The 72,089-nt window shown below is 43.0% G+C and overlaps 1 protein-coding gene and 1 long non-coding RNA gene across 3 annotated transcripts; both read left to right on the top strand.

The window, feature by feature from the left end:
* Positions 1-4,617: 4,617 nt before the first annotated feature.
* On the top strand, positions 4,618-6,186 carry LOC310757697. Its single transcript, XR_014545425.1, has 2 exons — positions 4,618-5,108; positions 6,057-6,186. It is a non-coding gene; the product is annotated as an uncharacterized lncRNA (long non-coding RNA).
* A 24,526-nt stretch (positions 6,187-30,712) lies between these two features.
* On the top strand, positions 30,713-57,116 carry IP6K2 (inositol hexakisphosphate kinase 2). Of its 2 annotated transcripts, XM_083603092.1 has the most exons (6): positions 30,713-30,871; positions 48,640-48,935; positions 51,025-51,247; positions 52,040-52,215; positions 53,981-54,156; positions 56,332-57,116. In XM_083603092.1, the coding sequence occupies exons 2-6, from the start codon at positions 48,734-48,736 to the stop codon at positions 56,827-56,829; spliced, it is 1,275 nt and encodes a 424-aa protein (XP_083459218.1). In that variant the 5' UTR covers positions 30,713-30,871; positions 48,640-48,733; the 3' UTR covers positions 56,830-57,116. The 2 variants fall into 2 exon arrangements, with proteins under 2 accessions (XP_083459218.1, XP_083459219.1); XM_083603093.1 differs by lacking the exon at positions 30,713-30,871 and having other exon boundaries at positions 48,464-48,935.
* Positions 57,117-72,089: the final 14,973 nt, after the last annotated feature.

Genomic DNA, 72,089 nt, shown 5'->3' with positions numbered 1-72,089 from the left:
ACAGGCTCGATTTTCACAGAAAAAGGAGGGGATGTATATTTTGCTGCACATCTCAGATTCTAAAAATGCTAGCAACTTCCTGGTTGTTGTTGTTGTTTTATCTGTTGTTGTTGTTGGGGTTTTTTTTGTTTTATTTGCTTATCCTGGTGGGCAAATCCCCTGCCGATGCCCATGCACCCTAAATGAACCACACGGGCTGCCATGCTAGGTGAACTGTGGATTCCCTGCTTTTGCACTGAGTACTAGTAGCCCCAGCCTGCTCACCCTTTCCACTCAGGGCTAGTTAATCCATATAAATAGCTTGGACTGAACTTCAGCCAGCACTTGTGCATTCTGAAACCCAATAAATGATAGGGTGGGCCAAGACAGGTGCTGCTATACCTGCTATATCATTGGTGGCTTATACAGCTATAAACCCAGGCGCCTTAATGCTAAGATCAGAGGCATTCCCTAGTCTTGTCATCTATGACCAGCTTAACATACCCTGCTAAGGCCCAATAAATATGAAGAATGTGAATATGAAGGGCCATTACATTGTGTAATTGGATTACAAATATAAGCTTCCTCTCCATTTCCCCAGGTCCCCCCCCCACACTTCAGTACTGACCATCATTTCAACCAAAAGGCTGAAGTAGCATTATTTATTAAAAAATAGTATATAGCTATAAAATATAAAACTTGCAACCCAGCCAGCTAAATGACGGCTCAGCAACCTGGTGGATTGTGATGCTGCTTTCCCCCTTTCTGAGCAATACACAGACTCTCACTCAGAGTACTCCTTCCTTTATTTAGGTTCGCTGTACTAAAATGATGGGCAGTGTGTGTGGGGGGTGGGGGTGGGGGACATCCTTTCAGACATAAACCAGAGCAAGCACACAGATTCAGACACCATTGCGTGCCATTAGGAGGAGAGTAGTTAGCTGTTTCCGTTCAGTGCTGGTTGAAACCGGACAACTGTTCTGACTGGGCCACTTTCCACTGGATATTGCTAATTGGACTCTTCCCTTGCCCTTGGGGTATTTTTATCCTGCTTGGCCACATAAATCAGCCCCCCAAAGCACACACACAAAAACTGTTTGATCTGCATAGCCCTTGCTTTGTTTACTTGTATAAAGACGTGGGGTCATTCTGTTCCCTTTTGAAGCCCTCCCCTCATGACTTTCTGCGGTATGGTGACCCGTGCTTCTGAGCACCGCAATTTCCAAGCGACTCCGTTCAGCAAATCAAATCAGCAGAGGAAATTGCTTTCTTTGCTTGGGATACAGGCTACTTACTTCTTCCCTCTCATTGTGCCTCAGTGGCAACGTCTAATTGATTTGACTCACTCGAAGCTCTTTTCAGAGTGGTAGCATGCTTAGCAATTTTTCCATCAGCAGCAGTTTGCATCGGGCCTGTAGGGTAATAATAGTGATCTCTCCACCCCATGGGCCTCATTAGGCACGACAGGCCTTGAAGGAGGTTGGCTTCGCAGGCTGTTTTGGGCAAACCATGCCTCATCTTAGCTGAGACTGTCATCATATGATGTCAGGTATTGGAAAGTTCAAGAAAGAGTTGACCTATGCAGCCATGGCTTGAACTTAAGCTGCTCAAAGTTGGCGCTTTTGGAATTTGGCTCCCTTTGCTGCCCAAGATCCTTTGCATCCTGGCTTGAATTCAAGTCAAGAATACAATATTCCTTTGTAGCCACGGCTCAAAATTTGAATCACCTGATGTCATATGATGTCAGGTAGCAGACATTCCTGTCCACCTGTGGCCTGTGCACACATTTCCTCTTCCATTTGCCCCTTCTTTTCTATCTTTCTCTCTTGCTCTACCACCCCATTATATCTTCTCTATTTATCCCAAAGGGACGCGGGTGGCGCTGTGGGTTAAACCACAGAGCCTAGGACTTGCCAATCAGAAGGTCGGCGGTTCGAATCCCCGCGACAGGATGAGCTCCCGTTGCTCGGTCCCTGCTTCTGCCAACCTAGCAGTTCGAAAGCACGTCAAAGTGCAAGTAGATAAATAGGTACCGCTCCAGCGGGAAGGTAAACGGCGTTTCCATGTGCTGCTCTGGTTCGCCAGAAGCGGCTTAGTCATGCTGGCCACATGACCCGGAAGCTGTACGCCAGCTCCCTCGGCCAATAAAGCGAGATGAGCGCCGCAACCCCAGAGTCGGTCACGACTGGACCTAATGGTCAGGGGTCCTTTACTAGCGGGCTGCCCCGGGAGGGACGGGGTACTCTTGCTGGCAGCCTCAACTGATCACCCACAGAGGGCTTTTTTCAAAACCAACCAACCATTTTCAACCTCTTTTTTTACCCATTCTAACTTCTCTCCCCCATTCCTCTCATCATCTCCCAGGAATAAGTTTATTTAGATGAAACTATATATAGGTTTTCCTCCTGATTATATATGCCTGGCTGGTACTGCTTTGTTCTTAGGCATGATGTGAGTTGATAGCCTCATGGCCAGTTTTCTTAGCATATCATTACTGCTGTTTCAAGTTGAAGTGGATGGCTTGTTTGTCTTGCTCTGTAGTTTTCATTTTTAAATGTAATTCTGGGTGAGCTCTCTGACTCAGCCTGATCCACAGCGCCTGCAGCTATTATAACCAAGCACTCCTACGCAGAGCTTTGCTGATGTTTCTGTCCATCAGCATCCTGCAAAAGCTGTTCCAGTTCTGGGGCCCACACAGGTTTTCTAATTCATTTTATTAATCACTTTCCTGTAACTGCCTCCTGTGCAAGTCCCATTGAGATAAGCAGGGTGCTTCACATAAGAACATTAATGGTCCTTATCAGCACAGCCCCTTGGGATTCAGTCCCTGGTTACTGAACGGACAGGAGTTAGCAAGCTTGGAGGTTTTGCCATTTTATTAGCTATAGATCTGTGCAGCTGGGCAGAAGCAAATGGATCAGAGCTATTATGTGGTTTAAGGAGAGGCACCATGGAAGGATCCAAACGTGTGTTTAGGCTGCATCTCTTCTACTGCTTAAGATTTCAACAGTGTAATCAAAACAGGGAATGTGGCCCTCGAAGCCCCTCTGGATTCTCCCCAGTCCGCATCCCTCACAGGAAGGGTTTTTTTGTACCAGTACTCCCTGGTATGAAGTACCAGCATCCTTTTTTTGCTGAACACAACAGTCATTTTGTACCTCCTACCCGCACGCTGCATGTCTATCAAGATAGCATACCCTCCAACATTTCTCCAATGAAAATAGGGATGTCCCATTCCATAATGGTAATTTTACTGTTTATATCCCACACATCTTACTGGGTTGCCCCAGCCACTCTGGGCAACTTCCAACATATGAAAAAACATAGTAAAACATTAAACATTTTTTTTAAAAAAATCCCTATACAGGATTGCCTTCAGACAGCTTGGGGGTTGGACAACTCCACACCCTCTAACATTTCTCCAGTGAAAATAGGGACATTCTAAGGAAAAGCGGGACATTCTGGGATGAAATCAGAAACCGGGATGGCTTCTTTAAAATAGGGACAATCCTGGAAAATAGGGACACTTGGAGGATCTGAGATAGTATTGGTTTACGAAAAAGGCACTGCTCACATGCTCTACTCTGCAGGTGCCATAAGTGTTTTTGCCCGGCTGGGATGTTATCAAACTCACCTCTTGCTTGCTGGGATGCTTGCACTGGCATGCAGCCCCCAGAACATTGCCCAGATGAGAATGCCACCCTTGGTCTAAGAAAGGTTTAATAATCATGATAAGAGTAATGCAAACTGTTCTCTAGCGTGGATTGCAGTGATCATGAGCGACCTTGGGGGTGGGGCAAACGAAGCTCTTGGAATAGGTGAGGACTTGTCTGAGACGGGATGTCAGCAGATTTAGAAACCAAAGTGCCTGTAGGATGGTTGGGAAATCCTCACTCAGGTCGTTTTAATGGGTGCTTGCTTGCTTCTGATCCAGTAAACAGTAAGTGGAGAGGTGTAAATCAGGCACTGTGCAATTAACACTATTTTTATAACCGTGCTATCAGAATCTTTCATTTGGCTTTAGGCATCATTTTCTTCTGGTTGCACAGCCAAGAGTTACAGAATTCTGAAGAAACAGAGCTAAGACAGCGGGCGGGGGGGCAGGGGCAGCTCATAAATTGACTCCTATTTGGAGCAGCACACATCTGAAATCATGAGCCATGGTTATTGTCCTCTGCCAGCATTCGTGCACAAAGACACGTCCGCACAAATAGGAATGCCCCATTCCCTTTCCACCCCTTAGCGTCCTCCTCCTCCTCTGTAGAATTAGCAGACGCAAGATGAGAAACTTTATGGCACTGAATTGCATGTGACAAAATACCCCTCATTAACATGAAGATTGCACTTTATGTACCTTGTTAGGTTTTGACAATCTGAGAATGACGTTTCCTAATCTGGGGAGATTAGTCACCTATGGCAGACCATTATTTCCTGCCTGTTTCTATTGACATAAACAGGGCTGAGGAGTCTCTTTCAGCCAGAGGACTGTGTTCTCTTTTGGAAAATCTTCTTGGGGAAGGGGGCACATGCCAGTGGGGTAGGGTCAGAGGCAAAAGTGGGCAGGACAATGAATGTAAATGTGGCTTCAACAGTAATAATAAATAAAAACAACAGCAGCAGCAGCAGCAACAACAACAACAACATTTTAAAAATAACCAAGCAAAAGAACAAATTACTTCCCAGCTGCACCCACAATTGTGTGGTCTGAGGAGGCATCAATGATGCCTCCCCAGCTGTTGCCATTGGCTGTGGACTGCCTGTGATGTCACAAAAGCACATGGCAACCGAGTGGACATAAACATGGTCCAAGGGGAAAGGCTTTCTCCCTTCCCTAATGGATCACAGCAGGTAACAGCTGTGGCATTCAGGACTCCTGGATTTCACATGGAATTAACAGACAGAATGAGGAGATCATCCAGCAGCAAGTTGCTATGGAGTGATAGAAAGCAAGTTTACTTGCTGAGTGGGATTGCAGCATGGAGGGGGCCGATACCCATGGTTGGAAGCTGTCTGGAGCCTGGCGATGGACTTAGTGGAAGCTGGCAGATGTTGGTGGGTGGAAGCTGGTGGAGTTCACATTTGGAAGCTAGTGGGTGGCACAAAACTGAAGCAGGTTGTTGCTTGCACATGTAAGCGGGTTGGAATTTAACTTCAGAAGCTGGTTGATATGAACTGTGTGGATATTTGCGAATTGAACTGAGAGTGGCTGACGAGCGAATGTGTCTGTTGGCGTTCTTCGTGGACGGCAGCCTGTGTGTGTCTGTGTGCGTGACTGGGAGGTTTTGAATGTGGTCAAAGCTTCTGGGAGTTGATATATAATGAGCTGAAAAAAATGTTGAAATATACATTTGTTAAGAAACCAGAGGCCTTTCTCTTAGGAATTGTTGGTAATGAAATAAATAGAAAGGATTATAAAATTTTCCAATATGCAGTGACAGCGGCAAGAATATTACTGGCCCAGAATTGGAAAGAAGAACAAATACCAACGTTGGAGGAATGGAGAACTAAGCTGATGGACTATGCAGAACTTGAGAAACTGACTGGGAAGATCAGATACCAACGAGATCAAAGATTCATCGAGGACTGGAAAAAATTAGCAGATTATTGGGAATGTATAAGTGATAATGAAATAACGTTAGTGGCATTTAAAGAAGCTCTGTAACAGAACAAGAAATATTGCAAAAAAGCAAAATATAAGGGGGGTAAGCATAAAGGTAATATTAAAATTTGGAAATGTGTATCTAAAAAATCAGAATTTGAATGATTGGCAGAGAAGCTGAAGGAAGTCAAAAAATTGGAAAATTTATTGTAAACTGTAAATGTGGTATGAATGTATGGAAAATTAATAAAATATATTTTAAAAAAAAAGCAAATGGTGTGTGTCTGGGTTTGTTCAGGGGGCGGTGGAGGTCACCCTGCAGGCACAAGATAAATGGATGAGCCTGTGGACATTCATGGGTGGAAGCCGGTGGAAGCAGGCAGGCTGAGGCTAGGGGTGAAGCTGCTAGTCAGAAGCCAGTGAAGATGTCTGTTGGATAGTAGCCATCCCTCTCACTGTGCCTGTGTTTGCTTTCCAGGATGCCTGAAGATGGGAAGGCTTTTCTCGAGGCCACCTGTGGAAGTAATGAAGAGAACCACAGGGCTTAAGCCAGCCAGCTTCTATTTCTAAAGAAATGTCTTTCTAAATACACTGTTCATTATACCTTCCCCAACCCCCCACAAGATGAATACTAGGATGCTGTTCAGGTGCTTCTCCAGCTGTTGCCATTGGCTCTGGACTTCCTGTGATGTCACAACAGGACATGGCGGCTGAGGAGAAAGAGACATGGCAGCTGAAGGAGGGAGCAGCCACAGGAGGAAGGGACTCATGGGAAGCTGGGTCACATGGCCATTTGGCACAGAAAGGAAATCTGGGTTGACTCCCTCCTGTCTACTTAGGTTGCCAAGACATTCCTTTCTCAGGGCTCCTGTATCCTGTCATTGGCTTCACCTACTGTTGGGTTCCTTGACTTCTGCTCCTATTGGGCATCAGCCACCACTGCTGGAAGGCCATGTCTGGCCTGAAGTAGCCCCTGCCTGATTTACAGTCATTTATACTCCACTATTCAGGTTACAAATCTTTCTGAGGCAGCTTACAAATAATGTCAGAAACATTTGAAAACTGCAATAATTGATATTGACATGTGTATACCAATTATCAGGATCCTTCCCACAGAGCAATTGGTGATAGGTGGCTCTGTGGGTGAAGAGGGTGGCGGTTCACCTGGAGTAAACCCTGAGGTCTTCTTCAACTGCCTGCCTGCCTCCCTCCTTCCCTCTCTCCTACAATCCTTACAAGTTTTTGAGTATTAGGAAACATTTGGTACAGCTCAGCTGTGAGAGAAGATAATTGTCAGCTCTCAAGTAACTAAGCAGGTGGCACATGAAGGGAACAGGTTGTGCACGTATTCTTGTGTGTATTAAGAAAGAGAGAGAGAGAAAGAGAAACTCTTTTCTAAAGGAAAGAAAACTGCACAGGTCCAAGTTCAAAGGGAAAAGTGAGATCTGGAAGAAAATTCTTCCTGTGCTATGACTATGCAGAAACCCCTATGGTAAGAACATGACATTAAAATTGCAGGTTCATGCTAGCATAGGCTACTATTACGCTATACCCAGGAGCTCTTTACAGTACGTTTCACTGTCACTTTCCTACCTGCAAAAAGTTTTTTTAAAAAAAAGACTGGATTTATTACACTAGGGTAACAGAGTGCTTTAATCCACTTTAATTGCACAAATGCCAGTTTCCCAATACATGTTTGAATCCCTGCAAAATACTGACAGACTGGAGATGTCAGTGGTTTTTATTAATAGAATCATGAATTGTAGGGTTGGATGGGACCCTGAGGGTCATCTAGTCCAACCCCCTGCAATGCTAGAATACAGCTCAAGCAGCATATTATGTCTGCTGAATACCTGATCCTAAACATGCTTATTGAAAGTAAGTTCCACTGATTCCACTGAGTTTAACTTTCAAGAAAGTGTATATATGGTTTCAGCCACTGTAATCCACCATTTGTTTAGTTATATCTCCTGTTAATCCCAGTTCACCCCATTACTGTTTAAAAATGACCTCAAGTTCTAAATGCAATTTTCCAAGTGTTTGTGATGTGTGTGGGGGACAGGCAGACCAGCTGCCTTTAATCTGCCTGCCTCCCACAAATATGGGATCTGCTATTAAGTGCTCTGCTGAACTGTGATATTTCCAGCAAAGTGATGGATGCAGAACTGGGGGTGTAAATTTCAGGAAAAGGTCCCTGTTTACAGAGGTGTTTGGGCTGCGCAAGAATCTCTGGACTCCTCTTTTTAGTGACTCATTGAGACAAAATAGCCTTGAGTGTAATATTCTGCTGATGTGCTCCCTGGGGATTGCTCAATAAATGTCGGCTGAATCTTCATCTAGACATTCCTGCCATAATTGGTAAGTCCTGCGTCTGTTTATTCTTCCTCTGTATTCTACTATGAAACGAAGTCAGGATAGGCTGAGTGTGGCACCCTACTCCGATTAAGGGCAGCAACAAATTTCCTATTGATGTTAACAAAACTAATGAAACTCTAAGCTGCTTTTCAGTTAAATAAAGTAACCAGGGAGATAAACGGTGCTTTATGCAAACATTTGCCATTGTTTGACACTGCCATTTTTTCTTCCTACATCCCTCCTTTACTTGAACTTCTACCATCACTTTCCCCCTCTTAGGGCTCATTCACACTTGTCCCATGTCTAGAAAGTGTTGGTTCAAAAAAGAAAAGAGAGAGAAAAAAGATTTCTTTGGATGCCAAGATCCAAGTTTGGGGCAACTACTGTTTGGTTAGAGAACTCCAGCAGAGATTTAAAATCACAAAGTAAAGCATGGAAGCAGCAAAGTAAAGCATGGAAATATAGGCTGTAAAACCTTTAAGATATGCTCTTCCAAGTGAGTTCCAAATTTGTCCCCTTTAAAAGTTCCTTCCAAAGTTTCCCTCTTCCCCCAGCGTAGGAACAGACCACACATTTGGTAAGTTAAACAATAGTTTACTTACAAACTCTCTTACAAAGGTCAGGTTGATGTGCTTTTCTATACATCAGTCAGAAAAAGCTGCACAGGCAGTAAAACATAGTTTAGTTACAAAGTGGTAATAGTTCCTAAACTATTGGTATATGTTGAAAGCCATGTGGCTGAACTGGAGGAACCACCTCAGACCTCTTTTCATGGTGAATTTGCAGCTAGAGTGGGAGGCTGCAAAGCCTTGATTACCTATCTCCTCCCAAGGTAAGGAGAAGTGACATAGCTAAGCCTGGCAGGACAGCTTACTCTATGGTATTAACCCTCTCATGCAATAGACTTAAGCATGTTAGTTATATGAGGCTGGTTATCCTACAGAAAGCAGGTGTCTGAGCGGTTTTCGCTTGTCCCACACTTTCTAGGCATGGGTCTGAGTGGGTTTTGCATTTCCCCCACAGCTTTTCCCAGAAAGCATGCTCTTTTCTGCTGAATCAGAACAAATGGCAATCTATGGAAAGCTCAATTGCTGTTTGTTCCAATTCAGCAGTAAAGAGCGTGTTTTCCCAGGGGAAAGTGGCAGGGCAAATGGAGGTGTGGACGGGCCCTTAGTTTTCCTCCCTTCTCACTCCCATGCCATGGCCACTGCTGTTGTGCAACCCACCTTCTCTTTTGCTCCCCTCCCCCACCCGAATGTCAGTCAAATCCAGGACTGTGATGAGGCACTACAAATCCTCCAAGGGGACTGTGTGATGACAGGGTGCTCCACAGATATATACAGTATAGACCAGTGGGATAACTCAGTATAAGGGAGCATATCTGATACCTAGACACCTCTATTATTCATAGGATTAAGCTTATGGCTCTTCATTTTATCTACACAGCTTTACTCACTAATATGAAGCCCATTAATCACCTACATAATTTAGTAATTTTATTCATCCTTATCTTGTGTAAAAGGTCTATTGTTTCCTAGCAATGTTTTCTAAAATGCAGCCTGTCTCTGACATGTCCTTCCTTATGATCCAAAATATGAGACTAATAAGTTTGCTCAGGACAGTTATCTTGACTGGACTAGCCACTTTGGTTACAATGCCTTAAGGTTGCTTGGTTTTCAGAGGATTGAAGCTCTGAACCTTTTGAGGTGTATTGAACACTCACTAAACACTGAAGTACCTAATAATTATGTAATGGCTGCAATTGTCCTGAGGGTTTGTCAGTCCTCTCCCCTGCTTGGAAAGTACTCTCCAGCCACTGGATGGGATAAATTAATCTCAAATGGAAGTTCTCATGAACTGGGGGAGCGGGAATATTATGGCTGCAATTTACATCCTACTTGTGTTAAACCACCTTCTGCTTTTTGTAAGCTTCCTCTATACAGTGGTACCTTGGGTTACAGACGCTTCAGGTTACAGACGCTTCAGGTTAAAGGTAAAGGTACCCCTGCCCATACGGGCCAGTCGTGTCCAACTCTGGGGTTGCGTGCCCATCTCACTTAAGAGGCCGGAGGCCAGCGCTGTCTGAAGACACTTCTGGGTCACGTGGCCTGCGTGACAAGCTGCATCTGGCGAGCCAGCGCAGCACACGGAAACACCGTTTACCTTCCCGCTAGTAAGCGGTCCCTATTTATCTACTTGCACCCGGGGTGCTTTCAAACTGCTAGGTTGGGACTGAGCAACGGGAGCGCACCCTGCCACGGGGATTTGAACTGCCGACCATGCGATCAGCAAGTCCTAGGCGCTGAGGTTTTACCCACAGCGCCACCCGCGTCCCTTGGGTTACCTTGGGTTACAGACGCTTCAGGTTACAGACGCTTCAGGTTAGACTCTGCTAACCCAGAAATAGTACCTCAGGTAAGAGCTTTGCTTCAGAATGAGAACAGAAATCGGGTGGTGGCGGCAGCAGGAGGCCCCATTAGCTAAAGTGGTACCTCAGGTTAAGAACAGTTTCAGGTTAAGAACGGGCCTCCAGAACGAATTAAGTTCTTAACCCGTGGTACCACTGTACTGTATATGGGCTACTGCGGAAGGCCATTGCTTCCTACTCCCTAACCCATTTTATGAAGTAGAGCAGCAGCTAAATGGTGACCTTAAGGTGTTGTTAGAAAACAAGTTAATGCTTATTTTCGCTCTTTCAGTAGATAAAGATCTAACAGGGTTTATTATTTTCAATCCTATGACCTCTTCAAATGAACTTTACTACTTTTTTTTAAAAAACCACACGCTTGATTGAGCTTTCCTTTATTTTACTATGTCAGTGGTTGTTTCCAGCTGAGGTGTATATTGGGCAATCGTCCTAAGTTGTTTTCACAAAATCTGTACTGAGGTTATATGACATTGCCGCCAAGTAATTGTTATCCTGCACTTTCCACTGTAGTTTTCCATCGCTTTTTTTGCTGCAGAAAGTCTGTTTTGTTTTTGTTTTTGTAAGAGCATTTGGGTACTACTTAGCCACTGTTATTTATCACAATGCATTCTCAGTGATGGGTTATGGAGAAGGGCTTAAAGGGCATACATGGGCATCTACTGAAATGTACAAAAGATTTTTGAAAACATGTGACAGTCTGGAAGTGCCCTGAATTTTCAGTCACCAAACTTTTCAGGAGAGAAATTAACTATCTGCAGCAACAACACAAACAACCAAGTTAGCCCAAGCTTTGATGTCTTCTAGAATCTGGATAAACATGGGCTTTCCACAGTTCTATCGTAAAGGAGCAAAATGTTATTTGTTGAACTTTGGCTGATCTCTTCCAGACTGCGTTTTTTGTTTTTGTTTTTTTTAAAGCAGTTAAGTGGCCTGCAGAGCAGCTCTAGAACAAGTGAAAGTTATTCTTTACCCTCTCTCACCCTTTTTATCTATGGTGATGCAAAGGTTAGCAATTTCAAAGCAGCTGCAATAAATAGCTTAAGCCACAGTCTGTTGACAGGGAATAACCATGATTACCTAGTAAAGCTGGCTTTGTGAAGAGGAGGAGGAGAAGCAGCTGCCTGTGCCGCTTTGCCTAACGCCATGACAACCAGTGATGGCCAGTTACCTACTAGTTCCGCTGCCCAACCCAGAAATCTCCCTAAATCCCTTTTGCTACTGCTGCTAATGGTTCCTGTGGCACTTATTGCAACCATTTACCTGTTGCTCTCATAAAAACAGGTAGCGCATATTGATATGCTCTATTATAAATCAATGGCATTACTGGACAGGTTGTGCAGCACGATTGATGAAGATGCCTTGCCAGTTCTTTACATGATATACAGGCACTGCAGTATGCCTGTGCACATTTATGGTTTACCACAAAGCTTAGTTAATGTTAAGGCACAGATGATCCACAGCATTACACTGGTAATTTATATATTGGGTGAAGCAGGAGCTTTAAAGAGCATCCTTTCACATTGTTCTGCCTTTGCAAAAAGATATTTTGTGAATGGAAATCACGAGGATACTGCAGGTTCGGTCATAGGGCGATATGGATGTGCATTGAGACAGTCTATCTGCTGGGAGAATGGACTAAACAATGAAGTCATGTGCATGCCTTTGTGGGGGGGGGTGTTTGTTTGTTTTGTGCAACTGCACAGTTAAAGCAAGAGCATGCAATCAATCATGTTGTTTCAGAGTAGTTGGAATGTGCAGTGGTGCATTTATCTGAGCGGTATTTGCAAATGCCAATCTACGAAGGTGTCAGGCAAGCAAATAGCACACATTTATCCTGCATAAACCTGAGTTATAACGAAATGCCAAGAACTTCTCAGGATGGCGTCAGATATACAAACAGGTCCATGTGCTTTAGACATGACTGGTATCAATCACTTTACTCTCTTTTTAATTGCAGCCCATTCTGGGGATTAGCAAGCGAGACCTCTTGTGCTCTGGGATATTATCATTCAGCAACACAGAGGACAGGGGAGATCGTGAATAATAATAATCTCTTAAGCGTCTTCCATTGAGGAACAACATGTGCTTTATAAACATGAATGAGTTAAGCTTCTTGAATCCCCGTGACGAAGGAGAAACACAACATGAGCCTTCTCCATCTGCTGGGGCTGCGTGTAAGAACATGTGTGTGTGCCAGCTGCCTTGCCCAGCCCTTGTTGACATGACACCATTTTTCACATGGCCTTTACTGCTGTGCATTGTGGGCTTCCAATCTAACCTTACCCACAGGGTAATGAAGGGGCTGGGTTTGCAATCATAAGGATATTATGAATGGCCCAGATTAAGAGGGTGCCTGCTGATAGAACAGGGAAAAGAAATCTCCATCGTACTACTAAATCTTTCTCCACAATTTTGCTGAATAGGCTTAATTAAAAACCATGGCTGCACGTGCTATTTCTCTGCTGAAAGCGCCATGTCCTGATCAGAAACTTTGCCCTACATGGACATTGCTCTTTCGTTCCTGGCCCTGCTGCAAAACTCTTCTATTTCTAAGTTAGTTTTAAGAATGTTTCACATCTGGCCCAGATCCAGCTGCGGATCACAATGAGCCCACAATGAGTTCATTAGCTGCACCCACATACCATTTTCTTTAACTGCAAGGGAGTAGGAATCCTGGGATGTTTTCTAGCAGAAGGTAGCTGATATAAATCTATGCATATCTTTCTTGCTACACAGACATGGGGACTTCAATTACCCGGATATTTGTTGGATGTCAAACTCAGCCAAGAGCATAAGGTCAAACAGATTCCTCACTGGCCTTGCAGACAACTTCATTGTCCAGAAAGTGGGAGAAGCAACAAGAGGAACAGCCATTTTAGATCTGGTCCTAACCAATGTTGATGACCTGGTTAGTGGGGTAGAAGTGGAAGGATCATTAGGCGCGAGTGATCATGCTCTTCTGAAGTTTACTATACAGCGGAAAGGAGCAGCCAAGCATACTAGGACTCAATTTCTCGACTTTAAGAAAGCCGACTTCATAAAACTTAGGGAAGTGCTTGGTGAGATCCCATGGACAGTAATACTAAAAGGAAAGGGAGTTCATGATGGCTGGGAGTTTGTTAAGAGGGAGATAGTAAAAGCACAACTTCAGGCAATACCAATGAGACGGAAACATGGAAGGTGCCTAAAGAAGCCAGGGTGGCTATCTAAAGAACTTTTAACTGAGTTAAGATTAAAAAAGGATGTGTACAAAAAATGGAAAAGGGGGGAAACCACCAAAGAGGAATTCAAACAAATAGCCAGCACGTGTAGACACAAAGTCAGAAAAGCTAAAGCACAGAATGAACTCAGGCTTGCTAGAGAGGTTAAAAGCAACAAAAAAGGCTTTTATGGGTATGTTCGTAGCAAAAGGAAGAACAAAGAAACAGTGGGGTCACTCAGAGGAGAAGATGGTGAAATGCAAACAGGGGACACAGAAAGGGCTGAACTCCTCAATGCCTTCTTTGCCTCAGTCTTCTCCGATAAAGAAAACAATGCCCGACCTGAAGAATTTGGAGCAAATGATTCAGCAGAGGAAACACAGCCCAGAATAACTAAGGAGATAGTACAAGAATACTTGGCTAGTCTAGATGTATTCAAGTCTCCAGGGCCAGATGAACTGCATCCAAGAGTATTAAAAGAACTGGCAGATGTGATTTCAGAACCACTGGCAGTCATCTTTGAGAATTCCTGGAGAACAGGCGAAGTCCCGGCAGACTGGAGGAGGGCAAATGTTGTCCCTATTTTCAAAAAGGGGAAAAGAGAGGACCCAAATAATTACCGCCCAGTCAGTCTGACATCAATACCAGGGAAGATTCTGGAGCAGATCATTAAGCAAACAGTCTGTGAGCACCTAGAAAGGAATGCTGTGATCACCAGTAGTCAGCATGGATTTCTGAAAAATAAGTCATGTCAGACTAACCTGATCTCGTTTTTTGACAGAATTACAAGCCTGGTAGATGAAGGGAACGCAGTGGATGTAGCCTACCTTGATTTCAGCAAGGCATTTGACAAGGTGCCCCATGATATTCTTGTAAAGAAGCTGGTAAAATGTGGTCTTGACTATGCTACCACTCAGTGGATTTGTAACTGGCTGACTGACCGAACCCAAAGGGTGCTCATCAATGGTTCCTCTTCATCCTGGAGAAGAGTGACTAGTGGGGTGCCACAGGGTTCTGTCTTGGGCCCGGTCTTATTCAACATCTTTATCAACGACTTGGATGATGGACTCAAGGGCATCCTGATCAAATTTGCAGATGACACCAAACTGGGAGGGGTGGCTAACACCCCAGAGGACAGGATCACACTTCAAAACGACCTTAACAGATTAGAGAACTGGGCCAAAACAAACAAGATGAATTTTAACAGGGAGAAATGTAAAGTATTGCACTTGGGCAAAAAAAATGAGAGGCACAAATACAAGATGGGTGACACCTGGCTTGAGAGCACTACATGTGAAAAGGATCTAGGAGTCTTGGTTGACCACAAACTTGACATGAGCCAACAGTGTGACGCGGCAGCTAAAAAAGCCAATGCAATTCTGGGCTGCATCAATAGGAGTATAGCATCTAGATCAAGGGAAGTAATAGTGCCACTGTATTCTGCTCTGGTCAGACCTCACCTGGAGTACTGTGTCCAGTTCTGGGCACCACAGTTCAAGAAGGACATTGACAAACTGGAACGTGTCCAGAGGAGGGCAACCAAAATGGTCAAAGGCCTGGAAACGATGCCTTACGAGGAACGGCTAAGGGAGCTGGGCATGTTTAGCCTGGAGAAGAGGAGGTTAAGGGGTGATATGATAGCCATGTTCAAATATATAAAAGGATGTCACATAGAGGAGGGAGAAAGGTTGTTTTCTGCTGCTCCAGAGAAGCGGACACGGAGCAATGGATCCAAACTACAAGAAAGAAGATTCCACCTAAACATTAGGAAGAACTTCCTGACAGTAAGAGCTGTTCGACAGTGGAATTTGCTGCCAAGGAGTGTGGTGGAGTCTCCTTCTTTGGAGGTCTTTAAGCAGAGGCTTGACAACCATATGTCAGGAGTGCTCTGATGGTGTTTCCTGCTTGGCAGGGGGTTGGACTCGATGGCCCTTGTGGTCTCTTCCAGCTCTGTGATTCTATGATTCTATGATTCTACATGTGGTTTTCCACCCATTGCCTCTTTCTCCTCTGTACTGCATGAACCGTGCCTGGTTCCCAGTATTGAGCATATCATTGATTAAGTTTATTGACCACTTTACAGCCAGTAATACCTGCCAAAGTGGTTTTACAGCGACATTTGAAACACCCTGAAAAAATTAAATTCATAAACAAAATAAAATTTAGACAGGCACTTATGGGTGGCAACAACCTGGAATAAACCAAAAGTCACTGAACAACAGAAAAACCCACAGAAACATAACTTTAGCTACATCCAAACAAACCTACCTATGGCCTAATTTCACAAAGAACCCAAATGTAAACATTTTGGCTGATAAATTCTGATCAATGGGCCGCGTGAGAAGAGTCTTTCTCAGCCCTAGCTTTATTGCCCATCTCTCTCTCTCTCTCATAGGTGCCAAGTCTCTGGGGCCCTGGGTGCCCAAGCACCCACAAATTTGGGTGCCAGGGCCATGCACGCTGCATGGCACCCATGACCCTGGGCACCCATGGTCACAGGGCCAAGCTGGCACTCCTGCTCTCTCACTTACATGGGCCCAACTACATTATCACACTTCCTGTCTCAGAATCCTAAAGCACCAATCTCACTTTTTAAACCTCCTAATTATCACCCTTGCAATTCTGGGCAATGTTATACTTTCCCGATCACCATTTCTCTCCTATCCCACCTGCCTCTGTCTCATCCTCCCCGCCCTTCCTACCCTGACACAGTTGAGGATTAGCATCCAGTGTATTATTTACATCGTTGCTAAATATTTAATTTAATCCTGGCTAGATTTGTTCTGCTGAGCCCTTAACCATGACCTGCTTTACTCTGTACTTACACCTAATCCAAACCCAAAACTTTCCACCTTGGGCAGCTGATTCAGCCTACCCTGGCTGCCGCCTGAGTGTTGCACCTTCTCTTAAGGACACAGTGCTGCTGGGATGGGGAGCAAAGCTTGTGTCTGCACAAAACGACACTTGGTACTTGGGCTTGCACAGCATGACCTGGCCTTTCTCCTCTCATTGCTGAATGTCACAGCCAGTTGCAGCCTGAATGTCTGTTGCTTGGAATCACAAGTGGGGAGAGAGTTGTTGCACTTTGGTCCTGCTTTGGCATTTTCTAGAGGCACCTGGTTGGCCACTGTGAGACCAATGGGAGCTTTCCTTATTTTTTCTGTGATGATTTTAATGTCTATCCCATGGGGAGGCAAACTAAGGCCCGGGGGCCGGATCCGGCCCACGGATGGTCCGGGAATCAGCATGTTTTTACATGAGTAGAATGTGTCCTTTTATTTAAAATGCATCTCTGGGTTATTTGTGGGGCATAGGAATTCGTTTTTCCCTTCAGAATACAGTGGTACCTTGGGTTAAGTACTTAATTTGTTCTGGAGGTGCGTTCTTAACCTGAAACTGTTCTTAACCTGAGATACCACTTTAGCTAATGGGGCCTCCTGCTGCCGCCGCGCCGCCGGAGCACGATTTCTGTTCTCATCCTGAAGCAAAGTTCTTAACCTGAAGCACTATTTCTGGGTTAGCGGAATCTGTAACATGAAGTGTATGTAACCTGAAGCGTATATAACCCGAGGTACCACTGTATAGTCCAGCCCCCCACAAGGTCTGAGGGACAGTGGATCAGCCCCCCGCTGAAAAAGTTTGCTGACCCCTGGTCTATCTTGTTCTTCCTCCCAAAGAGCCCAGGATGGGGAGGAAAGGGTTCAATCACCCCTCTCTGTGCACTACCTCCACCCCCCCATGCCTAGGATTAGATTTTTGAAATCCCCTGACATGTCAAATATTCATAAAATTAACATGACAGGTAGTTAGACCTCCAGGGACAGAATCTGGTGCCCTGTGCAGATAAAGCAAGCAGCCTTAGGCTGAACAATCTCCCATTCCAAAGTCCACTGCAGATTTTCTTACTTAGAAATAGAACAGCGGGTGCCAGAGGGAGACATAGAGGATCCCAATCAAACTGGCTCCAGTGAAAACAAATCTGAAAAAGTGATGCAGGATTATGCAAGCCACTTTAACAGGATTACAGCAACAGGGGAGGAATGCCAAACATTCCCAGACGGACAACCTTCCCTTGGGCTTGCCCCGAAGTGAGTGAGGCTGCACTCCCCCAGCTTCCCTAAACAAGGAAATGGTATCTTTTTAAACACACTGCACACGATGTCCCCAGAGCTATACAAATGGGGCCCTCAGTTAACTGGATTCCCAGGCACGCAGACGTGGCTTGAGAGTCTGCAGCTGGCATTCCGCAGGGATCTCAGGTGACAATGACAAGAAGCAGATTGCAAGAGCATTTCTCCTTTCCCTTTCTGGTGCCATATGGTGCTCTAAAATGACAGTAAGCAGTGTGCTCATACAATGATGTGAGTCAACCACACAACCTCAAGCACGGGACTCCCATGCCCAAACAGTGTCACGCAAGCTTGCTCGGTGGCAGGACACACACCTGGCATGCGAAAGGTCTCAGGTTCAGTTCCCTGAAATCTCTAGATAGGGCTAGAAAAAGTCCCCTGCCCAAAACTCTGGAGAGATGTTTCCAGCCAGGGTAGTGATCTAGGTGAACCCACAGTCTGACTTTGAACAAGGCGGCTCCCTACAAATAGTAATAGTCTGGGAATTGTAAGAGGCTGGCTCTGTCACTCAGTTGGCATCAGCCGTCTTTCTGTCCTGAGTTTTATTGGCTGGGATCCTGTAAAACAGTAGTTTCTAGATTCTGCAGGGAAGATGGATGAAATGTAAGCTGCGCAGGTAAGGATGTACAGTTCAAACAATGCCAGTTTCATTAGAGAGAGGTGGAGCTGTCAACCAAAAGGACCTAGTGGCTATTAGGATTTGGGTTTTTTGGTGATTTCTTGTTCAGATGTTTTTAAAGGGTTGTGCTGTTTCATGGCTTTTCATCTGGTTGCCTAAGCCACCTACCACTTGTGCAAAGGGTGGCGTATAAATCATCTGAATAAATGAATGAAAGCAAGAAAAGTTGGCTGGGGTCATTAAACGGGAGCAGTAATAAGGTCTTGTGGGAATCAAAAGGAATAAGAGCTGGATGCAGCACAGGTTTAATGGATGTAGAATTTATTGTTCTGGCTCCTTTCTAGCATAACAGCGACAAACCACCCCCTATTTCTCCCCACTAGAATACCTCTTGTCCTCCCAGGTTCATATAAGTCCAGGGATTGCTCACCCTGAGGTTCACAAGGCATTCTGAAATACTTTTGAGAATTCAGGCTGCTTGAAGGAGGAATAGGAACTACAAGTTCTGGGGTTGATGAACCTGAATTTAGGGCAACTGAGTCTATTTGGGGATGTTTTCTGTAGGGCAGGAATAGTACCTTAGTGACCTAACCATCAGAAACTGTGTGTTAAAATTAATAAATGTGGAAACAGGATGGAATGGACTTGTCAGGAAATACATGCAAAAGTGACATGAACCAATAATATTCTGATTTATCTATCCTCGCTTTCAACATAATTGCTTATGTCACAGGTGACAGAGACATCAGGCAATGTTATATGCCCATGCATAATTCTCTGGCTTAAATGCATGTTTATGAAATCCCTGAAAGTTAATCAATAATCTTGATCAGTAGAAGATGTGGCATGCCGTGCTTTCCGGCAGGGTGATATCAGCCTGCATCTCAAGACAGGAGCGTGTGCATCAGTGACAAAGTGATATTGATGCAACCCTTAGCACCATTGCCCATCAAAGTGGATCGGTGTTATCTTGTGGATAAATGCACTGACTTGCCCTTTGCTAGCTAGCAGAGGTGGCTGTTTTGTTTTTTTAAATAAGTCAGTCAACAAACAAACAAATAGCATTTCTGCTTTCCACACACCCCCTTGCACTAACCACTACACAGTGCCCCCTGTATCCTTTGTGCATGACCGTGATAAATTGAATATCTATTACTGCTCCTCTTCCAATGCCGACTTTATGAGTAGAGCTCTATTGTTACTCAGAGTGATTTATGAAGTCCTCTTTATTTAGCATTCTAGCTCCGTTTGGTGCATGTCAAGATATTTGCAGAAAATGACTATATGCAAGTCAGGACGATCTGCCTGGTTATGTAACACAAGCAACGCTGCACTAATAATAGAAAGCGGAAGAAAGCCTGGAGCAGGAAGAGCAGCGGAGAAGGGATAAATCAAACAAATGAAGTGCATAAGAAAATGTCATTCTTGGACAAATGGTGACAGCGTTCATTCTGTCCTCTTGGCATTTCTCTCAGCGCTTTCATCAGTTCCCAGGAGGATCTGCATTCAGGCAATTCTGATCCGATGGCATTGAGGTCCAAAGGCCAAACGCAAACAAATGTGTGGAGAGAACCCACATTTCCTTGGCCCGTATTTATTTCCTGGCTTACGCAAGAGGTGGATGCAATGCTAATTTGTTGCTGATTTAGGCTGTGCAGTCGTGGATGAGCAAATCCCATCAAAAACTCTGGGCTATTGGTGAATGAAGGACTGGAGTCCAGCCCACTGTAGAAATAAGCTCAACCATAGGAATATAGGAAACAGCCTTAGACCCTTAGATCTAGCCCACAATTGTCTACATTCACTGGCAGCAACTCTGCAAGATTTCAGACTGGGGACATTTGCTGCTCTACCTGGAGATGCTGGGGATTGAATTTGCAACCTTCTGCATGCAAAGCAGATGCTCTGTCGCTGAGCCATGGCCCCATAGGGCTGTTTCCCAGCATGGAATGACATGCTACATTCAACACAGGGCCCCTGTCAAAACTGACAGCTGTGGATTGACTTTGTCCATGCATGCCCCCACCATCTTTAGGCAGAGCTATGACCTTACTACGTTGTGTGTCTCTCTGCCAACATCCAATGCACACCAGTGAGCGGGATGGGAAAGGACAATGCGCAATGTGATGGTGATACTGCAGCATGTCCAGCATGCCAAGGGTGGGAGATCTTGACATGGTGCTGCTGCCTTCCTCTGAGGCTTCCGAATGTGGGTCTGTGTGGCACAACGGAAACACGTGTGCTCCTAGCACACAAAGGTGCACATGCAATTCTTTAATGCAGAACTGATGTTTGTACAGGAAATTGATTGACTGAATGAATGAATTTATGTATTGCCTTTCTGCCAAGGCGCTCAAGGCGGTTTGACAATTTGAAACTGCATGAGGGGCCATGATTCATGAAAATAATTTGAGAGCACAGGAAGAAGGGCAAAGGGATTGTTGTTGTCTATATCTGTTTCGCTAGCAGTATCAAAGGTGTGCCGTCCATGTTTCGCTTTATTGCTCAGACACCCACAAGCACTCACAGAGCCTGCCCTTCTAGTAGGTTGAGTGAAGTGGGTGCCTCAGATAGCAGATTCCAGGGGGCATCAGCAGCGACTTCCAGCCATTTCCCCTTCACCCTGGCTTTTCCCATCTGCCTGAGCTGGTGCCCTGGTGGTGTTACTGCTTAAAAAGGTAAAGGGACCCCTGACCATTAGGTCCAGTTGCGGACGACTCTGGGGTTGCGGCGCTCATCGTGCTTGTTGTTTCAGTGGTGCTGCATCTGTGTTCAAAGGTGCTGCATGTATATTTTTTCATTATATTGTTAGTTTAAATGTGGAACATTTTTTAAAGTGAAATACTGCTCCAGTGATGTGGGGGGAGGGGAGGAAAGTTTCTTAGTTCCATTTTGACTGTTAACCAATCAGTGCTGTGTATAGCCAGCATCTGTTGCAAACTCACAAAACCATTTTTTCAGATCTGGGCCTAGAGAGAAGTATGTGTGTTTATGTGTCCCAGATTGGGCCCCCTGCTTCAGGAATATTGCATTTGTCTTCACCTTTAATCATACAAGAATGCTAATATTATGTCATTACAATTTGCTGAACTCAGCATTTCCTTAATGTGGGGGTTGATCTGCATATGGAGTCTTAATGGGTCAGCAAGCCCAACTGATTTCAATAGACTCATTTCTGTTGATTGTGTTGTTAGCGTATGATAGATATTGATAGATGTTTTGAAATGCTTGCTGATTTTTTATAAATGTGAATTCTTTGTTGGGTTTAGTAAACTGTTGCAATAATTAATTGGATTATTCAGCAGGGTATTGCACTTTAGAGAGAAGCAAATTAAAGTGTACAAATATTTCAAATGAATAATGGCGGAAATCTGGTACTAGTTATATTCCAAATGAGTTTCACAATGCCCCTCCCATCACATTTATTCTGTGGTAGCATTTTTGGTTAGTAATAAAAACCAGAGTATAAGTTCATTGGAATACATGCAGTATCCAAAAGCAATTGACCCTACAATTCTCATGCTGCTTACTATGTGATCTCACTGGAAACATCTGGATTAAACAAGACTATAGCAACCTAAAAGTACATAAAGGATCTGGGAGTCACCTCTTTACCCTGAGCTTTGACACGTAAGAAAATTTTTTAAGGGCCTGCCCTATTCTTCTGATGGTATTTAATTTGTTGTGAACTGTTATCAATACTGTATTTTTAATTACTACAACCTACACTGGGTTATGGTGATGGATAGGTAATAAATCCTAATAATAGTAATACTACTACTATTACTATTACTACTAATAATAATAATATCAGCACAGCTGACATAGAAAAGCTACATAATGTATCTTTTAATTTGAGTTTAAGGGTTGGGTTTAATTTAAGAATAAAACTCAATAAACAGAGCAGGTGTTTCTTTCCATAAAGGAAACCTGAAAAGACGAACAAAGGCAATGTTGTTAACCTCATTTTGGAGAGAAGGCGCAATGAAACGCAAGCAGAAGTTACTTTCCATCTTGGGCAGAGTTAGAAGAGCTGATGTTTCGGATATACCAAATTCCATCGCTTATTATCAGTTTGCTGAGCCAGCCAGTCGTGGTGTAACTGATACCATACAGAGTGTACATTTCAAGCCTCCAAGCTTTTTCTGGATTGTAATTTAGAAAACAAATACCTCTTAAATTGCACATTACAGATTAATTATGATTTGGTTGGATATGATTAGGACAATTAAATTGAGCTTCGAATCAGGCAGTGATCACCCATTAATTACAGCCCTAGGCAAGAAAAGTACAAATTAATCACCCGTGACTCCCCCATTCCTGGCTTATTGGAAACAGCAGCTGCCCACCCACCCAACTACTATCTCCAAAGCTTTAGGGTAATCCCTAAAGAGAATTTTCATGGTAGCAAACAAAGCCCTGACATATAGACATTTTTCAGCTGCTTAAGGACACAAGAAGAGCCCTTTTGATCAGACCAAAGGCCTATCTAGTCATAGATTCACCGAGTTGGAAAGGTCCACAGGGGTCCTAGTTGAACTCCCTGCAATGCAGGAATCTCAGCACCCTGTTCCCAATGGCCAACTGGAGTCCTCTGAGAAGCCCAAAACTGGGGCATGTGTGCAGCAGCACTCTCTCACTTGTGTTTCTCCACAACTGGTATGCAGAGGCATGCTGCCTTTGAGAGCACTCATGCCTAGTAGCATCGTCCACCAGGAATTTATTTAACCCGCTTTTGAAGCCATCCAAACTGGTGGTTCTCACACTACATCTTGTAGCAGCAAATTCCCTAATTCAGCTATGTGCTGAGAGAAGAAGTCTTTCCCCATGACTGCTCCAAAGCTTCAACTGTTCAGCCTCACTGGATGACCCTGGGTTCAAGTATTATGAGGAAGAAAAACTTCTCCCTATCTGTTTCCTCCACACCATGAATGACTGCATACGCACCTCTCATGTTTCCCATCACTTGCCTTATTTCCTAAAGGTGGCAAACATTTCAAGCTTTTTTCATAGAGAAGTTGCTCTACCCTGCAATAATTTGGGCTGCTCTTTTCTGCACTATTTCCAGGCATGGGAGCCAGAAGTGCACACAGTATTCTAAGTGCATATACATTTGTATAAAGGCATCATGATATTTGCCATTTTGTTTTTTATTCCTTTCCTAATGATCTTTCGCCACAGCTTAGTAAAGGTGTCTAGCTGAGACCTAGCTCCGCCAAGCAGTCTTTTCAGAATAATAATAATAATAATAATAATAATTGTTATGTACTGAAGTTCTCACCCTGGGCCAGCAGGGGGATACTGTAGATAGTTATGCAAATAAGGGATCGAAAATGATGTTCAGTGATTGGATAGTTTTAGAAAATTGTTACAGTTACGTTATACTGGAGCTCTACATAAGCAGGCTGACTGAACCCTTCAGTTCAGTTCTGTCCTGGCCTGTGAATAAACAAGAGCTGTTTGAAGAATCTCTGTGTCGTCTGATATGTTCACCCACAACTTAACAATAATAATAATAATAATGATGATGATAATAATAATAATAATAATAATAATAATAATAATAATACTGATGATGATGTCACCCATCTGACTGGGCTGCCCCAGCCACTCTGGGCAGCCTCAAACAAATTAGAACGCAGTAAGACAGAAAGGCTCTGGGCTCACTGAAATGACAGGTTCAACAAAGCCAGCTTTCTCCAAGCTAGTGCCTTCATCTAGAGAGGTTTTGAACTACAACTCTCATCAGTCTCAATCAGCATAACTGTGAGCTATAATCCAAAACATCTGGAGGAGGGCACCAGGCTGGGGAAGATGAGCTAAGCCTTTTTAAACCCTTCCGCTTTTCGAATGACTTTGCTCTAATTATTATTTCATGAGATCTTCATGGACCACAGAGAGAATTCGGAGGACATAGCATTCAGTCCTAAAGCACTCTTTTCAGCACATCACTCTTAATGGCTTCAGCTACAAAGGCAGTCTATGAAATCAGGGCCAGTTAACTCTTTCATCACTCATGCACACACACACACAAACCCAAACATTATTGTCAATGCAAAGTCCTTCCAGGGCCCTTAGCTGGTAAGCACAATGCATTGACTGTGATAAAATGGATTCTGAAGGCTCATATTGTTACAGGCTATCAAGTGACTGAACTGGATAGGCTCCAGTGAGTGGGTACATCCATTTTTTAGAATGGAAGCTTATGTTCAATGTCATTAAAAAAACAAAAACAAACCACCTGCACCTCCATGGTCACAAAAATAGCCTTCAAACAGCAAACATAATCCACTATTAATAATTAGACTGGCTGCGCAAGTCTTGTTTCCGCACTCATATAACTGAGCAGCAGTGTCTTTCAGAGCTGTGTCAAAAGGGCACTGTGATCCTGAAGCCCAGCCTTGTAACTGGCAACTTGCTTTGTCACCCTAGGCGACAAGGAATTCTATCCAGGCGAGTGGGTGGGTGGGCGGAAGAGGGACGGGTCACTCCACCCATCCTCCACCTGCTCACTCGAGTGATGAAAGGTCCTTGCCATGGCTGTGGACCCTCCAAAGTGCTCGGCGCTAAGAGAAGAGCTCTGTGCCTTGTGTCTTGCAGTGGCTGCCAATGGTCAAGTCTTAGGCACATCGGGTTGGTCACGGTGAGAGGAAAGTGCTGGGCTAGATGTGCCCCTGGCCTGATTCAGCAGGACACTTCTTCTGTTCTTAAGGATATAGGGCTCAGACGAAAGGGCACTGTGGAAGCACTGCGTTACTGAGGTCTTATTCTAAACGCCATCGTTCAGATGAAATCTGGAATTGCTAAGTAACGACAGATCCGAGGATTCTTGGGAAAAGAGGCTAACCGACTGTTCTCAAAGGGAACATGAAATGCATCTGAGCCAAGGGCAGAGGGCAAGTCCTGAGAGCCAAGGGATGAGGACCGAGAGGTGAGCCATAACATCACACCTGGCACACAGGTTCTGATCTCATCCTCTTATTACACTCTTCAGCTACAGCAGCCGGTAAGCTGATCATCATTGGCAAGGGGGGGGGGTCAAGGCATCTAAATGACCTGTGTAAGCTGCAACCAAATCCCACCTAGCTAATTAAGAAAGGCCGGGTGCAGTGGAGGGGGGGGAGCAGTGAAGTCTGAAGAAATCTAATATGACTATAATAATGTGATAATTACCCTAAACCACACGGGAGTGTAAGATAATCTCACATCTTCCAATAATAGCTTCAAAGGGCTGTACCTCAGCAGTCACTTTCCACTAATTGTTGAATTACAAACAAAATGAGCACATTGGGGCAATTACATAATTTATAGTTTCTGAATAAAGTGTTTCGAAAAGAAAAACCCGGGTTGAAGGGCTGATTCAGTTCATCAAGGGAATGCACATCTTTTCTGCATTTCAGCTTTCCCCTAATAGTCCCAGAATTCAACCCTCACTTAAAACTAATAATCAGGGTAAATGTGCACTCCAGTGCTGGAGCTCATAATCTTCAATATACAAATATGAGTCTCTCTTTTTTTTTAAGAAAAATAAAAAAATCATAAAACAGAAAGATGTTGCTGCAGGGGGATAGTAGGCATTCTCTTGTCCGAATGAATGGATGGACAATTGCAATGCCTCCCTTATCCCTTCTTATGGAACTTTATATTCAAATTTGACTTGGACTGGACAAATGGAGGACTCTTCCAGATACAGAATTGTCCTCTGTAATGTAGGATGCATTGCTGCTGCAATAGGTGACAGTAGTTTGTCGATGTTCTAACGCTTTGAGACAAGATAAATGGAATGTATTTGCCCTCTGTCCATTACAGCATACTCTGGTGTCTTGGGAGAAGAATCACATGCAATAACCCTCACAACAGAAATGATGCCCCAAGGGGAAACTCTCTGTACTGTGAAACAAAAGAGTAATTATTGAGGAGAAATTGTGTCTCCAAACACAAGAAGCTCACAGCATACCACTAACTACCGTAATGACACAAAACGAGCAGTTCCACAACTGAACTGCGTTCATCTGTCACAGACCATGACCTATGCAAAAGACCAAGAGAACAGAAAGATCTTAAAATCTTTTTGAGCTGAGATGGGGTGTGAGAGAGAGACAGATGGATAGGTGGGGGTGGAAGCTGTGAATACTAGAGCTGAAAATGATCTGCTCTGCAGACAGATTCATCTGAGGATTTTCGAGAATCAGCCCCAAGTTGGCCTTGCAGTACCAAGTGGCAAGAACACAGGCAGGGAGCTTGGATCAAAAGTATACATGCTCCTCAAATCTCAAGGCTGTTCTGCCAAGAAGAATGAACGTGGACTGTACTCCTAGTTTTTATCAGCAAACTAGGTGGCTGAATGCTAACAAGAACCAAAACGAGGGGACAGCATGTTTGGCTGAACATTTTGAAACAACAACCCCCACCCCACAAGAGGGCACACATCTTCGCCTTCCCCAACAGTCAAATACAGACTTAGTGGTCTCCAGAAGCCACAGAATGCTGAGTGTCAACTGGAAAAGAAAAATGGTAAACTGCTTAGGCGGCAGAGGAAACCTGCCTGCTTGAGCCCTTTATAGCTTATAGTACTCTGGGGGAGGACATAAGATGGCTCCCTGAATGGGGGCATCAATTAGAAAGCAAGGACATGCTGCAACATTTTGTTGCAGGGCCCACTTCAGCATGCTAATGATTTACAAGGGGAGTAGATCAGTGTTCAGAGCACCTGCCTTGCATGCAGATGGTCCCAAGTTCAATCCCCAGGTAGGACTGGGAGAGACTGCCTGCATGAAACCCTGGAGAGCTGCTGCCTGTCAATCAATACTCAGCTAGATGAACCGATGGACTTGAGCTTCCTATGTTTCTGTGTACAAGCCTGACAAAATGAAAGACCTGCTATTATTTCTTTATTATTAAAATTTGTATTTTGCCCCCCAACCCAAAGGCTCTCATGGCAGTACGTAACAATTGATCAAAATGCACAAATCAATAGAAAAAGCATAATATATAAAATAGGTATCAAAGAACAAATCAACAACACAAATCCAAGCTATCCAGCATCAGTTTACATCACTTTTAATTTACACTGTCTAACAGGATAGCCTTTTTGCCCACTAGTAAACCTCCACACGGGGTGGGGCGGGGCAGTGGCTTCATTTGACTAAGTTCAAGGAAAAGTCTCTGCAACCTTTCTCACAATCCACTTCATCCCTGAGCTGCCCTTTGTTCCTAACGTTTCCTAATGTAAATGAACCCACTCCTTTTTCCGTTTTTTTGTTTGGCATTTTGCAGAGGGGCACAAATGCTGTCCCTCTCCCTTTTGACATCCCCTTAAATATTTGACAACTGTCAAGCAATTTAATCTTCTCCTCTTTCCTCCTTAAATAAATATGTCCAGTTGCTTCAGCTGTTCCCCAGACAAGTTTGTTGTGTTGATCCATTGTGCCACTTGCAGCTTCTCACAGAATCATTTCCCCCGTTTGTCTGCAGCCTTCTTGAACTCTGAACCTTTACTGAATTAAATACAGTATTGCAAATATGTTCTTTGCCACTGCTGAGCAGAGATGTAATATTACTTTTGGGGTTGTGGATGTTTCTATTAGCACAGTCCAAAATGTGCTACAGCAACTCATTGTTGACTCTTACAGTTCTCTACAAATGCTGAGCACATTGTACTGCTGTTGTACACACTGAGTTCTTTATTATATGTGTTGTTAGGAGAGGGGGTGTATTTACTTTGGCCGCTTTTACCCTGCCGACCTTTCAGATGTTTAATATTAGCACAAAATGCTAGCAATTTGGAACTGCGCAGTACTGTCTCATTCCATGAATGTGATTAATTAGGTGGCACAGCCCAACTACGTTAATTGTCAGAGAGCCTGTCACTTGGCAAATACACCAGCAATGATCTTTTGCAGCTGCTGTTCTTTCAGTGATGACATCTCTATTACAGCTGGCTTATTTAGATGGCTTCAGGAAGGATGTAATTCATACACCTTCACAGCATATCTGGACCAAAGCATCGTTTGCAATAGGATCAGAGCATGGATACCAATAAAACAGTACATCAAGAACAAAAGAGGTGCACGTAGTATTATGTGGAATTTGGGGGGGGGGGCGGAATTCAGCTGATGTAAAAAAAATGAAATACATTCATTTTATTCTGTCAGTCTGAAAAACTTTGACATTAAAAGCTTCAGCATAATGCATTATATAAATAGTTCAGACTAGAAAAAATGGAGTAGTGACTAAGACCAACACTTTCATTTTTCTGGGGGGGAAAGACTTTAAGATAACTTCCAGATTACTTGTTTATTGATCCTGCTTTGCTTGCACAGAGTTTGTGGGGAGGTTAGGTGATATTGACTATTTACTGAGCATTCTTTCTGATTTGTTTGTGAGAAGGTTGCATCAAACAATTGTTATCCCACAATTTCCAGTGCATTTTCCTGTTGTTTACCTTATTAAAAAACAACAAAATTTTTTGGGGGTGGGGAAGCAGGTTTGCTGCATAACAGCATCAAATCAACTTTAATTGCATGACCTGAATTTGTCAGTATGTGATTAAATCTCACAAAAAAAAATTAGTGACAGCCTGGAAGTGTCTCAACAAAAGGCAGAAGGGTCACCAGGAAAATACAGAATGCCAATAGCTGGATGATGGTGTTGTGTGGATGCCCCATAAAAAGTATCTGAAGGGGGTTAGAATTCCACACTAATCACCCACGTGGAAGCTCTTCGTGCTACTAATTCAAAGGCCTAGGTGTATGCACCTATGAAATGCACAAGATGGATAAGAACAACGATTTTGATTTCAGAAGCTTTGGCCACTTAAAATGAACACTTTCCTTAAATAAGCAAACCCTTTAGGCAAAAGGCTAGATTTGCAGATGAGCTTATGCAAGCTGTATGAAGGTCAAGTGTAATGGGAAATTAATGATCAATGTAATAATTACATGGTTGTTCTTGTTACATAAGAATTAAGGAAGTTATTAGTAATTACCTCGAGTAATCACTGCCATTCTTAAACAAGCTTTAACCCTTGCCCAACCTTTTAGCAATTCAGTCATCAGTTGAACTAGATGGGGTGCTTAAAGGGGGTCAGGAGCGGGATGACATTTTTGGTCAAATCTAGCGTTGCTCTTCTGCAAGCAGAAATGCTTCTTCCATTTGTGGAAGGAAACACAATCCAGTGGAGACTCCAGATGGATAATTTTTCACCAGTTCCCTCCACAGTCCCCTGCACCCTCTTCCACCTGATTTTCAAGGGGCACAGGAGGCATCCACAAAACAAATGGCTTCCCTACCCCTTTCCTCCAAAGGGAACATCCCATAAGCAAGTGGAGTTTATAAGTGTGGTTATTTTTGTTGGGAACCGACTGTCAGGGCCAGCCCAACCATAAGCCAGACTGAGAAAGCTGCTTCAGGTGGCAGAATCCAAGGGGCACCTCTGTGGGCTGCCTTGCGAAATCTCGCTGGAACCCCAAAAACCAGCGCCTTGCAACCCTAGTGAAGCTTCAGCAAAGGCAGCAAGGGGTGGGTAGGTGGGTGGAACGCGTGCAGTGCAGCACCTTCACATTTTGCCTCAGGCGGCCAAAAAAGACAGGCTGTTCCTGTCTATGGTCACCATTTTTTAAAAACAAGAACTGCTTTTCTTACTGTGGAAACAATCTCTTTTGTTAAATGGAAGCGATCACGTCGCAAATCAAACACGCTGCTTTTCACAACCTTGTTAGGTGGGTTGAAGTGAACCAGTGTCCAATCTCCACCCGACCCCACAAACCCTTGTTTCTCAGGGACCCTCGGCCATTACTTCTGTGTAAAGATACTGAGGTCTGTGCTGCACAGACGGTGTAATTCCTAACCAGCAACAAAGGCATGGGGGGGACGACCAAAACCGGCCCAGGGTCCATGCTAGAGCAAGCGACCGCCACACAGAGTACGGTCTGCTGCTGCTCCTCCCGTGTTGCTGAGGGAAGACTAAAGACCCACCACAAGCTTGTTGTGGAGAATGTCCTTTAAAGCACGACAACCAGGTCGCCCAAAGCTGGACAGGTTGCCGAATCAAAACCGCGCGGGCGAAAGGCGCGTGCTAAGTTCTATGACGCCTTGATGTTCTGGAGCGGGAAGCACCTTCCACAACTCAAGGGACCCCAAGGAAAGCTGGCACATCAGCTGAGTTTAAGCGAGGTTTCCGCCTATTTATAAGGAAGAGCGCCCCGCCACCCGCTGCCTTTTAGTAGTCTCTGCCCACATTTGGCTCCCCGCTCGCTGCCCGGTCCGCGCTCTTCCTCCCTCCCCATCCTTGTCCCCATCCTAACCGCTCCCCCCCCACGAGTCCCCATCATCACGCGGCGCACGATGCCTTGCCGCCCGCCTCGGCTCCCCTAGCAACAGAGCCTGGCTCCCTTAACTCCCCCAATCAGCGGAGGCTTGCTCCGTCAGAGCCAATGGAGATGCACGGGGCGGAGCCTACCCTCTGCCAGCGGGGGAAGGGCCGCCCCGCTCGGCGCCGCCATTTTGGCCTCTGAGAAACAAAAGAGTCGAAGCCGCTGCTGGCGGGGAGCTATTTGGCAGGTAACCGCATCTTTCGGTTTTTATTACTGTATTATTATTATTATTATTATCATCACCACCAACATTATCGTTCCCAGCCGTGGGTGTCTCAAGGTGTGAGGAGGAACCGAGGAGTCTCATCCCGTCTCGGGATAGGAGCCCAAAGGTCCCTTCCATGCCGGCTTGAGAAGAGCCGGCGGCTGGGTCGCAGGGCCACCATCTTCCGCCCCTTCTCCCTGCGGGTGGAGCCGGTTGCCACATCCGCACCCGCTCGCCCTCCCCCGGCACCACGTTGCTTTCTCCCGTCGTCCTCAGGCGAGGTAACCTGCGCCTGAGGTAACCGGCTCCTGCGGCTTCTGTAGCCGTTGAAACCCCAAAAGCCCCGCCGTGGCAGCGTCGTTGGAGGCAGCGGGACTTAGAGGGAGGCTTGCTGCTTCCAAGGGATGCTTCTAGGAGAGGGGTAGGATGAGAAAACGAAGCCTTTGATGTGCCCCCTAACCCCCCCCCCCAACTCCACACATCACAGTACCAGCCAGGTATCAGTGCATATGATGTGCCCCCCCCCCTCGTTTGTCTCTCTGCAATCCCCCCTCCCCACTTTCTACCCGGCAGGAATTGGTTTGCCGCTCGGTATATCTCTCGCGCTCTGTGTTGCGTTTGGCTTGTGATGTGGGCCCGCATCACCGGGCATCCAAACTGAAAATGGTCGGGCGGGGGTGGGGAGGAGGAGAAAATTGCTGCGAACATTTCACACACACCCTTTATTGCCTTTTTATTATACATGCACTTTTATGTTGGGTTTGTTTTAACACTTAAATCGACATCCTTCTCTCCTTGGGTGAGATTTCTCTTTCCTTTCTCTTTCCCTTATCGGAAGGTGTACGCAGGGTTAGAAAACCTTTCGCATAGGGCCAGGAGGTCATAAAATGGTGAGGTACTTTGAACTTCTGGGTGGGTGTGGTTTAAAGCTTTTATTGTGATGGGAAATGCATGACTCATTGTTACTCTGCAATTTTGAAATAAGCTGGATGACTAACCAGGTACTTGTATATGCCCTCCTGATTTTTTTCACATGTTGCACCTGCCTGGTGTATTTGTATGAGATTTGTATCATGAATTTGGAACATCTTGATCTTACACTGTAGTAACCTATTACTGTAGTTACTTAATTGAATGTCTAATTGACTTCTTCCCAGGCAGTACACTGTGTGTTGAAAGACCTTTTATTGCCCTGAAAAAATATTAGTAGCAGCCTGAGGTACTGTGGTTGTTTTGACATGCACATGACACAATCATGGTGTTCTGTATGTCTGATGTAATTTTCTTATGTTTTGGCCTGATTTTATAGCACACCATGCCCTACAGACTTGCTGTGCTTGGCCTATTATTAACATGGCAAAAAATAAGTCAGTATCTTCCCAAATAACTTCCTCCAACAGCTCTTAACATTTTATTAGAATGCTTTTTCAGAGCAAATTGCTCAAAAGTGTGCAAAAATGTAGGTAAAAGAAAACAAACACATGGAAGAAGTTCAGTGATTGCTAGCAGTCATCTTGAAAGTTAGCTGAAATGTTATGTGAACAAAGTTGTAACCAGAAGGCAACCAGTGAAGTAGCTTGCCAGGAGACTGCAGGAAGCTTTGGCGATTCCGGAATGTTGATAGAAATGCATATGGTGGTCCATGGCCTCTTGAGGGGATGTGGATTATTATCTGTACCACATCAACCTTAATAGCTTTCAAAAGCATCCCAGTTTACAGCCTGGCACAGAATTATCCAAATTATACAAAATACATATCTTAATCATTGACAAAAGATGTCCGCCTTCTCGCCAGATGGTTATAGTGAAAACAGCTTAAGTCACCAGTGAGTACTTCAAGGCTCCATTGTGCAGTGAGCAGGAGTGGTTATTTCCCATCAGTTATGAGTGTTCCTTCAGTTTCTAGACAACAGACTGTCAACCATCATTACATTGGCCGTGTCACCATATTTTCCACATTCTTCTGATATGTGATAAGGTATGATATAGAAGGACAAGCTGGACATAAATTGGCAAATTGGTTTATTTAGGATAGGGGTAGGTTATCTGTAGCCTTCCAGATGTTGTACTACAACTCCTGCCATCCCTTACCATTGACTGTGCTGCCTGGGGCTGATGGAAGCTGAAGTTCCAACATCTGGAGGGCCACAGGTTCTCAGTCCCTGATTTAGGATTTATAAATGAAATTAACGGAGATATATTGCACGTAGTCAGTTTATAATAAATGCTATTGACATCTTAGTTAACTGGATTGTTTTGGTTGTTTACACCCCCTTTGCCAGTAAGGGGCAGTACTCTGTTGCTTGAGGTGAAGTATTTACATAATCCAAATTTACTTATGTGAGTTCCCCACAGTCATTGGGGATGTTTGGCATATGTGAGCCAAGATCTTATAGCTGTCGTGTCAGTCACTTCACAGCCACCAGTGATCCTTCCCTTGCATGTTTAAGGGAGTAAAGGTGGAGATCTTGTTGATGGATGGGGTGAAACTACAAGACGTCCCACCATCTTTTAACCGTTGACTTCACTAGGAAGCAAAAAGTAGTAGTTTCTACAAATAGGGATATTATTAAAAGTGGGATTTGGGCAGTGTTAGGAAACTCAGATATATAAGCTAATCGCCAAATGGTGCCTTAAACCTAGGTTACTGTTTTCAAAATGGAATGTCTAGATGTCTTTTTCCTCAATGTGGTTTTTTATTACAATTTTTATTCATTTCATTTTTATACTGCTTTATATTTTAAAGAGAAAATCTCAAAGTGGTTAACAACACATTAAAACATCAACTAATACAATCCAGAACAAAACAAATTCAAGCTTCAATGAAAATATTTCAGACTGTTTCCCCCATATTTATTTACCTACTTAATTTATATAGCTTCCCCATAATAGAAGTACTCTAGGAAGCCAGTGTGGTGTAGTGGTTAGAGTGTAGGACTAGGGCTTGGGAGATCAGGGTTCAAATCCCCACTCAGTCATGAAGCTTCCTGGATGATCTTGGGCCAGTCATAGCCTCCTAACCTATCTCATAAAGTGTTTGTGGGTATTAACTGAGGAGGGGAGTAAACCATGTACACCTTGGAGGAAAAGGAGGGATATAAATGCAATAAATAAGCTTTTCTGCCTACCTTCTTAAGGAAGCTGGAGGGGGCAGCAAGATGGAGATGCCAGTTGTGAGCCTGGCATCCAGAGATTTATATGTAGTTGCAACTGGACCTACGCCTGTCACAAAACGCACCTGGCTGATTTTGAACACTGATGGCCAATGAAGGGATCCCTCATCCCCCTCACACAGCATAGAGCCCATTGGAGATGGTGGTGATGACACAGATGGCTGTATGACCCCCTTGCATTTTCATAATCCATTTAGCTGAATTACCGTATTTTTCGCCCTATAGGACGCACCGGCCCATAGGACACACCTAGTTTTTTTGGGGGGGGGAATAAAGAAAAAAAATTATTCCCCCCCCCCAGCCGTGGCTTCAGTACGCCCCGTGCTGTGGGCAGCAGGCTGCTATCCGCAGCCTCGGGAGCCCTGTGGGAACTCCCACAGGGCTCCCGAGGCTGTGGGTGTCTGCCCGAAGCATGGGGCACTCTGCTGCAGCGCGCCCCATGCTCCGGGCAGCAGGCTGCTATCCGCAGCCTCGGGAGCCCTGTGGGAACTCCCGCAGGGCTCCTGAGGCTGTGGGTGTCTGCCTGAAGCGCGGGGCGCTCTGCTTCAGCGCGCCCCGGGCAGCAGGCTGCGGATGTCTGCCTGAAGCGTGGGGCGCTCTACTTCAGCGTGCCCCACGCTCCGGACAGCAGGTTGCTATCCGTAGCCTAGGGAGCCCTGCGGGAACTCTCGTGGGCTCCCCAGGCTTGCTGATAGCTTCCTGAAGCCTGGAGAGTGAGAGGGGTCAGTGCGCACCGACCTCTCTCACTCTCCAAGCTTCAGCGGAAGCCTGCATTCGCCCCATAGGACGCACACAGATTTCCCCTTCATTTTTGGAGGGGAAAAAGTGCCTCCTATAGGGCGAAAAATACGGTACTTGGATTGGAGAGACTAATGTCTCTGCTATCCATTGCAACAAGCTTGCTAAATACTTTATAAATAAAATAATGCATATCTGTTGTTTTTTTTATAATATTTTTTATTAAACAGCTTTTATATTAACACAAACAAAACATACAAAAACAAACCACACACGTTAACAGAACAAAAAACAAGTACCATTTCATGTCCTAATTTCTTAGACCTTACTTCCTCGACTTCCTCTTGCTTCCCGTTTCTGTATTCCAAGTTCTTACAATTATTCAGCGAATCTTCCCTTATTTTATTATAGATTTATGTTAATCATCCTTATTCTCTCTGTCTTAACCATTACTAATAGTAACCATTTATTTTAAGCCCAACATCATTCTAACTGTCATTAATTTTATAGTATTTCTTTAAGTAATCCTTAAACTTCTTCCACTCCTCTTCCGCCGCTTCTCTTCCCTGGTCTCGGATTCTGCTCGTCATTTCTGCCAAACCCATGTAGTCCATCACCTTCATCTGCCATTCTTCCAGTGTGGGTAGATCCTGTGTCTTCCAGTACTTTGCAATAAGTATTCTAGCTGCTGTTGTAGCATACATAAAGAAAGTTATATCCGTCTTTAACACCCCCTGGCCGACGATACCCAAGAGAAAGGCCTCTGGTTTCTTTGGGAACGTATATTTAAATACCTTTTTAAGTTCATTATAGATCATTTCCCAGAATGCCTTAATCTTCGGGCACGTCCACCAGAGGTGAAAGAATGTACCTTCCTTTTCTTTACATTTCCAACATTTATTATCAGGCAAATGGTAGATCTTTGCAAGCTTGACTGGGGTTATGTACCACCTATAAATCATTTTCATTATGTTTTCTCTTAAGGCGTTACACGCCGTAAACTTCAACCCGGTGGTCCACAACTTTTCCCAATCAGCGAACATAATGTTATGACCGATGTCCTGAGCCCATTTAATCATACTTGATTTTACCGTTTCATGCATTATGAAACGATAATGCATATCTGTTTTGACTAGGATGCCATATTTCAACTAGAGATAACTTTAGCACCCCTTTACAGTTGTACCTCGGAAGTCAAACGGAATCTGTTCTGGAAGTCTGTTCAACTTCCGAAATGTTCGGAAACCAAAGCATGGCTTCTGATTGGCTGCAGGAAGCTCCTGCAGCCAATCGGAAGCTGTGGAAGCCCCGTCAGACGTTCAGCTTCCAAAGAGGGTTCGAAAATCGGAACACTCACAAGGTATGACTACATTTATTTGGAATGGGCCAGGTAGTAGTATAGATGTCTGTATAAAAAGTTTCACAGAATCTAAAGTGAGATGAAGTAGAGCCTGTCCAATCTCCCAGGAGGGTATTTTGGAACTGGCACCATCAGTGAGAAGGCCTTGTACCTGATACCCACCAGCCATATTTCCAATACAGATGAACTGGAGAGTAGAGCCCCTGAAACCATTCTTAAGGAATGAGCGCATTCATGTAGATGGAAGTGGTCCCATGCCACTGAGGGTTTTAAAGACTAAAAGCAACACTTCAATTTGAGGCCAGAAAAAAATGTAGTTGATATCAATGTGTTATGTCCCACACACTAACTAACATTCTGGCAAATACACTTTGTACCAATTGTACTTTTAAAACTTTGAAAGCAGCCACACATAGACAACGTTGCACCAGCCCAGATGATTACTGTGATTTATGGATGTGACTAGTGCATGAGAAACGAGTCAAATCCATGCTTTCGAAGTAAGACCACAGCTAGACAAAACTGGTAAAAGGCACTCTTACCTGCTTACATAATCTAATTAGTTCCAGGAGTACCCCCAGACTGCATACTTAGTCCTTCAGATGGAGTTCTGTCATTGCCTGGAGTAAGGATCATTTTGTTTGCTCCCATCCATGCCAAAACTGACTCCAGATACCAAGTCAGAGTTTTTACAACTTCTCTGTGGTTAGAGGATGGAACGAGAGATAGAGCTGTGTGTCATCAGCATACCAATTGCACTACATTTCAGAATTCCAGATTATGTCTTCCAGTGGTGCCATTTATAGAATAAACAATGCTGAATCAGAAAGCATTGAAGTTGCTATTGTAGTGGACCTGCCGAAGTAGCATGTATGTAACATGATGGATGAAATTATACATGCTGTGAAAGGTGAGGTACATAGCCTAGGATCCTGGGAGCAGGCTAACTTCTGGGTGCCCAGCTGATATTGGTTATAGACACTTATGCTTCTTCTCAGTTAATATTCAGCATGGCATCTTCCATCCCTTTTGGAAACCAAAGACATTTTGATCAGTGCAAGTGCTTTGGTAATAGGGACATTAAGCTGGATCAGACAATTTATCAGTTGAGGCCAGTATTGCCTACTACTTTGACTGGCACTGGTGCCCTACTTGCTACTTGATTTGTTTTTACACTAATGATATCAATTTGATATGGCACCCTTTTCATCAAAAGTATGTGCCCTGAGCTACAGTTCCTCCCCCGATAAGGATTGTTTACTATGTGAGACTGTCCTTGAATGGGCATTTATATCACGGCTACTACACTCTACAATTGTATTCATCTTAAAACACACCATATATATTATTTCAGTAATCCTAACAACTACAGCTCTCTAAGATTGATCAGTACTGTATTATTAGTTCCATATTTCACATGTACAATGGAGGCTTGTCTAAGGCATCCAAGTGACTTTGTTAGTTGCATGATTTGAATGTGAAACTAACTTTTAATAGTACTACCTACTTTGTTGTCTGACCCTACCCCACTAGCTAGTCCAGAAGGGAATGTGGCTCTCAGACTGAAAAGAGTTCCCCACACTTGCCATAGAGAATGATTAAATTTTCCATGTGTGTGTTTAGAAAAGAAAGCACAGTTGGCATCCATTAATTCTTCTTAATGAACGTTTTTCTGTGGAAAAATAAAGCATTGGTGCCGCACACAACTTCTAAGTACTCCTTGTTCTACAGCCCCATCCCAAGAAGTAAGAAATTCAAGAGCTTGTATTTGATGTTGGTGGGAAGACCTGGCAGTGCTATGGCTGGTCACAAATTACAGCAGTAGCAACTTTTTGGGAAATGAGACCTTGAGCTTATGTGTTGCACCCATTCAAAAGCATCCAGAGTAGTTTTAAAAGATGATGCACACACATTCCATTCCAGCAGGCTGCAACAGTGAGAGATAATGGGAAGCAGGGCCAGTCTATCAGTTATGCCTGAAAAACCCATCTCCACCAGACCTACTCTCCTTTAACTGGCAGCAGTCATTCCAACAGCAAGAGAAAAGACGCTGTGTCTTTCTGCCAGCTCTGCTGGAAGGACCAGCTTCATCAAGCTTCTCCTGTCCCTAAACTCTTTTTCCAGCTAGTCAATATAAGAACTACATACCACGGAGAATTGTGGGTTTAGTTCCAGACCACCGCAATAAAGTGAATATCACAATAAAGCAAGACACACAATGCTTTTTGTTTCCCAGCGCATATAAAAGTTATGCTTACACTATACTGTAGTCTATTAAGCCAGGCCCCCCTGGCTGCAGGGGGAAAACCTACACACATAGGATCTCCTCTACAGATGTTCCCCCTCAGTATGCATATGGCAAAGAGTGGGTGGCATGATGGCAAAGGTAATAAGCTTATCACATGTCAAATTCATGAGGGAATCACCCAACTAGGGCTGTGAAGATAGGCTGGAGCACAAAATAAAGTTATATTAGAGTCCTTTGCTGTTCTCTTTATAAGGAGGTCTGACTGTGTCATTATTTTTTCAGGCAAATTAGGACTTTTTTCTTAAGCAGATGGCTCTGTAATTGGTGTTACAAGCCACTTTATGTACTGCCTTCCATTAGTTGTAAATCTCTATACAGTAGGCCTGCCACTTACATGAGGGTTTGGTTCCGAGGCCAGTATGCAAAGGCAAAATCACATAAAGCCAGCAACCCCTGGAACTACCCTCCTGTGTGACCATCCCTACCTGTCTGGAGCGGACCTTGCCCTCTGCCTTGCTAACCAGGCACTGGGATGCTTCAAGAGCCTTCCTGCCTCCTTCCTAGAGACTGGAGGGCTCAAAGAGCTACTGTATTTTTCGATCTATAAGACGCACCAGACCACAAGACGCACCTAGTTTTTGGAGGAGGAAAACAAGAAAAAAAATATTCTGAATCTCAGAAGCCAGAACAGCAAGAGGGATCCCTCTTGCTGTTCTGGCTTCTGTGATAGCTGCGCAGCCTGCATTCGCTCCATAAGACGCAGACACATTTCCCCTTAATTTTTAGGAGGGAAAAAGTGAGTCTTATAGAGCAAAAAATACGGTATTTCCATAACTGGTTTCTCCTCCCCATTTATTATATTTTTTACGTGTATAAGACAATGTTTTTTGCTGATTTTTTTCAGTCAAGAATTAGGGGTCATCTTATACACAGAATGTGAATGTGGGGCAGGGTTGGAAAGCTTGACTGCTTTCAGGCTACACTGTGGGGAAAGGCACTTTGCTCATGCTCAGAGGCACTATTTCCCCCTCAGCCAGGAGTGAGCCTGGTGCATGGAGCTCAAGCTTCATGAGGTATCCTGTAGAAGCCCCTCTAGTGCGACACTGAAGAGGACGCCTCGTCACCCTGTCTGGAAGACTCTACTCTGCCCGCCTTGCTAATCTTTCAGCTGACCTTCCAAAGTTCCAAAGTTTGGTGACTTAAGCAGTGCGGCTGCCAATCCACACTGAAGGTGTTATTTTGGGGAGGGGAGGGGGTGGCTTCTCTGGCTCCAGTGCCCACCTGCTTCACCTTGCCCTGTACAAGGAGATGCGGTTGGCTGCGAGCACTCCTGGATTGCTCCCAGCTCTGGTGGCTCTGAAACCAGGACCTGGGCGCTGCTGCCGCGGTCTTCGTGCAGAGCAGGATCGGGCAGGTTGTAGCTTAGGCTACAAAGCGCGGGAGGGCGACGGACAGGCCCCCTCTCTTGCCCGCCTGTTTTGATCCTGGGCACTTTCTGCCTGGGGTTGAAGGCAATCTCCCAAAAAAAGCTCTCCCTGGCACTCTAAATGAAAAAAAAGTTGCCCATTTTCATGTTTTAAATACTGATTTCTTAATTTGGGGTTAAAAAAATAGAAATCTTATACATAGGGGCATCTTATACATGGAAAAATACAGTACGGTCAAACCTCGGTTTCCGAACGTCTCGGCTGCCGAACGTCTCAGAAGCCAAACACCGAAAACCCGGAAGTGAATGCTTCTGTTTTCAAACGCATCTTGGTAGTCGGATCGCTTCTGAGGCACGTTTTTCAATTTTCCCCATTGAACTTGCTGACAGCCCTTTGATCCTTGGTTTTCGAATGTTTTGGAAGTTGAACGGACTTCCGGAATGGATTACGTTCAAAAACCGAGGTTCCACTGTATTTATTTTTCGGTTGCGTGCCTCAGGTCCCAATCACGTATGTATATTATGTGTTGTTTGCGGGCCCATTGTATAGTATTTAAATCAGTAGCAAACTGCTGTGACTAGTAGAAGCAATCACTAGAAGTTAACAGGAAATGAGTCACAGTAGGCCTGTAAATGAGTAAAACTGTAAGGTGCCATATATTGGAACAATTTCAAGAGGTGTAAGTAAGAATAAGGGTGTGGTCCTACCATTGAAAAAATATATTATAAAATCACACAGAATAGCTATATTCTGGTGAAATGCCTGGCAGGTATTCTAACGTCATTCTAACAAGGGTATTGAAAACAATAGCTACCTTAATCATTACCTTGTTTTTTCACATTTGCCAGTTCTGTCCGATTACTTTTTGTACCAGTCTTAATAGGGCTTGATTTTTAATAAAAAATTAGTTTACTTGTGACAACTGTTTAATATGTATCTACAAGTATCTATTCAGGATGGATTTAACTATGCCTACCTAGACTTGTCCATACTTCTTTCATGCTTTCTTTTCCCCTTCCCCTAGGTGTACATGGGAGTTATTTTCTCCTTGCTAGGCATGGCCTGGGATGTAGTAGAAATAGGCTGGGCAACAGCACATGTATTTCTATCCCCACTCCCCTGTGGCTGTTTGCCACTTTGGACCTTGCCCCTGTTAGATGGATAAAACAGAAGATTGATTAATTACAATATGTATTGATTGCAACAGGGATGATGGGCCATCAGTTAGATTCACAAACAATACAGTGGTAAGTGGTACCTCGGGTTACATATGCTTGAGGTTACATATGCTTCAGGTTACAGACTTCACTAACCCAGAATTAGTACCTCGGGTTAAGAACTTTGCTTCAGGATGAGAACAGAAATCGTGCAGCGGCAGCACAGCGGCAGCAGGAGGCCCCATTAGCTAAAGTGGTGCTTCAGGTTAAGAACAGTTTCAGGTTAAGAACAGACCTCCAGAATGAATTAAATACTTAACCCAAGGTACCACTGTAATGCTAACTGAATGTATTCTGTTGTTATCACATATACAGTGGTACCTTGGTTCTTGAACTTAATCCGTCCCCGGAGTCCGTTCGACTCCCAAAACAGTTCAGAAACCAAGGTGTGGCTTCCAATTGGCTGCAGGAGCTTCTTGCACTCAAGCGGAAGCTGTGTCGGACATTTGGCTTCCAAAAAACTTTCACAAATCGGAACACTTCTGGGTTTGCTGCGTTCGGGAGCCGATTTGTTCGACAACTAAGCTGTTCAGGAACCAAGGTACCACTGTATTACATAATGCAAGTAGATGTACACTCATTATGGAAACTCATAATAGAACGAATCTGGACATTGCAGACAGAACCAACCAACACACAACAAGCAAGCATCTTTCCAAAACCTTAAGGCTACATTTTGTTCGAATGATTTTTTTTGGGGGGGGGTGTCCAATAGGGTGAGTGTTTATTGGGTTGAGGGATCCTCATATTTCAAAAGAGTGTCCAAGCTGTGTTATTTACCGGTAATCAAATTACAGACAATTTTAACCAAGTCATTTTGTGTCTTGGTATTTTGTATAGTTTGTGATAGAAGAGGAAAGCAAATTTTTGAAGAAATATTTTGCTAGATAAATTGAAATTCATTAGATGCTACTAAATAAAGCCCAGTATGGTATGTTTTAACATGTATAATTTATTAAGTGACAAACTAATGACAATCAGTTCAAATACGGAGTCCACACCCTACTCCTGCATTGTTTCAAAATCCAATAATCTTTAAAGAGGAGAAGTGAAAGAGAACATGGGAACAGTGGAAAAAAACTTACCCTGCAATGGAAAATTTTAATCTCTCATGCAAGATGCAGAGATGCTAAACTGGATCTTCTACAGATTATTATTATTTTTTTTGTCAGCTACACAATGTGCATTGGCTTGCAATGCAATTAAGAAATCAGCTATATCATAGAGGAGCTTTTAATTTATTTTACCCTGATCTTGTACAACAGGTACATGGGAAATCTGCAGCCCTTCAAATAGTTGTTGGACTATAACTCCCATCAACCCTGACAATTAGCCATGCTGACTGAAGGTTGCAATCCAACAATATCTGGAAGGCCAGAGCTCCCCCCTCCCCCGCTGTATCGTTGTTCATTTAACGGCTCTGTGCATACATGGATTCGTTAAAGCTGCATCATAACCCTAACCAATGTCACAGAATTGTGACATTACCTGTGTATGTCAGAAATGTGAAATACTATTTATCTGTTCTCACATTTTTACAAAATTCATCTGAGATTGTCTTGTCAGAATTCACGTTTCTTGGCATTTACCAAAAATGGTCAATTCTTGTAATATGTACATGTAAGGTTTATAAATTAGATAGTTGAGGAGGCATTGCCCTCTTGCCTTTAATGTGATCTTGCAGTTTTCTAGACTGATACACTGCACTTTAAAGGTTTCACCTTGCATTTACTTAACTATGTTGTTTGCATGTCCTTTGCTGACTGCAGGTGTCCTGTGAGAGTACAATGGAAATAAAAGCTGAGCAGTGTAATCATGATATGGTCATAGATCTCCTGAAATTACTTTTAAAAGTTTTAACAAGGAAAATATTTGACTGCTTTTGTCGGTGTTATTTTTAATAATTCATCTTCCTTTATATAAGAGGGGATCGTTTTGTAATTAAAATGATAGTGTATTAAAGGTTATGTGCCATTTGGTTGTTGAAGAAGTTAAGGAGCTGATTTCTCCCCCTCCCTTGCCCCAATTATGATTCCAGCAATCAGCATTACGAAGCCCTTCCTCTTTTTGCCCCTCTCCATTTGTACAGCTAATGATGCGTGAAGCCTAATTATTATTAACCCCAGTGTAGGTTTTAGTTCTACAATACTTTCAGAGGCAATCATCTCTATCTACTGTGACTTTTATTTTGATTAATATTATGCAAAAAATAGACTTACATTTCTGCTGATCTTGTTCTTTTGAATTGCAAGCCACCAAACAGCATTCATCCGTACTGTGACATTTTATTTCAGATGTGTGTGTTCTAGACTGATAATAAAACTTTCACCATTTTCCATGGTTAAGATGTGATGCTTAATTTTAGATTTAACTTCCATCAAGGAGATTTAAGGATCACATGCTTTTAAATAGTTGAAATAGTCTCTACACGTCCTGCCTCAAAAATAAGCTTTTTTGGCAAATATGTAATAAACAGTTCTATTTTCTCTTGACCTCTTTTTGTTCTTTGCACTGTTCCATCATTGTGTTCTTGCTTTACTTGTTTGTATTTTCTCTCTCAAGAGAAACTTTGCTTCCATCCCTGCTGCTGATGCTGATTTCTTATGGGAGTTCTGCTTTATTAACCTCTTGAAAAATTTCCATTCATACATAATGCTGCTGGTACTGACGTAATGAATGCAGCAATAGGACTTGAAGTAGAATTTCCATCCAGTTATGAAATCCAGTGTTGGAAGTCTGTTGGTATTTAGCATAGATTTTGATCTCTAAAACTAGAAAAACTAAACTTTCTGAAACAAAATATATCTAGATATATTAAGTCAGTACTTACTTTTTGCTCCTTGTGAAGCTAGGAATGGGGACATTGAAATGTTCTGCTGTTCTTGGTATCCCGTGAAGGTGACTAGAGATGTCTTCTCGGGACTGGGGCGGCTGTGAGGCTATTCACTTCTACTGCCCTGATCCTTTGGACAAAAGGATAGATAAAAGTATTATGGATGGATTTCTCGCCTCTCCCAAAGCAGGTTTATGTGTGGAATGGTAATTCTAGCAATTGTGAGTGTAAAGCCGGAGGATTATTCCTGGTTCATATGAAATGAAAGGGAATGACTTTGGGAATAAACTGCATTCTCAGCTTCTCAGGAGGAACTTCCATGTGTAGAGAAAAACCAGAACATATTAGCCTAGTAGGGCAAGAAAATCATTGTAAGAAGTAGCTGGAAAATATTTATTGTAGGTGTCCCCAAGTACCAGGGAACTTTCTGATCCTCAACATCCAGTCTCTTCCTTGATGAGAAGTATGAGAAAGTCTGTTCATTTAAGCAAAATAATTGAGTGAGGGAGGGGAGATAGGCAATTTGGTATTGTGAAGAGTCTGCCAACAAAGAGAGGGACGGAAGGAGACTGATGTGAAGGAGTTTCACTCACGTGGCTTGCTCATTGGGAAAGCAAGAGTTTTGCAAATTTTAAACTTTAAAAATTCCCACCTCAATTCAGATTCCCTTTACTCTTTTTAAAGTAGTGACTATTAATGGCTCCATTCATATCAACACCCAATGTTTATTCTAGGTTTTGTATTTCAAGGATGCATTTAGTTAAATGCTGAATGCTCGAGACTGTGCATAGCCAGTATTTTGGATAATTTTCTAGATAGTTTAATAAATACTTGAAATTTTTTCATTAAGGGGATAACTTGTAGTTAGGCAGAAATGAGAGAGCAGAAATAATGAAAATGAAGTAGAGAGAGTTAGCCATTTTGAAAAAAAGAAGACTTTTAGAAAGGCTATTGCCAAAACAAAAGCATTTGTTGTATTTCAGTAATTGAACTCCATGTTCCCAGGCACATGGGTCATTTTCTACATCTCAATATTTAAGTAGGATATTATGTTCTTGGGGAAGATTGTTAATAATTAAAATACTTTATGTTTTATACTCAGAAGATTTAGCAGGAGTTAAAACGCTTTTCCTTTAGAGTTATATAAATGGTATTATGAGGGAAAAGACATAAAATCCTGTTTGGGGTGGAAGTGTGAAGAATAAAGATGCCGTTGTTACCTTGATCTAAAGCAGGAATGGATCATTGGAAAGCTGTACATAACAAAACTTTGCCTAGGGACACCTAGTAGCTTAGGATTGCCTTGAACTGCATTCAGACAGGTTTTTTAAATGTCAAGTATGCTGCAAGCCCCACAGGGACTGTTTTTAATCCCTCTTAGTTTACACATGGACTTCTGACCAGCAAGATCAGTATAGGTAACACAGTCTCTAGATTGAAAATGTGCAGTAAATAAAACCATGAACCATGAAAACTTAGTGAAGTGGTTAAACACACAAGTTATGAATTGTGAAGCCTGTGATTTAGATCTCTGCTTCACCATATGCTCACTATGAGGCATTACGCTCTGGTATGGGAACAATAATTTAATCACAAGTAAAATTCCAGGGAAGGGAGGCAAAGACTACTTCAGGGCCTGCTCCAGCTGCTTTTCCCCTCTCCCTCTCAGGTGTGTGTGATCTACTGTCATCTACCCAATGGAAAGGATTCAAGGAAGAGAGGTGATGTTGATGGTGATATCTGCTCTCCTAGAGAAGACTATTCCAAAGAGTAGATGCCAGAGAAGGGCCAGCTCCACTTCTAGATCTTGACAGCATGTGAAAATGTGTAGAGCCCATGCCAGATATTATGTGAGGAAGTATGTATGAGAAGATGCTCTGTGGTGCGGTATGCAAGACACAGGCTGTTTAGGACTTCAAAGTTAAATTTTAAAAAAGCAGCACCTATGAGTTGTGCTTTGAAGTAAAAAGACAACCAATGGAGTCACAACTGCTTTAATGCACATCAGTAAATAAGGGACTGCAACATCTGGACTAATTGTGATGCTTTTCAAATCCATTTTCAAGGGCATGTTAATAGGAAATGTTTTTCTGTAGTGTAAGCAGGAGGTTACGAATGCATGAAGAACAAAAGCAAGATTCTCTTGCATAATACTGGAATATTATGCATGCCCGTGTATGAGAAACAGCTTTTATGCTCATGTTTGAAGGTGGGGCCTGTTGAATCATGTCCTGGGTGATACCCAAGAGAATGCAGTTTTGTAAATACACACAGTTCAGCATCCTCTGTGGACTGCTCTGAACATATACGAAAGAAAACAAATTGTGAAAGCGCTTGAAAAATTAATGAGCTCGCTGGGGAAGAGTGGAGAGTGGCATACGTTTGTGTATCAGGTGAAATCTGTAGCAAATACATTTTTCTGTGAGGATCAGAGGTTGTAGAGATTATTTTGACAAAGTCTTTGTGTTTGCACACATGCGTGCATTTTCTGTTACGATGTCAGAGCAAAATTTCTTGAATGTATTGTCATGATTTCAATGGCTTGTTTATTTGGAAGTAAGCTAGTGTTGCCATATTTTAAAAATAGACTCAGTGTCTATTCTGAGTAGGAATACAACCCAATGCATCTTAGCCCGAGTAGGTGATCATTGGATGCATCTTTATCTGAGGGTATTGCTATCGTAGAGTAATTCATTGGAACTGGAAAAATAGTGCCATCTTCTGGATAGAAGTGTGTTGCAGAAATGGACTGGATGCAATAGTAGTTAGGTAGTCAGAATGTGCTTCACACCAGTAAGCCATTAAGAGTTAACATTAGGTATACTCATTGCTTATCTTCTGTAGTATCACAGGTATGAAGTTATTGAGCTCAAAATATTTTGTTAAGTGTGGATTACATTGTATTTTCACCCGGTAATGTTCCTGATGATAATATTGTTACGGTCCAGCAAACAACGGTCCGAGGGCAGCAAACAACAAAACAATGCACAAAATTTGAAAACGATCTGAAATGTTTCTTAAAAAGAATTAAGTATCCTCAGTGGTAATAAGTTCTATATTATCAGTATCACATACACATCTATTGTTTAAAATCCTTCTGTGTGTCTGTGTATGTTTGTGCATGTGCACACATACACTTCTAGAAATTTATCAATTTTTATAAAAAAGAGTTGTTTGTTTCTGCAATCCATTGCCATTTAATTTTTAAGATAAATTTTGTGCACACCTACTTGGAAGCAAGCATCTTTGAATTCTGGGATTTATTTCTAAGATGACACGCTTTGCACAGCTTCGCACTGTGATCCTATACTTGGGTCTATCTAAAAATAAGTCTGCGACCTAGAACACTTTGTGGTCTCTCAGAATTAGCTGCATAATTGTTCATGTAACACTCTTTATGGGAGAATCAGTGGTCACATTATTTTTAGCTACAGATCTTAAAGATTAAACTATATTAGACCTTTACTATATTTGCTAATAGGATTTAGCTCATCTCTGCTTTTCTTTCTCAAGATGATCAAAACAGACCATTGAGCTTCTAAATGTGTGATCCTCAGTCTTGAAGACTACTATAATTCTGTACAATATAATGTTTGTCATCTTATAAGGAGAAAAACATATGTAGATACAGAGTAAACTTTTAAGATTATCCTCCTGTTTAAGTTGGAGATAAGGTTGCTAAGAATAAAACAAGCAATGCTGAACATACTACTTTTATAGAAATATGCACAATAGGTATTGATGTGTTTTAAAAATGAGGGGGGTTGTGAATTTCTGTCTATTTGTGTGATCTATGTATGCACAATTTTCTGAACATGAATTCTTTTTAGTTCTCTTTTTGGAAGCTGCTCTCAGAAGTCTAAAGCTTTTCTTTAAACTCTTGAGTTCAAAAAGCTAATTTGACATTCTGATTCATTTTATATTTGCTGTTTATATGTTTTTAAATGGATTTGTATATTTTAATATATTGTTAAGTACCATCCTGAGAAGCTTTGAGTTAAAGTGCAAAATACAAACTCACTAAACAATAATTAAATGGAAAATGCTTGTGTTTATTCTTCTGAGACCCCTCTTTTAAAAGCTCAAAAAGCTAAATTGCAAACTCCTTTATTACCTGGGGAGTTCAAAGTGGTGTTGAGGAACTCTTTTCAAAGGCTAGTTTAGGTTGTGGCCAGGCTCTTTCTTTTTAAAATGAATAGTAATAAATAGTGTGTGTATGTATGCATGCAGACTAAAAGAAAGGAAGCATCAAATGGAAACACTGGTTTACAGTGTTATTTGCCTGTTCTATGTACGACAGGCTTTAGAAGGCTAGATGGGTATCCGTAATATGATATAGAGAAAAGAGTGGAAATGCGTCATTTATCTACAGTTTTGCCCTGTGGACTATTGTGCTGATAATAAAATGCTGCAAGGGTTAGCAGATTTGAACAGCCAAGAGAAACAGTGCGAGTGCTTCTCCCCCTTCCACTTTCTGCACTGACATTCTCCCTGCTCCTTCCTAATAGGCACGCCTAGTAGCTGTGTGCTAATCCCAATTGGCTAAAATTGTGAGAGGCGTGGTATGCAGATTATGGTATGACCTCACTCCTGTTTGTCTCAGTGCTTAGAGCTTGTTGGCTCTTTTCAGTTTCTGCTTCAGAGCGGAGAGTTTCACTTCTCTTTCTCTCACTCTCGGTTGCGAAAGAATCTGTTATTTGTGCTCTTTCAGACAACGTTGCTAAACGAAAAGGGATTTTCTTCTGTTTCCATAGACTTTCTAGCGGGAATAAACATATACTGGAGAAGCGATCTCTGTGTGAGCTGCCTTCACAACTGCCACATTGGTGTGTCTAATGTGCTACAAGGATGAGCCCGGCATTTGGAGCTATGGAAGTGGAGCACTATTCCAAAGGCGTCCTGCTGGAGCCTTTTGTTCATCAGGTTGGAGGTCACTCCTGTGTCCTCCGGTTTAATGACAAGACCATCTGTAAGCCCCTTATCCAGCGAGAACACCTGTTCTATGAGACCCTTCCTACAGAAATGCGTAAATTCACTCCTCAGTATGAAGGTATGTTACCAACCTTAGAAGGGGGTCGGGCTTTTTTATTCCTTTTGTAAATCCAAATGTGCTGTTTTGTCTCTAAAGTCTCTTATGCTGAAGAGATTTTAGGGGGTTTCTTTTCATGCATTTTGATATTGTCTGAGCCAGGCTGTGGAGATACAGGGTGGAGATGCTTGCCAGTGGGTCTTTGGGCTGACTAACAGCATTAGAGTAGAACAACTCTGCTGATGATAGCCTGTAGATCGGCCTTAGGCACAGGTAGGTAAGTATATTGATAATAGCTTGTAAATGTTTTCAGTAATAATGTGCTGCTTCTTTCTGATTTGTATGTATGTGTGCACTTTTTAAAACAAAACAAAAAATAAACTGGATAAGATTTGCTTGTCTTACAGAAGTTTATTGTGGCTCTTTGGATTCTTTTCTACCTCTAACAATTTGGTCAGCATAGCAGGGAAGTTAAAATTTACTGTTAAAACATATTCAGCTTGTTTTTGCCCTTAAGGAGATGGGGGAAAAATGCGGTCATTAGGTAGGCAAAAGGTGAAATACCGTTGAAGAGACTGTCTCAGATGGTATGTGGGAGTAGATATTCCAGTTCTTAGCATTGCATTAGTTGACCAAAACTTTTAACTTTGAATGAGGTACTACTGGAATTTAATTAAAGATACCCGAATTTTAAAAATCTGATTACCTTTTTACATTGTATTATATTTATTCACTGAATAAAGCAACCACTATTTCACCAATTAAAAAACTAAGAGATGTCTCTTAGTTGTATTGCTATATGATGTGCACGCTTACTGAAACATTTGAAAACTTCTCATTACAAGCTTTTGGAATGAATAGATGAAAATGTACTTTATAAATGTTTGATAGAATGTAATAAATTGTACTAGCATATGTGGTTTTTCTCTTTTGGAGATGTGTGGGAGGGATTCAGGGGTAAGGGGGGGCCTCATTTGGTCCATCTCTGTTGTTTTTTCCAGGATAAAGTCAAAGGCCATTTTCTAGCTGGCTTCCCCCCCTTTCCTGTAGCTCTTTCCTGTGTGGGCAGCAGGACTGTCAGTCAGAGCTTCCGCACTCCCTACCCTTGCTACTGTAGGTCCCAGAGCTGCCTGCCCTTCTCAGAAGTGCCAGTCTCTCGCCAAGAACTCTAGTGATGAGCGGCAAGAATGTACAGATTGATTGATTTCAGGATAAAGAGAGAGGACTGAGGAAAAAAAGCCCCATTCAGCCAGTTGTTACAACTTCTGCCATAGCATTCCTATATGGCACTGTCAGAACTTTCCTCTAAGACTCTCAAAACATAAGACAATGCTCTAGAGACTCTGAGATGAGGAAGCAAAAATGCTTTCAAAGTTCACCATGTTTTGATGTATCTCAGTCAAATTTGTTTTGTACTTCATTTTGTTATTTCCTTTGCAAGACTGCTACATAACTGAAATCAATAAAATATATTCCCCCAAGGAAAATAAAAATTGTAAAATTAAACGTGGTGATTCTAAGTGGAACCCTTTGAATTAGTTGTCTGTTGTAATGTGTGATGTTGTTCTTGTTTTGCTCTGCTCTTGCAAGCCTTTCCTTTTCCCTGGAATCTATTAACCCTCCTGAAAGCCATTTGTTTGGATAAGTGCTTTTAGCTTTGCTGTTAAGCAAAACTTAAAGCTTTTGGTGTTTCTGTGCAGGGCACATTTCACTGCAAGATGTAAATATACAATGTTTTACATCTCTTCTAGGGACAGATAAGTCAGATTTTTTAAAAAAGAAAATAATAAAAATTTTCAATAATTGAAAACGTCTCCTGTTATTATTTGATTCCTATGTGATTCTGCTCACGAGAAGAATCTCCTGTATCATTAATGTGTTGTCTTCATGATAAATTGTCTTCTCTGTGAGGTGTCACTTTGTCTAGATGTTTTGATATTTGTTAGGTTGACAGATGAGTTTTGGCCTGTGGCAAGATAAAAAACTAAGGACTGGGGTAAGAGAAAAACCAAAGTTGCTATATTTTTAGTGCAAAATTATATTGTGTTGTAAGCTGTATATGCTTCTCATTTCTTTAATTTTAACTGTATATCTTATTTTTCTTCTGAAGGTGTGGTATCGGTAAGCTTTGAAGAGGATGAAGACGGAAACCTGTGTCTAATAGCATATCCATTAAATGGGGACCATGATAACTTGGAAAGCCTAGATAATTCTGAATGTGAACCTAAAAATAAATTGTTACGGTGGACTAATAAAAAGACTGTATTGCTAGAAAATGAAAAGTTAACTAAGGAGTGGGTTCGACAGCACCGAAAAGAAGAGAAAATGAAAAGGTAACTAAAAAAAGAGTAAGCAAAGCAAAAGCTAATATCATGATTCTTCTGTGTACACTCAAATCTCATGAATTGCAAATAATAATAATAATAATAAAATGCAGTGCAATCCTAAGCATTTTTACTTGGAAGCAGTTCCCATTGTATTTAATGGGTTTCCTTATAGATAACTGTATAAAACTACAGACTTAGTGTGGTAAAACTGGATAGGGTTGTATACTGTAATTTTTGTGCCTGGAAAGTCATTTTTCAAATTTAAGTAAGGAGCTCTGAAATTCTAGTTTTTCAAGCCTTCTACAATATATTTAATTTTATTGATTTCAGGATTAGATTGAGGCATTTTCAGTAGGAGAAGAATATCGGGAACATGGTGTCATTTGAATCTTGAAAGTTACAAACTGTGGCAACTGTTAAATAATGCTCTTCAGAAATATATATAAGAGGCCATGTTAGGCTGATGCTTCAAAAGCAATCAAAAATATTGTGGCACCTTACAAACAAGGCACTTATTTATTTAGCTTTTGTGGACTAGAATTAGTGCTCATCGGATGCCGGTACTCTTTTAAAAACATGGGTGAAGGCTTGACTGAGAAACCATGGGACAAATTACTTGGTTAATATAAGAAAGATAGTGGATACCACTTTTCAGTTTAAAAATCATTGTGAAATAGGCTAGTTGTAAGCAATGCACGAGTGAAGGCTAGTGGAGCACAAATATTTTCAAATGATTTTTGAAAGGCTAGGATACTTCCACTTGACCACTAATACTAAGGTTTGGTTCTTATTTTTCAGCCATAAGTTAGAGGAAGAATTCGACTTGCTGAAGAAATCTGAAGTGCTGTATTACAGTGTGGAGAAAAAAGGAAATGTCAGTTCTCAGTTTAAACACCATAATCCTTGGAGTATGAAATGTCATCAGCAGCAGTTAAAGCGAATGAAGGAAAATGCAAAACATCGGAATCAATATAGTATCCTTTGTGCAAATAAATGTATGACAACTGAACAAGAACCACATTATCATAGGAACTGAATAGTTAAATATCAAATGTGACAAGTCACTCAAAAGAGAACTTTTAGATCAAATTTGTGTTTCTCAGCATTGGCTGATGGAAGTGACTACAATGTACTATTTTCTGCTGTTGGAATTCAGGCTCTCACATAGTTCTTAAGCTGATGCTACATAAATCTGCAGACCATTTACCTTTACAGTAGCCCGCAATTGATGTGTAATCTCTGCAGTTGGTGGAGGATATTGATGGTAGTTCTGTTGTCTGCATTATGTAAGGAACCATGTTGGTCATGCTGCAGTCCAAGCCAATCTACCTCTTAAGCCAGTACATTCTGTTGAGGGGTGATCTGTGCTGACAGTGGTATGAGTACAGATGTGCCTTTAAACCAAGATATTCCTTAGTGCACGTCTAATTTTTATAAATCGAACCTCATGCTTTAATTAGTGGATAGACCCAGTGAAGTAAAGTTCTGCTGGAACCACCAGCATTCTTTCCTCAAATGGCACCAGAGGTCTTAATCTCTACCTCTTGTGATCACAAGTTCAAATGTATCTTGGTTTGCTTTTTTAATCGGCGCAAAGAAGTATGTATGTTTTTTTGTTCAGTTGTATGGAGAAAAATAATGCTATCTTAAGTGACAGAGCCATCAGCTTACTGTCTCTACTTAATTCGTTCTGGAGGTCCGTTCTTAACTGGAAACTGTTCTTAACCTGAGGTACCACTTTAGCTAATGGGGCCTCCCACTGCCGCAGCCATGTGATTTCTGTTCTCATCCTGAAGCAAAGTTCTTAACGCGAGGTACCATTTCTGGGTTAGCGGAGTCTGTAACCCGAGGTACCACTGTATAAGAACTGCTAATGGTTTTTTTCCAGGGGGACATTAAACCCTTAGAACACTGAAAAATGTTCAGTGAAAATATGCAGGTTCTCTGCACAAGCCTTGTAGAGAATTTTTTTGTAGAGAAATTTTCTGATGGAGTTGTCTGAAATATTGATAACTTACCATCAATACCTGATTGGGATAGTTTAGAATATTTTTATACAGTTGAGAAGGGCAGCTGAATAGTTTATCCAAGGTTATACCTGAGTTATGTGTCAGAGCAAAAGCTTGCTGAAGCCAAATTGATTGTTTCATAGGTTCTGTCCTAAATCTCCATCATCTCAGAGAACAATGCTTTTCTTTGGTTTGTGGAAAACAAGGCATTTTATGATACAGACCTGCCTGACTGTTAAAATCAGCAGGGGAGGCCTTGCTGGGGGAGCACTGCTATTTAAGGCCCGAGAGGTAGTGGTATTGTGGGGACCTTCTCTGTAGTTACCCCCCCATATGCCCCGTTATGGAACTCCTTCCCCATGGCAAAGGGGCCAGCACTCTACCTGGCACCATCACCAGACTCTTTTCATTGGTCATCTGGGAGCAGATGAGTAATTTTAGATTGGGTTGTGCCCCCCCTTGCACTATAGTAATTTCTGTTCTGTATTCCAAGTAAGGTATTTAATATATTTTATTGAATGTTCGTATCCTGCCTCGAGACCTTGTAGTGAAAGGTGGATAACAATGAGTTTAAAATGCCAGTCATTAATAATGAAGCTAAGTTGTACAAGTTCTAATAATAGGGGCAACATTGAGAATTTTAATTATCGGTGGAACATTTCTTTAATTCGGCTTCAAGTATAAGAGTAATTTTGGCCACAGTTCTTCTGAGCTTTCCTTAACTAAACAGAATTTATCTTACTGGAAAACCTAACCTCGCGTTATGAGGTGCCTTGTGTGTTAGATCTCAAGATGGGAACCCGGCAGCATGGAGATGATGCATCTGAAGAAAAGAAGGCGAATCAGATCCGGAAATGTCAGCAGAGCACTTCAGCAGTTATAGGAGTCCGAGTTTGTGGTATGCAGGTGAGCTTCAGAAAGAGCAGGAATGAATAGTTTCTGCTTATTAGACTGTGAATGAAACCAATTTCTATTTGCGTTTTCTTCAAGTGGAAAAATTCTGGCTTTCCTTAGGCAAGCATTGCACTGTTCTGAATTTTGTGAGCTACCGATTACAGTTGTCATCAAATAGTAGAATTAAGTGCAGTGGCGCTGTACATTTTTCATTATATAATTCAGGCAATTTAAGAATGGTGTCCTCCTTATTTTCTCTAATTCAAAAAAATTGTGCTGTTACTCATTTTAGGCAATTTTGTAACCTTCCCACTTCCTACTTTTCTAGCTGAGAGATTTTAAATTTTATTCACCATCTTGCTGAAGAAAGCTCCAGAACGTGGCAGTATCACTGTAATCAGGCGGATGGGCCACTTGAGAGCAATGCTCTTCCTTATCAAGAGCGGAGAAAGTGAGCCACTGTGCCTTTCTCTCACCATGCATGGAATTTGCTATTTAACCATCAGGCTGTCCTTGATTAAGAAATCCAATATGGGAGATGATCACAGAGAGTTCGTTTCCACATGCATGTGCATGGAGTGAAGCATGCACTCAAAAATCCTCTCTAGCAATGCATTCTCTTCCCTCCCATACTAGCAGATTGATTGATTTATTTTAAATGCAGATTCCGTCCTGGAGTCCTGAAAGACTAAATTTGAATGCAGATAAACTGCAAATTATTCACGATACTAATAGGCTGCACCCTTGCTTTAAAAAAAAAAAAGTTTTTATTAAGGATTTTTTATGTTAGTCTGCACCAAGTCTTTGTAGTGTGCGCACTTCATAAAAACAGCCAAAGGAAGGCTCCTTTCACAAATAACATGATTGTAACTGTAAGGCAAGCTGTTACTATTTATTTGGGTGTTTGTTTGTTTGTTTCACCTTTCATTCTGGAAAGATTTCTAAGACACCTTGCAATTTAAAAGTAAATAAATAAAATTACATTGAAGCTGCTTCTTTTCCCTTTGGATCATTGTGGCTGTTCACGTTGACTTTGATCGCAGCATATTGCTCAAAAGGACTGATAGCTGGGTGGAAGTTGCCTAGCCGTGTGCACTTTATTCCCTTCACTGCAGGCATTTTCACTGTCCAGAGGTAGAGTAGGTGATAGCAGTTAGCTGTTCTGCCTGGCTGTTTAGTTATTCCCTGTAAGTGAAAGATGCAAGTGAATGGGGCAGTATGGACAATAAAATTAGTTAGGGCTCCTTGCTTGTCTGCTGGCTCTATGCATCCTTTCATGCAAGCTTGGTTTGAATGGAATGACTACTATGAGAGAGGAACTTTTCATCTTCCTGTACAACTAGAAAAGGTCATCTATCCCACTTTTCCTTTCCTTTGTTACTTTTAGTGGTAAACATCTCTGTGCTTTCCCTTATACAGCAGCATCTCCTTTGCAAATGATGCTTGGAAGGTATAAACATGGTATTCATAGTCCCTTTCCTTATTTCAGGCTGCAGGATATTGCTCCAGTAGTTTCTTAGTTCATTCTTTCTGCTTTTAGAGATACTAGTTTTAGTCACCATGCTTAATTTTTATCCATTTGAGGGCCAGCTTGTACCGTCATTTCAGTTTAGTCTTCAAGGACTGACTCATTAATCTTTGCTACCATTTTAGCAGATACTAATATGATTTGTTATGGTGTGTGAAAATATATTTTCATTGTCTCAGTTATATGCTTCAAGCTGTTGATTTCTTCTGTGGTGTAGACATACACAATAATTTTATTTAAAGGGCCATTTTCCCCTTCATGAGATTGCCACCAGTAGCTTTTCAAAATGAATTAACAAGCATAGGCATGATACTGCTGTTATTGGCCTGAGTTACCAAATGCCATTATGCATGTTGTAACTTGACTTTTTAAATAGTGGCCAAGTAAATTTCTAATCCTACTTAAATTCCATGGTCTTATTTCATCAGTGGAAAAACAATAATATACACCTTAAGAATCTGCTTTGGAATTAAAACGTGTTATATATGAATGATTTGGCAGTTAGAATATTCCACCTCTGACTTCCTTCAGCTATATCAGAAGACTTTTGCAAAGTTTTCCTTCTCTTCTGAAGCATATAATTTCTTGAGGGTTTTAATTCAAAGTTACTGTTTCATTCAGTGCTAACAAGTCCTTTTCTTGCCTTGTATTTTCTACAGGTTTATCAGCCAGGTTCTGGCCAGTTAATGTTTATGAATAAATACCATGGAAGGAAACTTTCGGTCCAAGGATTTAAAGAAGCACTTTACCAGTTCTTTCATAATGGGAAATACCTGCGAAGAGAACTCTTTGAGCCTGTTCTAAAGAAACTGACTGAATTAAAATCAGTCTTGGAGAAACAGGAATCTTACCGCTTTTACTCCAGTTCTTTGCTCATCATTTATGATGGAAAGGAATTACAAGAGGTAGCTGTGGACTCTGATCCAGAAGACCTTGAAGGCCTTTCAGAGGAGTCTTCAGATGAATCGGCAGGCGCATATGCCTATAAGCCTACTGCTAGCTCAGTTGATGTTCGAATGATAGACTTTGCCCATACAACTTGCAGGTATTACGGAGAAGATAGCGTGGTGCATGAGGGCCAAGACACGGGTTATGTTTTTGGACTTCAAAACTTAATAGTTATTATTAAAGAAATAAGAGATGAAAACAGTGAATAAACATTTAGAATGCAAAGCAGTAGAAAGCACTATAGTGACTCTTTGTATTCCAGAAATATTGACCACTTTCTGGTGGTAGCAACCTGTACAGACTCTGTTGGGATGGCCCCATCGGAGTCAAAGCTGTTCGGGCATTTCCTTTTAGTGGTGCTAGAGTTAGCACTGACACATCTGGGTATCTTTATTATTTATTTTAACTCTCGTGAACATTCCATATTTGATTATTCAAATACCTCTGTTATTCCTGTGTGTATATATACCAATAAAATTCTTTTTGTTCATTGTAAGTGATAATGTTCTCTTTCCAAGGACCTGGGATGTTTTTGGTCATTTTGTTAAAACAAGCAGATTATTATCCCTTGGTTAAGGTGGACAGATCTTCCCTTCACATCTTTTTCATAAAGTGAAATATTTATTTTTAAGAGGCTATCCTAGTGTGTTCCTAGTATTAGACTCACCCACAAATAGTAGAACCAGAACAAGTGGAACTACCTACAAGTAGGATTTCCTTGGAGAGTAGGTGTTGGAGGAACACATCAGGAAGCCCATGTTGCTGGAGTTTGCACTACTTCCTCCAAAAGCGATTGGTGGCCTTTTTAGAGGAGTCCATAAGCCTTGCCTGCAAATGGTGAAGCCTTTTGCGGAGCCTTAATAAACTAATTAAAAGCACCCAGTTGATCCCAACAATCAACAGATATATGAGATATCTCATGCCTGCTTTAAGATACCAAACTCACAGGGCTTGGCAGCTATAGTTATTCCCAGCTCTTACCTATCCTCATTCCTTGGTCTTTCTAATCATGATGTGGAGCAGGGCATTTGTTGTTTTTCCTCTTTGACTATTGCATTACCTGCTTCTTGCCCCCCCCCCCCCACTGGTGCCAAGCTTGGGGGTTGACTCTTAAATGTAAGCATTTTATCTCTTCCCCTTGGAGCTGTACGGTATGGCTTTTAAGTTGTGCCTGCCGAAAATTCACATAAATTGTCCTGTGTGGGATCTCTTGCTTGTGTCCTGGGCATGTGTTCGGCTTCAGTGTTTATTTTTCACTATGTTATCAGAATATGCAATTGCGTTTCAAGTCCTGAGCCAAGTCACACACAGTTTTCCAAGGCAAGAAATAAAATGTTTTTATTTTATTTCAAATAAGAACAATAATTTTATTATTTCTAGCCCACCTATCTGACCAGGTTTCAAAGGGCTTAATCCTAAAGAAAGACATTTATGACCAACACAATCTGTTTATAAGCAGTACAAACCTAGGACAGCTATACATCTTTTCACAATAACTGAAACCAGGAAATACCAATGAATTCCTGCAAATGAAACAGTGGATTCTGCAATAATCAACAAGTCCTTCCCCCCATATGATTATGCTCTGCTAATCAATGTTAGTCTCGTATTAGTGAGGTCTGCTGTATGATACACTGATGCTGTTAATGAAACTGCACCTTCACATAGGTACCTAGCTCTAAAGCACGGCCTTTCCCCACATTTTCCTTAGTTCTCTTTGATGCTTGCTTGTCTTTGCCCATGTATGTCAACTTTCTCTAGCTTTTCTGTGTGCCATTTGCCCTTTCACTGCTGGGTCAGCCAGTTGGTGTGAGCTGGGATGAAACTATGGAGCAGGGGTCAGCAACCTTTTTCAGCAGGGGGCCAGTAAACTGTCCCTCAGACCATGTGGTGGGCTGGACTATATTTTTTTTTGGGGGGGGGAATGAATGAATTCCGATGCCCGACAAATAACCCAGAGATGCATTTTAAATAAAACCCACATTATACTCATGCAAAAACACCAAGCAGGCCCCACAAATAACCCAGAGATGCATTTTAAATAAAAACACACATTATGCTCATGTAAAAACACGCTGATTCCCGGACTGTCCGTGGGCCGGATTGAGAAGGCAATTGGGCCACATCCAGCCCATGGGCCTTAGGTTGCCTACCCCTGCTAAAGAGCGCCAGAGTGTGATTGCCCTTCGTCAAAATGTTTGTGTTGGAACTGAGACAATTAGAAGAGTGCCCAGCATGAAATGTTGGAGTAAAAATTAACAACATACTGTTGAGCATTAGGTGAATACCTTTAAAAAGTCATGGATGAATTCCACACAAATACCATTCTTCATTGTGGGTCTGCTCCCTACCCCGTTATTCCTAGCCCAGTCTTAACAAACCAGTGACCGCTAGCATAGCACTCAACCACACACACACACACAGATGTTCACTCTTGCACAATCGCTCCTGCACATGCTTGCCATGTGCTCACAGCTTCACTGGTCCTGAGCTGGCCCTCTCTGGAGGAATGAACTTGTAGCTGCCCTTACCACCTCCAGTGCTAGCTTCAGATGTCCAGCTACGTAGGTCAAGCTTGCCTTAGTTCTCTCTTGGCTGCTTTTTAATGGATGCAGCTGCTGAAAAGAGGTGGATGCTTAGAAATGTGGCTTCTGTATATCTGAACATGTGGACTATGGGGCTGCTGGATGACTGCATCTTTGCTGCTTCAACACTCAGTAAAATACACTATAATAGTAGCAAGATCTGCAAATGTTGGCTTTCCAGGGGTGAGACAAGTGGGGTGAAAGGTGATTCCCCCCATGACCTTATAAAATTAAGCAATAACTTGACCAAGCTGTACTGTGGTCCTATTCAAACAGTGCTTCATTGAGCTGTCTTTGATGCCTTCAGGTTCATCCACATCATCTCTGCCCTTAAAACGGTTTTAAAATTATTAATACATGTTTAGGAAATCTGTTCCTAGCATAGTACTCCAAGCATATATAATCGAAAAGCTATCAAACATTCAAATTGTGAAAGCTCAGTTTTTAAAAAGAAATTAAGTAGCAAACAATTCATAAATATGGTTTTCTGGAAATGGGGGGGGGGGAGATGTTGAAAATAGCAAAAGAGAGAAGTCCCTTTCAGTTAACAGAAGGATATGATTCTTTGTAATTGCCAATTGATTATGCCAAAGTCTGCCTTCGTCTTGCACCATTTTGTAGCTGGCTCTGTCCCTAACATTCCCACTTTGTGACTGGTGGGCCCACATACAGTTTGGCCCTGGTAGTAGATAGTTTGAGAATCCCTGGTTTAAAGCTTTATATGTAAGCATCAGTACTTTGAATTGGGCCTGGTGATTTTACCTTCTTGGGCTCCATGATCACTGCAGATTGTGACAGCAGTCACAAAATTAAAAGACACCTGCTTCTTGGGAGAAAAGCAAAGACAAACCCACGCAGCATCTTAAAAAGCAGGGACATCACCTTGCCAACAAAGGTCCATATAGTTAAAGCTATGGTTTTCCCAACAGTGATTTATGGAAGTGAGAGCTGGACCATAAAGAAGGCTGATTGTTGAAGAATTGATGCTTTTGAATTATGGTGCTGGAGGAGACTCTTGAGAGTCCCATGGACTGCAAGAAGAACAAACCTATCCATTCTGAAGGAAATCAGCCCTGAGTGCTCACTGGAAAGACAGATCCTAAAGCTCAGGCTCCAATACTTTGGCCACCTCATGAGAAGAGAAGACGCCCTGGAAAAGACCCTGATGTTGGGAAAGATGGAGGGCACAAGGAGAAGGGGACAACAGAGGACGAGATGGTTGGACAGTGTTCTCGAAGCTACAAACATGAGTCTGACCAAACTGCGGGAAGCAGTGGAAGACAGGAGTTCTTGGCATGCTCTGGTCCATGGGGTCACGAAGAGTCGGACACGACTAAATGACTAAACAACAACAACAACAACAAGCCATAAACCAGGGCAATTGATAAAAGGCAAGCATAATATGGCCTGGAAAATATACAACAGAAAGTAATCCTGCTGCCATATTATGCATTGCTCTATGATAGTTTCTTTTGTGGATGGAACTCCCTCCAGCATTTAGAATGAACCACAGTGTTGTAGTCGAACTGCAGGAACTCCACCGGTATAGCATCCCAAAAAGATGTCCATAGCCTCTCCTTACAAGCTTCTAACCAAGGAGAGGCTGCCACCTTCTGAGACAGTCTGCTCCTTCAACTTCTTCTGATAGAATCTGGTTGTGGTTTATTACCAGCCATAAACAAATTTAAGATTACTTTGCATACAGGTGGGCTGCCAAAGTAAATCTAGGTGCACATAAATACTTCCAAAATGACCTATGTGGGACCTTGAAAATTCCAGGAAACAGCACCTAAATTTCTAAATGGGATACCTCTTGTTCTTTCCTTGTACATTACAGTAAACATGACCCAGTGAAAACAGTATTAATGGTGGGAACCATGCAGATAAGTGATACACAGACCATTTCACACATTCATCTCTATCATTTGATCCATCTTCACTCATAGAATCATAGAATGCAAAAAAAGAGGTTCCAGGGTTGCTGTAGGAAAAGAGTATGTCACACTTTCCTGTGAAATGCTCATTAGTGCTGCTTCCTTATTTTGAGCAACATATTCGGATAACAGCACAGCTGAAAGGAAAGGGCAGGTTTCCTGCATATCCAGATTTGATGCAAGCCCAGTTTTGTTTTAAACATGCCAAATTAAGATGTAACTTAACAATGTGATTCATATCTGATGCTGAGAATTGCTGCTTAATGTCAGAACATCCTCACTCTGGAGTCTAAAATAGAAAGAAAAGGGGGGAAAAGCCATCTCCACCCAAAACTTGGAGAGAGTTGAATGACGTTAATGGAGTGGCTATTGTGAGAGCAAGACTTGTTTTCCTTCCTTGCTCCTTGTCCCCGAATTCTTTCAAGCGGCTCCTATGTTTGCAGAATGCCAGTTACATAACTGCTTCTTCTGAGTTTGCCAGCACTGAGCACCATTAGTCTGTGGGTGGAAGTACAGTGTGTGATTGTTTAAACAAAGTCTGGCTTTTATTGCACAAGTATCCAGGTGGCACAGATTGTCTCTAGGGCCGGCACTGGCTCTTGGGAAGCCTTGGTAGGAGAGATGGTGGTTGGCCTGAACTGTGGAAGCCAGTTCCCTTCCTACCACCTCAAGAATCTGGGTTCAGAGCAGACAGCGTGAGCGCCCTGCAGTTCTGGGAAACGGCACAGTGGTTTTAAAAAGAGCCTCTCAAAGCTTAAAAAGACAGCCTCATTTGAGAGCCTCTCAAAGGTTTTCCATCGGAAGAACGCCAAGGAGCGGGTCCAATTTGCTTTAAATTATTTTAATCTGAATTGCTGTGTAGGATCAAAATTAGTACTTGGTTTGCAGGTGGCAGGAGCAGATTTTGTTTCCTGAGCTTGATTTCTGCTTCACTCTCTCTCGCTGCCTCTCATCCATATTCAAGCACAGAGGCTGCAGCGGTGATGCTTCTCCTGCAGATGCGCCAGTCACGTTTCATGCCAAAGATGCGCCATCATCTTCTGAGAGCATCGGGAAATGTGATTGTAGCAGCAGCAATAGCCCGAGTTGTGTGCCAGGACAGAAAGCCCGGCTGGAAAAGGGAACATTGGAGGAATGCATAATAGAAAGAGACGTCCTATTTTAGTCCTTGGTGTCCTTCTGCTGACAAGCACCCCCATCCGATTTGCATCTCCATGCTCCGTATGTCATCGTCAAACGCAGGTTTAAAATTACTGCCCTTCATTGGATAATTCATGAGACACTTGAGCCTGCAGTGAGTGAGGATCAGCTGTCAGCACGTGGGTGGCTACGATGGGAAATTCCACCACAGGGAGCAGCAACTCACACTGAAGCATGACTGTGAACAAAGGAAGTCATGAGACGCAGCCGTAGCCCACAAGAGGGTCAAACAGTTCCCCCCAACCTGCTGTCTTCTGGGTACTTTGGAATCCAACTAAGGATGGGGAGAACATAGATTCAGTTCACATTTAAATAGCGTACTAAGTGATGGGTGCTTTGTGAAACAACACATAGGCCAAAACACAGCCATCCTTCAGCTTTCACAGTTGTGTTGCAGTTCTCCCGCACAGTTAAGGGTACAAAAATGCACATGCTGAGGTAAAGTGACCCTAAAAATGCATGTATTTGTGGAAATAGAGTACAAAAATTCATTATGTTAGGGGAAATTGCCTTGCAAAAATGTGTATCTTAGGCAAATTTGAATACACAGATGCGCATATCAGAAGATATTCACACTAAAATGTTGATCAATTTTCATTAGGACTTTATAAAAATGCAAACTGATGTGGAAAACTGAAGACTGCAAAAGTGAGAACCCAAGAGAAACTGAAATCGACATATTCACTCCAGTTCCATCAGCCGCAACCAACAATGGTCTACAGTCTTGGATAATGAGCTACGGTCAAACCACATATTGGGGGTGGGGGGGACAAACAGATTGGGAAAAGTTGGGTTAGTGTTCCTGTTTTCTTAATTGATAGATTGAGACAGAGTGGGGAGAAGAATTCAGAATATTTCCCTCCTGGCAGGAGCGCTGGATTTAGGGTGATTGGCAGGAATGAGCCAGCAATAAATCATACCAAGGAAGTTGGAGTTAACTCTTTATTAGCAAAAACAGGATCTGCACAGGAGTATCTGGCCTAATGAGCACAGCAAGTCATCTCTGGCAGGTCTTGCCCCCATGAGGCAGTTGTGAAGGCTGAAGATCCCTGCCTTCCCACAGCTGCCTAAGTCCTCTCCTCTCCAGAGTTTCCCCCAAGCAATTTGAGATTGCCCCTGCATGAAGCCAGCCTCTCCTCTGCCCTTTTCATGCCTCTCCTGGTTCTGGGAGACCAGCGGGGAAGGGAGCTTGTTGCAGCCGGAGGGGGAGACACCTGTGCCTCTTCACTAGCCAGATCCACCTCTGCCTCTTGTTTTCCCTCCTCTCCTGCTTCAGCTTCTGCCTCTGATTCTGGACTGCTCTCTGCCATAGACTCTCCCAGCTCACTAAGCCCTGTTCCCTCTTCAGCTTCCGACACCTCCTCTTCCCAGTCTTCTCTCTCTTCTCCCTCTGACCACTCATTGTAGTCCCACCACCACTCCCTGGGCTCTGAGCCTTCTTCCCTTGCAGTTCCCTGGTTGGTTCCTCCCACCATTCCTCTGCGTCCAACCAGTCCATGACAGTGGTGCAGGAAGTTCCACTGCACAGGGCGTCAAGCTGAGGGGGCAGAAAATAATATGATGATGCCTATATTTATACGGAGACCTACTGAGAAGATCTATACAAAGCAACTGTACCAAAAGGAATTATTGGGAAAATAAGAAATATTTAAAGCAGGGGGTGCCAAATTTTGTCCTTGCTTAGGACTCCATATTAACCAAGTCCGCCCCTGCCTGCAGTTTGCAATCCTCACATTTCTGACATCCATGCAGAGTTTTTCTTCTCTCTGAGAGGTCAGCTGTACTGTGAGAAAGAGCCTAAAACTGCTGTGTAAGGCGCATATCAGTTGCAAAAGAAAGAAAGAAGACACGCTGCAAAAAGAGGCTCATTATCCGGGTAGAGGTGAAGTCAGGCAACTGCCTCGACAACAACAGGCAGAAGTGCCCATCGATAAGGCCGTCTGGGAGACGGAAAGTTTGCACGGGGACTTTGAAATGCTGAGCGCACGGCTGGGCGGCGTCTGCAAGGATTTTTCCGAGGTGGTGTTGGTGGCAAAGTAAATACTTAAGGCAAATAAATAAACATGCAGAATCCCCTGCTACCCTTTCTAGGTAATGTCAACACCTCATCCCAGGAAACTCTTCTTTGACAGGGACAGATATCCCAAGGTGTTTTTCCCCACTATTCTGGACCTCAGAAGAGATCATTTTGAGAAGATTTGGATCCCAGGGGAAGCTACCGTGTGAATGTCATGCTCCTTGTAGGGGTGATGTATGTGTGGATGAAGCTGGCTAGCCTGCCAAGAGCAACTCCTGCCAGTGGTCTGGGTCATATGAGCCCTGTCATGTTGGGACAGCAGTGGCACAGTGGCAAATTCACTTCATAACAATCCCAACCAGCAAGCTCCTTCAAAAATCTGTCTGTCTCAGGAGACAAGGGAGGAGTGCACCTTTGGAAGGTAACATCATCTGCTGTGGCTGCAGAGACCAACGCAGGAGAGACATGTTTTGTTGCAGCTGGGGCAGATGAAGGCGTCTGGTTGTGCTACTGCAGATGCACCATGGAGTTTCATCTCTCTGCATTCCTCCCAGTGGTCATTCCTCCTCCGGTCACAGCTACGGATGCACGACCTGTCTGTCTGTCTGTCTCTCTCCAGGCTCTGTGGTTATCTGCGAGGGATTCCCACCCGGCAGGGTTGATGTTGCCAACCTTCATGTCACATTTCCAGACATTCTTGTAACACAGAGTTGGTCTGCCAACAGGCCTGGTGCCTGAAGCCAGCTCCCTAAAGCTTAGAAACAACTGCTGATGGTGCAGCATCTCTTGTAGATGGAGTGCTTCGAAATCATCCTGCCCGACTCCTGCTTTCTTTGACAAGGGTGTGATTAGCATGCTCTCCCTCCCTGCTCTGTTGGACTCCCTGCTGTCTGCCTTGTTTGGCTTTGTGCATGGTCAGCTTAAGCTTCTGTGCTTGGCTTTGTTTCCTTGGTCCCTTCATTGAGCGAACTAGAACAGCAAAAAATGCTTGAGCTCCTGGGCTCAGGGTGGAGTTAGGTGGCGATGGCCTTTCTAACTTGGCCACAACAAAAGCCTGCTTTTATGACAAGGGATAGGAATACAGGAAACTGCCTTATACTATGTCAGGCCATTCAATATTGTTTGCTCTGACTGGCAGTGACTCTCCAGGGTTTCAGGCAGGGTTCTAGCCCAGCCCTAGCTGGAGATGCCGGAAACTGAACCTGGGACTGTTTGCATGCAAAGCAGATGCTCTCCCACTGAGCTGGGGGCCCTTTCAGGTGACTCCAGAAGTGCTAACCGCAAGGTAATGCTAACACTTGCAAATCGGACTGGTCCTTGGATCCTGCAGTCGCTGCTGACATTGAAAGCTTGTATGCGTATATGTGAGACTTGTCCTTGCTCCTCTTAAGTCTTGGTCACACTATAAACCCTACATTTTGCTCAGCTGCTAAGCACGTCTAAAATGCCTTTTAAAAATGCAGACTGTCCAAGAACAGGCAAATCCGTGAACAAATCCGGTTGAAATGCTCTCTCTGTCTCTCTCTCCTTGTGTTGGGGTTACGTCCTCATTTTCCTGCCTGCCAGGGAGCAGGATGACAAGCCAACTGCAAATGAGATTCGGCTCTGAGGACACTTTGAGTCTCCTCGAAGGGGTTATGTACACAAATATACTCTACGTTGCAACATTTGTGCTCCTCATTTTCATAAGAGACAAAGCTGACACAGGTCTCTGTGTGCATTGCGCTCCAGCTTTTCAAAAGACAAATCTTTTAGGGATGGAAACGGGCCCATGAAAAGAGCTTAGTGCAGAATAGGTGGAGCAGAGCTTACAGGACTGCCTGTGATTATGCTGGGAATCACAAAAAATAATCAGGATCTCTCTAAACTTGGCTTCTAGTCACTGTGTGCAGACCAAGAGGCACTGGCTCCTTTTTCAGTGCACATAACAGAGGACAAGGTTTCCAAGAGTGCCTGGTGATGCTTTGAGGCAGGGCCAACTCTCCTGATAGGCAGAGAGAGGCAGCAGTCTCAGGCAGCTGCAGGGCACAGAGTGTTGCAGGACAGATCTCCATGTGCTATGCTGGTCCCAGGTAACTGATTAGTGGCTCTTCCACTAATTGTGCATTGGAGGAGGATGTTGACCCATGAAAGAGATACCAGGCAGCTAGTATCAGGATTTTGTACCACACCAGCTGCATCACCCATGCTGATCCTACAAGTCTGTTTGGAGCAGCTGTGAGCAGCATGGAGACTGCTCCCATTCCTGTGTATAGACGAGGCATACCAATTTGGCACACCCAGGAAACGTCCCCTCTGGAAGCATGTTGAGTTTCATAAGTGTTGCTTACTGAATTGCAAGACAAGGAGGCTTGGTCCCAGAAGTCAACCTAGGCAAGGGGTGGCTCTCTAAAGGTTACTGGACCCCAGCTCCCACCAGCCTCAGCCAGAATGATCAATGGTCAGGTATGATGGGGAATGTAGTCTGGCAACATCTGGAGGGACACAGGGTCCCTAGGCATTTGTGGAAAATTGGCTCATGGGTAAGTGATCAAAATGGGTTGCTTACTCATTACCTGCGTATTGCACCCCTCTTCTTCCATGAAATATCATATGACAGCAAATGTGAAGGGTTTTTAATTTTATTCTTGCACCCATCCTGTGATGTAGAGTCCTTTGAGCGAGAGCTGTTTTCTCGAGAGCAAAGCCCAGCCAATAAGTTTCATGGCTTGAGCAGGCATTTGAGCTGAGATCATTCTGTTCCCCCTCCCCGGACCATGACCCATATCCCCACTGAGTCACACCAGACTAGATAAGCAGGCTTTGGATCAGGGCAAGTACGTGCACATGAACAGGGTGAGCAGTGATCTGTTAAAGGCATGATGTAAATCAGAAGAAACAGGATAATATAAAATGGCCTGTTAATACAAAGCCTCATTTACAGGTGAAAAGGAAGCAGAAGTGGATAAACTTTAAATAGAATCCCATGGATAGAATCCTGTCTTGGTTAGTTGGTCTGCAAAACCAAGACCTGGTCCCTTTTGTTAGCCTGCGATCCTTTTGCTATACGAAGAGTCATCCCAGGGGGTCAATAAAGCTTTATTAAAGGTAAAGGTAAAGGGACCCCTGACCGTTAGGTCCAGTTGTGGCCGACTCTGGAGTTGCGGCGCTCATCTCGCTTTATTGGCCGAGGGAGTCGGCGTACAGCTTCCGGGTCATGTGGCCAGCATGACTAAGCCACTTCTGGTGAACCAGAGCAGTGCACGGAAACGCCGTTTACCTTCCCGCCGGAGCGGTAGCTATTTATCTACTTGCACTTTGATGTGCTTTCGAACTGCTAGGTTGGCAGGAGCAGGGACCGAGCAACAGCTGGCCCTTAAAACAGTGTGTGGTTGAGCAGAGGGAGGAAGCATGTTAATAAATTATCTGCAAGCTGCTATGCCGAGAGAGCTAATATGAGTTTCTGCTTGGCAACTGCTGCTAGTGCTAAGATCCTGGGAATGGCTAGGCCTGGCTAGGTGCCCCAGTCTCCCAGCCCTTCTTGGTATTTAACCTTCTGAGCAGACGGGAGGAGTGGAAAGTTCCTCTTGGCTTCCAATCCACCTTTTCTCACTCATTTACAGCTGGCAAGCTTTGCTTTCTGGTGCAGCTTTGTCTCACCTGACCTTGCTAAAGCCAGCGCCTGCAAGTCTAGTCTCAGCTGGCCATGGTTTCCCATAAGAAATGGCTGGATTCCCAGGGAGAGAGAGGGAGACTGAGGTGGTCTAGGCAAGAGGGTAGATTAGGGTCTACAGGCAGATCTCTGGGTGATTTGCGATAGATCGGCCAGGGTTGCATGCTTCCAACTGTTTAACAATAGCAAAAGTGAAAAAGCTTCCCTGCTCACACACCTAAATTAGACTGCTGGAATGAAGACAGCTAACCAGGAGTGGGGTTGTTGTTTTGTTTTGTTTTGTTTTTGAGTGAAAGGACTCTTGAGCTCAACACAGTTCAGTTTTATTTATTTTATTTTGCAAGATTTACATGCCAATTAAGGCAGGGTATGTGGCTTGTCTCCAGTGTTAGTCCTGCTCAGAGTAGATCTATTGAAAAGCATGGATGTGACTCACTTCAGTCCTTTAACTTCAATGGGTCTGCTCTAAGTATAATTTAGTCAGCTACAACCCCATGGATGAGATTAGACAAATAATAGTATTATTTATTACAGTTGTTAGCTATTTTATCTTGCGCAGGTCAACTCAAAGTAACCTACAAACAAACACGCCCCCCCACATAGATACATTAAAATCAAGAAGGGAAAACAATACATTAAAAACATCCCACCCACCTCTTAAGGGCCACAGATAGTTAAAGGCCAAATGCATGGTTGTGGAGGAAAGCTTTTGCCTGGTATTTAAAGATAGATAATGATGGCACCAGGTGAACTTCCTTGGGGAGACCATTCTACAAATGGGGGAGCCACCACAGAACAAATCCTGCCAGCAGAACTCTTACACAAGGACTTCTGCCTTGTGTAATGTAGCTCCTCCCACACATCCCAAAATTGGCCCAGGAGAAGAGAGGAGGGACCGTTCCATCTGATAGGCTGAGATGCACAACATTGGAATTCCTCCCTATAGCTCTAAGCAGTTTACATAGAATGCCATGAAGTATTAATTAAAAATAGCAATAAAAGCAGACGTAATAAAATAGCCTCCAGACATAATAATATGATTTGAATATAGGCAAAAGCGACACAACAAACATACATTATAACATTTCATGTCCAGGTAGACTTGCCCAAGCAAGAAAAGTTTTCAGCTGGCTTCCCAAATAGTACAACGAAGGCGTCTATCTGCCTAATATCAATAGGCAGTGAGTTTCACACAGTAGACGCTGGTACTGTAAACAAATCTATCAGCTGAGAAACACATTGTTTTTTGGTTCTAATTGTGTCTTTTGCACCTGGCTCTGATAGGCAGCTCCTGGGGTTCAGGTCAAAAACTACATCTGAGAAGCCTGACGTCTATCCAACTCTGCCACACGGCCATCTGACAGCAACAAGAAACCGAGTCTTTCTCATCAGCCCAGTCCTGTGGAACACTCCGCCAACAGAAATCCAGCAGGCGCCTTCTGTTTCAACCTTTAGACACCTGCTGAAAACTTTCCTGTGCCACCAGGCTTAAGCAGGCAATTAAGAAAATACCTTGCTGTAATAGTTAGTTGATGACCTCTGGTTTTAAACATTTATGTTTTTTAAAACGTAGATAGATGATAGATGATAGATGATAGATGATAGATGATAGATGATAGATGATAGATGATAGATGATAGATGATAGATGATAGAGATAGATAGATAGATAGATAGATAGATAGATGATAGATATTGCTTTAATATTCTTAGGATATAGTGATTGACACACACACACACACACACACACACACACACACACACACACAACATAAAAATTAAAAATAGCTGGCTACTGTGGCTGTAGAATATAGAAAATAGCTGGCTACTGTAGAAATTTAGCAGGGATGCTTATGCATTTAGCTTTTCAGATGACAATAACAGTTTATTCCCATGTTAACTTTAAAAAAGAATGTATGTATTTTCCTTATCCCGCATCAACCACCCCGGTCTTCTTCCAGGGGTTTTGATCAGCTTATGTGTGCTTTCCCACCCAGGCAGCCTTAGCTTAGCTTTAACCATACATCATGTGCCCCACTCCGCCCCAATGCCAACAAGCAACTACTTGCCTTTTGTAATTGTTTGCACGGCCTCTTCACGTAGGGTAGGTTTTATTGAGTTCCCATGTTGCAAAAAAGTAGGAACCAGAATGGCCATCTCATTTTTCTGTGAATCTGAAGGAGGCAGTCATGACCCCAGAGTCCAGCAGCAATCAAGGTTAAAGGTGCAGTGCTCCAGGGTCAAAGACCTGTCGCTATTTCTGCAGCAGGGCCCCTGTCTCCAGCATCCTTGAGCTGCCCAATCAGCATGAAAGGAGAGCTTTTTAGACACTGAAAATACTTCTCAGCCTTTGCGCTGATTGGGGCAAATCAGAGTGAAAGGAGGTGAGTCAGCTACTGAGGATTGGCTCCTAGGGTGACTCTGGAGAAGGGATGCGGGACTTGTTCTGTGTGTTTCAAAGGTAAGTGCTTGGCAAAAGTGAAAACACAAGGTACTTCAGTTTCAAGAGAATGGCATGCAAGCTCTCATACATGCAATGAAACTTCAAGGAAAACACAACTTAACGCACTCCAAAAGGAGATATTGGAGCACTCCAAATCATTCGCCCATGTACATGCAGAGAAAATGGTGCATCTAGTTGAAAGGATCTCCATTGATTGTTGCAGTGCATTCCAAATTATTATTGTTGTCTAACTGCAAGATTATTGTGTAAGGGTGTATAAGTTCAGAAGGGGGTGTGGTTGTGACTATTATGAAGAGACCCCGGACTTCTGAATTTACCACTACACTACTGATCTAGACTCGGAGTCCAATCAGGTATAGGGCTCTTTGAGCCTTCTGCTAGAGATCAGGGAACAACTGAGGCAGGGGAGAAGAACCTCCTGTAGCTGCAGGGCCAGAGCCTGGACTCTCCAGGACACCTTTCCCTGATACCGAGGAACTAAATGCATCCCCAAGGATGTCACCAGCGGAGCAAAGAATGCACCAGATTGGAGACCAGGCCATGGAGGAGGAGTGCCTGTCTTCAGGCCAAAGGACAGAAGTCTATAGTTGCAAGTGGGTGGAGTCTGAGAGTGGGACCTTAAAAAGGTGCAGCCTGCCTTCATCTTTTGGAGAAGCAAGTTGCTCACTTGGAGCTATCTGTAGTCCTGCAACTTCTGGTCAGCTGTGCCTCTGTCTCTGTGGGATGTGGTAACTGAGGCAGCTTTTGGGAAGCGCACTCTATCCAACATGCTTTCTTTTCCTTTTTTGCCCAGGATAATAAAAGTAGTTATACTCTGCTCTCAGCTTAGCTTACTGTCTCTAGCAAGCCCCACAGAAGACCTGAAACCACAGCTGGGCAAATGTGCCTCATGCAGTGATAAGGAGGGAAACTCCTATCTGTAGCTCTAGCAGTAGCCCCCTGAACTAATCCAACATGCTGTCGAATTTGGCCCAGAGTGACCAACATGGTTCCGTTCAGATGTTGCTGGTTTGCAGCTCTTGTCACTACTGACCATCGGCATTGCTGGCTGGGGCTGATGGAAGTTGGAGTCCAACCACATCTGATTGATTGATTCTATTTTTATGCCGCTTTTTATTCAAATAAATCCCAAAGTGGCTTACAAACAAAAGATGAAAATAACATAATGGAACATTGGGAATACAGCATAAATCGTATAGAATACTTGACAAATCATCACTAAAACAATCATAAATCACAAACAAAACAATTACCATGTATGTAACACTATTAACAAAACAACTTTAAAAATAAGGTAAACATCGCAGGTACACCAAAAATCATATTATAAGGATTCACAAAGTAGTATAGCATTCATATCTATAAAACAATCTTAACAACATTAACAAAATAGCAGCAAAGCAAACAAGGCCCTGTTGAATTTGTACACATGGTCTCCCCGTCGCCATGACTCATAAACTTTCATTCTATTCAATGCATCAAACTATACCTGCATATAATGCTTCTGGCAGGGCGATCTCCTACATTCGGGTCTAACCAGAGCCCTATTCAGGCCTTCAGTTCGTGAGTGGTGAGCATGGAATGTGAGCAGCTAGAACATGTGGACCAGCCCTGCCCT

The sequence above is a fragment of the Podarcis filfolensis genome (assembly GCF_964270895.1).
Source record: "Podarcis filfolensis genome assembly, chromosome: 2".
NCBI classification, from domain to species: domain Eukaryota; kingdom Metazoa; phylum Chordata; class Lepidosauria; order Squamata; family Lacertidae; genus Podarcis; species Podarcis filfolensis.
This window is presented reverse-complemented; position numbering and strand designations above follow the sequence as displayed.

Coding starts and splice junctions, on each gene's coding strand:
- IP6K2 (XM_083603092.1), top strand. CDS start 48,734: ATGAGCCCGGCATTTGGAGCTATGGAAGTGGAGCACTATTCCAAAGGC. Junction 48,936..51,024: donor ATTCACTCCTCAGTATGAAG/GTATGTTACCAA, acceptor TTTCTTCTGAAG/GTGTGGTATCGGTAAGCTTT. Junction 52,216..53,980: donor AAAACATCGGAATCAATATA/GTATCCTTTGTG, acceptor TTAACTAAACAG/AATTTATCTTACTGGAAAAC.